At 39.4% G+C, this 71,421-nt stretch overlaps 5 protein-coding genes across 7 annotated transcripts; 3 read left to right on the plus strand and 2 right to left on the minus strand.

The window, feature by feature from the left end:
* Positions 1-17,042: 17,042 nt before the first annotated feature.
* Positions 17,043-29,109, plus strand: LOC106639430 (discoidin domain-containing receptor 2-like). Its single transcript, XM_014353043.2, has 14 exons — positions 17,043-17,143; positions 19,329-19,434; positions 20,063-20,288; positions 22,200-22,347; positions 23,823-24,127; positions 24,199-24,403; positions 24,478-24,665; positions 25,483-25,897; positions 26,948-27,108; positions 27,500-27,771; positions 27,963-28,142; positions 28,248-28,340; positions 28,431-28,572; positions 28,647-29,109. The coding sequence occupies exons 1-14, from the start codon at positions 17,056-17,058 to the stop codon at positions 28,956-28,958; spliced, it is 2,841 nt and encodes a 946-aa protein (XP_014208529.2). The 5' UTR covers positions 17,043-17,055; the 3' UTR covers positions 28,959-29,109.
* Positions 29,110-35,860: 6,751 nt separating this feature from the next.
* LOC106639439 (motile sperm domain-containing protein 2) lies at positions 35,861-40,478 on the plus strand. 2 transcript variants are annotated; one of them, XM_014353054.2, is made up of 9 exons: positions 35,861-35,987; positions 37,599-37,745; positions 37,833-38,010; positions 38,093-38,456; positions 38,562-38,637; positions 38,716-38,825; positions 38,912-39,112; positions 39,184-39,315; positions 39,394-40,478. In XM_014353054.2, exons 1-9 carry the CDS (start codon positions 35,903-35,905, stop codon positions 39,595-39,597), a joined length of 1,497 nt encoding a protein of 498 aa, XP_014208540.2. In that variant the 5' UTR covers positions 35,861-35,902; the 3' UTR covers positions 39,598-40,478. The 2 variants fall into 2 exon arrangements, with proteins under 2 accessions (XP_014208540.2, XP_089455013.1); XM_089598887.1 differs by having other exon boundaries at positions 38,562-38,620; positions 38,708-38,825.
* A 39-nt stretch (positions 40,479-40,517) lies between these two features.
* AspRS (aspartyl-tRNA synthetase) lies at positions 40,518-42,708 on the minus strand. Of its 2 annotated transcripts, none has more exons than XM_023392825.2 (2): positions 42,371-42,708; positions 40,518-42,276 (listed from the first exon to the last, which is right to left on the minus strand). In XM_023392825.2, exon 2 carries the CDS (start codon positions 42,269-42,271, stop codon positions 40,676-40,678), a length of 1,596 nt encoding a protein of 531 aa, XP_023248593.2. In that variant the 5' UTR covers positions 42,272-42,276; positions 42,371-42,708; the 3' UTR covers positions 40,518-40,675. The 2 variants fall into 2 exon arrangements, with proteins under 2 accessions (XP_023248593.2, XP_014208545.2); XM_014353059.2 differs by having other exon boundaries at positions 42,367-42,708.
* Positions 42,709-45,096: 2,388 nt separating this feature from the next.
* Positions 45,097-47,691, plus strand: Arl1 (ADP ribosylation factor-like 1). The gene is made up of 5 exons (XM_014353047.2): positions 45,097-45,259; positions 45,639-45,738; positions 45,812-45,928; positions 46,003-46,114; positions 46,458-47,691. Exons 1-5 carry the CDS (start codon positions 45,256-45,258, stop codon positions 46,665-46,667), a joined length of 543 nt encoding a protein of 180 aa, XP_014208533.1. The 5' UTR covers positions 45,097-45,255; the 3' UTR covers positions 46,668-47,691.
* Positions 47,692-56,715: 9,024 nt separating this feature from the next.
* Y-y (yellow-y) lies at positions 56,716-68,082 on the minus strand. The gene is made up of 6 exons (XM_014353020.2): positions 67,791-68,082; positions 59,944-60,073; positions 59,478-59,640; positions 58,637-58,996; positions 57,659-57,847; positions 56,716-56,898 (listed from the first exon to the last, which is right to left on the minus strand). The coding sequence occupies exons 1-6, from the start codon at positions 68,080-68,082 to the stop codon at positions 56,716-56,718; spliced, it is 1,317 nt and encodes a 438-aa protein (XP_014208506.2).
* Between the last annotated feature and the right edge of the window lie 3,339 nt (positions 68,083-71,421).

The raw sequence follows: 71,421 nt of genomic DNA on the forward strand, positions 1-71,421 counted from the left end.
GCTTTTAATAATGAAATCGTGATGGTGAAACGGACAGGGAGAAAGAGGAGGGAATGTAAAAGGGGCTTCAGAAAATCATATCGGTTTTCAGTGAATTTTACACCTAAAAGTGGCTTTGTTGAAATATATCATGATTGCATTCATTGTCTACTGTGATTTCACGCATATCCTTGTGTAACCTAGAACAAATCATCTATACGAATTTATTTAGTTTTTAAGGGACGAACGGTTACTTTCGATACTGCTACAGCAGTTTGTAAGCGTTTGTAAATTAAAACTTATAAAGTTTTCTCTTAAAAAAACTGATTTTTTTTTTTTATTGAGCTCTGCAGTAAACTGTGCTCAAAAATTTTTCATCGCTCATGAATAATCGTGCGTTTTAAATACCAGTTGTACCAGGTATAAGGTAGAACTATCATTTTAAATTTGGGTTGGGTAAAGGACATTTTTATCAGCTAATCGAAGTGGACATGTCTACGTACATAATTTAACACAGGAAAATATAAACTGTTTTATTTACCAAAGTAAATAAACAAAAGGGAAAAAAATGTTATTCGGGCCCTCGTGAATAAAAAATCCATGAAAATTGTAACACTGCCATTTTGTAACACTGCTTCTTGACCTGAAACGAAAAGAGGCGCCGACGCAGCATTAGCAAATCTCAATCACGTTCGTCACCGTTGTCCCTCTCACCTCTTGGGTTTCTGCTCCTGAAAAAGGGGGATTGGCGCGGGAGAATTAATAATTTACACACTACAAATACCTTTCACTATTTCTTTATTTAACACACTTAACACTAATACACAGTATCACTCTTCACAATACACGACACAACGCTTCACCGAATCAACGCCATCGCTCATCTAATGGTAATTTCTCTCCTGAAATTATATCCATGTCACAGTGGGCTGCATTACCTCTTTTGACACTGATAACTCACCAATTTAGTGTACATAATATTGTTACGGAACCTCGTTACACCCATCGAACGCACTATACCACATATCCACAAAATGAAACCCGAGACTTTCCTCTGCCCCCAACAACCCACCCCCACCCGCAAGGGCATACGGTTAATTGGACATTGTCCCGTCATCGCAGCTCATCCCGATACAGACAAGTGAAGCCGAGTGGTGCAGTAGCTGCAGTATTGGGAAATCACACAAACATCATTACGCGATATGCCAACTCAACTGAGAGCTATACTGCCACGGTATTTTATACGTGCATGTGCTCACGTATAGTCAGAGAAGCGAGTACGCTAGCGTGTGGATATGTGTGAGCAATCGAGCTAATTATCGAGAGGTCAAGAGCCTGTGTACATTGGGAGAGCAAATAATAAAGACACGGGACAAGCGTGCGCGCGCGTTTGCACACAGGAAGGAAGCCAAAATACGCACGCGGTGTACTATTTTCGTAGACACGTTTGCTCTTTCGGGAGCAAACGGAATATCAAATGCGCCTGGATTATCGTGGCCTCGTTCAATTAGGCCGTATAATATAGATACGTGTACTTGTGATTCTTGGTTCTGCGTGTGTACAAAACGAGGATGATGAATAAACCGTGCCTTTGTACCCTACGGTATTATACCCATGAGCACTAAATCGTGCGCGAGCACGTGTACTCGTGTGTGGGTTAAATTGATCCTGAAAGGGAGGTCGAGTAAGGACTGGATATGACGATGTCGAACACCAAACTCTCGTTTGCACCCCCGGGCGTGTGTGTCTGTATTAGTGCAAGCGCCGCACGCATATAGACGATATACATATGTAAAGACGGTGTATTTGCTCGACTTTTTTTTTTTTTTTTTTATCTTTTGTGTCATTGAGAACTCTTTTGTTAGACATAATTTCCAACCTACGCCAATAAATCTCTATGTGAGGTAATTCTTTCGAAATCACGTCAGAGCTGAACCTACTTCGATGCTCCACTTGAAAATCATAGCCATGTTCGATTGACGTTATCCAGGCACAACGTGAACGATAAATCAAAGCTATGGCAAGTTTGCCATTTTCAACACCTCTGTCAAGGTGAATCTTCGTAAACTTTGTTTCGGGGCATCGCTGTCCTTGAATACAACATGATTCCCAAAGATTAACGGAATCGCTGAAAGCACCGAGAGAGAACGTTTCCGACGGTTGGTGGACTACAGAGTCCAAACAGCAAAGGGACTGCATCGAGTGGAAACTGCTGGGGTATACGGGGGCGCAGGTGTATATACCCGTGCACGCGCCCAGGACAGACGTCACTTACTCACGAGGATGCGTTGGCAGTCCTAAAGTGCCCATACACGGTCCGGTTCTATATATCGGGGGCGTCGTGTCAGAGATAATTAGACAGTGGAAATGAGTCGGGCCTCCGCCGTCCATCCCAACCCTTATTCCCCATCGAGTGAGAAGGCTGGTGCACGCGAGTCTCATCCATGTGGCCGTGTGTGCCATATTGGGCTTTCGATTGGGAGGGGTGGAAACTTGCTGGTGGCTGGAGCAGCCACTTCATGTCGGATCATCGGCTACTGCTCGCACGAGCCACCCCGACCACTGTATAAGTAGTCGGTTGGTTTCGTCGGTTGGTTGTAGCTGTAGTCGTAGAAGAGGCGGAGCTGCCAAAGCGATCGAATTTCGGGGTCGTCTCGAGCCATTATCCATGCACCCGTGCATATGTCAATCTCTGGACGCTTTGCTTTGCTGTGGCTCTCTCTGGGCACGTGCGTCCGTGTTTGCGTGTGGGTACATGCTTGCGTCGTTTAAATTACCGTGTCTTTAATGGCATGTTTTATTCAATGTTTTTTTAAGTTTACTTACTGACTTCCAAGGTCAGGGAGTAATAGGCGAATGTATTAAAAAACACCTTTTTGCACAATAATTATCAAATCGTTGTACTCCAATAAAAAGCTTTGACACATTCAACGAATAACCGTAGGAACTGCTCACCCCCTTTTTACACACCTCATGCACCTAGCATCGATTTCGCCATCACTGCACCATACCGACTGTTCTTCGTGCCTCTCACTCTAGTTTATTCCTCTCTCTTCTCATTCTTCTTTCCCCCTCAGCCGAGCTCCTGCAAACTGCTATTTTTTATTACACAGCTCGTTGCTCCGTCTCTCGTCTATCTGCTCCCTCCCCCCCCCCTTCTCCGGGAATCGTTCCTTTTTTTTCACTCCTTATCTGGTACAGAGCATTACTTACTCCAGTGAGTTCTCTCCCTCGCTCTCTTGCGTGCGCATCGTGCTCTATTACTTCAACTCTTTATCACTTGCGAATGAACCTTTTGTTTCACCTCCTTTTTTTCCTATTTCCTGTTGATGATAACTATAAAGATATTATTTTATTCTCAAATAGCCTCTTGTGCTCCCAATTCTCATTGAAATGAATTGCACACAAAAATGTTTTAAGTGAAAATAAATACATTCATCGTTATGGATAATACCTCCGAAGTAGAACAATCAGTATATGGTCAGACACTGCTATTACAACCATTTTAGCACAATTAACAAACTACATGATCGTAAGCAGCACATTGTCTTAAATGTCTCATTCATTCAAAGGGTTTTCAAGTTATATTATACATGCACACAGTTAGCATAAGGAATGCACTTAAATTATCCTTTTAGCTGGTTTTTTGTAGTTAAAGTTCTTATCACAAATCAATCAAAGTCAAGAACAATTTCAAATAAGAATAAATGCATTTGTCAAAACTGCTAATTACCTTTTTATAACCCTCGGCACATTTGAAAAAGTACAAATCAAGAAAAATTTGAAATAAGAGTATGTGCATTTTTCAAAATTACTTATACAATTAAGTAGAAAAATCAACGAATAGTCAGACTTGGCCTTTTAATGATCCTCATCGCGTCTCCTGTAGCCACAGTTCTCACTAAAAATCAATCAGAATCAAGAAAAAAGGATACATGCATTTGACAAAACTGCAAATACTTATGAGTAGAAAAATCAACGTACAGTCAGACATGGCTTTTTTTATTACTCTCAGCGCATTTTAAAAACTACACGTTTGCGTGGACACCGTTGTTATAAAGACTTAAATTATATTTTTGACTAGTCTTCTGCAGTGAAAATACTTATTGAAAATCAATAACAAACAGGAAATATTTTAATTAAGAATAAATACAGTCATCAACTGTGTGAAGTAGAAAAATCAACGTATAGTCAGACACAGCGTTTATAGTTTGAACTCACACTGTTCCCCTTAGTAAAGTGAAAAAAACGACATGTCCGCATCATCTTACATGGCAAATTAATTCTGGGTATCCTGTATACCATACATGTACACAGTTGGTGTACAGAATGCACTTAAATTAGATTTTCGAGGAGGAGCGTTCAACTCCTCAACTTCGGTGCGGCTGAGAAAACAAAGGAGCCGTGGACTGCAGTGGGGCAAGTACAGATTCGCAGTCTCGTGTACAAGGTAAGGGCAAGAATCCTCCAAGTGCGAAGTTGTGTAGGTATAGAAAGGCTGGAATGCAAATAAGGCGACGTGGAATTTCCAAATCCGAATACTTTGGCGCCCCATGCCCTACGAATCCCATCTGCACTGTGTACACGTATTCTTTGTATGCGTCTGTACGTGTGTTTGTATACAAAGATAGAGAGAGAGAGAGAGAGAGAGAGCTGGTTGGTGAATTCTGATGCTTGGCATTGCTCGGCTGGTTAATTGCCACGACCAGGCATCTCGAACTAACGCTAACGAGCGGAGGAGTGGGCAAACTAATAGCCAGAAGTGGTGTGAAACAGATACTAGTGCAGTCGAGGGGAACGTAGAAACGTACATGTGTATACAGGTACACGGCAAAGGGAGGAAGAGAGAGATTAACAGACGGTGGTTGGGATTCCAGGGGGAAGTTCGAATGAAAGTGCGAGGTGGGTGTGCGTTCATCGGAAACTACCGTATGGGATGCTGTAACGCTGTGCTGAGGGACAAAACATTTCGAGAACCGTACGAAAAGTAAGCTTTTTACACGAGCATCGACAGATTCTACAGGCACACATCCTACTCACTCTCTCTCTCTCTCTCTCTCTCTCTTTTGTACTTCAGTTGCCATTCGGGTGTAATACCCTTGCCGTTATAAAATAGCTTACAAATAAAAATAAAATCTCTCAAGATCTACATGGAACCATATCAACGTCCAGATTATCTGAGCGTGAGGACGCATGGCACAGATGATACAGGCAGTTGTAATGTTTTGAAGCATGAACGTAAAACTTTATGAGTGAAAATAAATCTAGTAGCGTGCATGATCGATATTGCCCAGGTATATATATAATATCTCTTTGACTCCAGTGGTTTGAAACGGAATACAACATTATTGCCGTCAATTTAATTTACTGACATTAAAAATGTAGAGAACAAGTTTGTAAGCGCCACTGGAACTCTGAAACACTTTAAACAGCGTCGTAGCGCAACGGTGCGTTAAAACTCTAATACACATTTAATTAACAGCATTTAAACGAGCAACTATACCCTTTAAAACTTTCAGATCGTGTTCTGCTCTCTCGTCGTGTTCACCCTGGGTACAAACCAGTTAGTTGCACTGCTTCGATCGAAAGAAAAAAAAAATGCATACCCGTATCCACAATACAACGGCAAAAGTCTGGAAATACTTCAGAATTCAATTCCACTTGTCAGAGCCATGCAGGGCAATGGAAAGCAGCACGAGTCGAGAGAGCGGACGCAAAAAAAATCATCAGGGAATATGGAGGACACGAATCTCGTTTCTCTTACAAAGAGAGAGAGAGAGAGAGAGATATCCTTTTCCTTTCATCTCATCTCGGGAGCAGAAAAATCGCGCCATCACATCGTTCCGCTCCCTCTCCGCTCAATTTCGACTGCAGCGTAAAACTCCCCTAAAAGTACTCATAAAAGCCCTCTCGTAGCGCCGAAGTCATAAATATCAGATTTGAAAGAGAGAGAAAGGTGCTGTGCGTGTCTACGTAAAAAAAAAGCAGAGTAAAAACTCGTGTAACTATAACCAAGCGCTGAAAGGGAATTTCCATCGCGGCAACTTTTGCTCGCCCTGGATATATATTTTTTTTTTTCATGCGACGGGGATTTAAAATTGAAAGGATTTTTTTTTTTCAAAGTTTTAATGAGGGATGATAATTTTCCCGACCATTCATCCATCAACACTGCTTGCGATGGCTTCGTTTGCTTCTTCTTCTTCTTAATTGTCGACTTTACTTGATACATATATTTTGTAGAGGTTTAACTTCATGATTTGAGAAATTTGCTGAAAAACATCAATCAGCGAAAAAGTTGTAAAAATTATCGACGCAGCCCAATCACTGTAAAATTTTTCATTTAGAGCTACCCGTCACACCAACATCATTTGTTTTCCACCAAAGAAAAAAAAGAAAGATTCCCAATATTTTCTTCGCCGTCCCGTAATTGAACAATCAATAATAGTGAAAAAAAAAAAAAACAAAAGAAATTCATATATCCCACGTCACGAAACCTGCGCGACCACAGGCGACCACCATTCCCTCCATCAATTTTCCCGCAAACCCTCTCGAGCAGCCGCGCGAAGCAGCACGAGACGGCCATTTCTCCGAATCTGCAATAACCATCAAAATTCCTCCTCCGTTCGACAAAGAATTAATAAACGTCGTCTATACGAGCCGCGCACCCCCACCGACGCAAACAACAACAGCCAACCCGAGCGCAGAGGGAAATCCATCACCTTATTGCATACCCGAGGCCAGGGAGTACCTATCGCTCGCGCAACACCTTGTCTGACCGCGATATTTCCTCGTGATCCTCTGGCACCAAAACTCCGTTTGACCCGTGTATATACAACAGCCAGTACTTTGCCGGCCGCAGGCGCCAGCTGCGGCTATCCGCAGAAAAGTCCAATAAAGCCAGCTTGGGGGAGTACACAACAATTGAATTCTCTCCCCCTTTCTGGCCGCCCTTCGACACTCCCCCCGCGTCTGGGCTCCCGACATCGACGGCGTACATTAATAACGCCGATTTGTTAAGCAATATTATGAGTCGTCCCAGCAGTGCAGGATAGTAAAAGTCGTGTATACACGAATCAAGAGCTCTTTTTCAACGGTAACGCTGAAAAACCGGTGATTAGACCGTACTCGTCGTCGAGGGAGGCGCAAGGATTTTAGAGTTTATGTAGCGCAAGGAAAGGGGGGTAGGGAGGGAAATTAATTTGCCGGGGTAATTAGTCACGTAGGTGTGCGCGAGCCAGCTTGTTGGAGGATAAAGCCTTACGTTTGCGCGGGGCTCTGTGCTGTAGGTAACGCTGGATTTCTCGTTTTCTTCGGGCTTGAGTTTCAGTTGCGCCACACGTGAACGTGTCTTTGAAATTGATGCGCCAGGGGCGAGGAGGGAGGGTGAAACTAATTTCACTGCTGTTGTTATTAATGGGCGCGTGATGGATCGTCCTTCGAGGGGTCGTCCGACGGATATGGCAGATTTATGGTTCAGGGAATATGAAAGTATTAAAGAAACCCGTGTGTGTAACCCCCCCTCCCCTAACGCACGACACGGTGTGTTGCGTACACGTGTGGTTATTGACGAGAAGGAAACTTTCCATTCGTGACGAGGAGAAGCAGAAAAAAAAAACTGAAGAGAAAACGTGATAAACGAGCTACAACGATGTACAAATTATGTTTGCACGGATTAAAATGAAGGATTCTTTAGGAGTTGTTGTCCTTAATTAGCCGTTTTCCCGGGGTAAATGTGCAAACTGGCCGGGCACGGTTTTCTTTTGCCTTCGGTTGTTTTTGTTTATTGAAATCATTGCAATGATCCAAATAAACGAGTTTATTGAAATACATCAGCCAAATAGAAAAGAAACGGCATAACGTTACCTCCCTGCTTGGCTAATTTCTCATGGGCCCATTAGTTCCTCTAATCAATCACAATCCACCTCCGACGATTCTCCTATAACGCGAAAAAAAAGCAATCACCGCACACATCCATCTACACCCGAGTTATCTCACTTTCGATCAAAGACATCGAAAAGCCATAGAATTGTATTTGTGTGCGAGTCCAGGGGTTGGGCGCGCCCGTGTCCACCACACGCGTCGAGATGACTCCCCTCGGCCATATAGCGCCATAATCACAGTTTACATACTTTTCCCGACATTTGACGTCGGGCCAATTGTTCCCCTGGCCTTTTCTATTTCCTCCTTGGCCCCCCATTGTTTCTCCTTAACGTCTTTCCACCCCCGGTCCCCAGCATCCATCTTTTCTTTGTCGCGCTTCCTGGGAATACCGACCTCTGCCCTCCCACGTTTTGTTATTTGCCTTACCTCCACGCGCTGTTTGCTCGTCCTCCTCGATCCATCCACTCCTTACACACACCGAAAATCCCTTGCGCTTTACTCGAGATACTCCCCCCTCCTCGGCTCTCTATTCGTCTTGTCGTGTCTCCTTTATTTCTCCACCTTCCTCCTTCTCGTTTTCCGGGACTGTCTGTCTCGCGTTCTTATTCTTTCCTGCTGGCTCGTGTCACTCCGAAAAGGGAAAATACGATGGCTACAACGTTTTCCTCTTTGCCTTTTCTTTCTCCCATGAGATTGGCGAATTATTAATGAATCCACCTTGGCCTTTGCGAGCTCTCGGATGATCGTCAACGAGGCAACCACGAGCTGCGTGACTCACGCGACCGCGTACGAGTTTTCGAATCGAAAGGCCGTTTTATTGGTCTTTATCGGTGACAAAAATGTCATAGCAGCTGGTTATTTTACCCCTTTTTTTTATTCAGTTTGTCCCTCGGATCGCTTGCTGATAGAAATATCAGTTCAGTGCACGTGTGCGTACACAGATACTGGTGGGGCTATAAATTTCGTCTCGCACTTCCCGGCGACGATACAACAACGGCACGTTTGTTCGGAGGAAATATAGGTAAAGAAAAAAAAAAAAAAAAAGAAAAAGATATGCTGCCGGGGAAGGTGGCAACGTGCGTATAAAAAATACGGCTTGCGTTGCATGAGTGATTTTTCGTACATGAATGTAAAAAATTGTTTTCAAAGGCAGGATGGATTGGCAACGCAGCCTTGTAGATTGCCTACCGATCGAGTAAGAAAAACCAACGATGTTACACCTTTGATCTTTATGATAAAATTTAAATGGTATACCCATACTCGCTTTTACAAAGAAATAACTTTGGCACTCCCCTATACATTGAACAAAATAGGTTGGAAGGATTACCTTAAATATTTATCGGGTAATCAATCAATAGAATAAACTTTGTAATGAAATATAATAATTTGATTTTATTTTTACGAATGTAAGAAGATACATATTTTATTGTACTTCTCGATTGTATTCACTTTATCGTGATAAATATAGATGAAAAAATGACAACCATATCTTGCGATCTCTACTATTTAAAATTTGTTTAGAACATTGTAATTATTGTTGGCAACTAGAAAAGTACTCTATTTTATTGACGTGAAAACTGACCAAGCCCCCCCTTGGCTGTAAGAAACCTAAAAATACTCTTCCCTGCGCTGACCCCATCGAAAAACACTCCCTGGTATATGTACTAACAAAAGCCTCGCACCCGCACTCCCCGATCGATAATTCAAAAATCACTTTTGGAAGTAAGTGGCGCGTGAGCTACACCTTCATCGCATCGAGCTATCCGGAACTCGGGGAAATAAAGCGGAGCACGAGAAAGTGAGGTGCGAAAGAAAACGAGGGTCGAGAGAGGCATAAATTACCCAGCTCGCCCTCCGTGCGTACACAGAGAGAGGAGCATACATACATATAAATATACACATTGGAAGAAACTTGTTTGCCCCTCCGGATTCCCGCGCGTCTCGGCGATTCTGATCGAATCAACGCCCCGGCCTCCGCAGCCCTGCTTCGTCTTTCCACGCGTATACGTACGCGCGAAGGAAAAGATTTATTTACACGGTAGGGGACGAGAGGGAAGTTCTCGATAAATTCTTTATCGCCCGCACGGGGAAGAGAGAGGGCCGAGGAAAGGCCGAATTTTATGAATTTCCATACAGCTCTCCAAAGGGGGTCCTCGCTTCTCATTGTTCTTTGCCTCCTCGTTTTTTGGCGCGTGTGTTTGTTGAATTTACCGTGGGTACTTTCAGCTCTAAAAAGGACGAAGCTGCTGCACAGGGGGATGCGAGGGTGTAATGAGCGCGACGGCCGCAATTGGAATAACTAATTATACGGAAAATACGCCCGCGGGGAGGAGTTCTCTCTGTTTTCGGGAAACCGGAGGGGCTAGCTGGACGCGTCGCTTTTTTTTACGTGTGCTCTGCAAAGTACTTTTTTTTTCTTTTTCTTTTTCATAGCGTGACTCTTTCTTTGTACCTCTGAAAACGGATTGGCAATTGCGAGCGTTCATTGGTGCCGCTGTGTTTGTCGCTTGCGTAGGGTTTTCCAGACGATATGGTCGAAAGAGCTGCGAATTCTTCCTTTTTAGCTTTTACAGCAAGTGTTAACAAAATGTGATTAACAAACATGATTTGAGTTTCCAACGAATACACCTATAAAAAAAAAAACGATAACGTGTCTGTTGCACTACATTTTTGGCTTACTTTATTAATACAAGAAGTGTTTCTAGGGTGCAAGGGTGTCTCGAATAAAGTAGCAACACTCTAACATCGTCTATTGTAGCCCACAATAAGCTTGTACACGACAATTGTTTAAAATGCGTATAGGATTATATTGATTTTTTTCATACAGAAAATACTTTGCAAAGCGTCGTACGGATAATAATGATAATGGCTGCGTGGCACGTATAAAAGTGGAAGTTTTTTTTCAAAGGCAAGGTAGCCAACAACATAAATAAGATACGCGCGCTCGGGAGACGGGAGGATTCCTTCCGCGTGGCCTCCTTACGTAAAAGCCGGTTATTTTTATAAGCCTCGAGAAAACTCGATGTGCCCCCCCCCCACTTGCCATTGTTGCCGACACAAATAGAAAAGAATTATAATGACTATTAAAGAGGGTCGCTGGGCTCGGGGTTGAGAAAGTGGGTCAATGCATCGCCGCTTGCGCTACTGTTGGGGCCGAGCAAGAGACAGATAAAGCCTGCGGAAAAAGTATTCCAGTGCCCTCTTGTCTCTTTTGGCTCGAGTATAAGTACGCGTCAACTATTGAGTAAAAAATAAGTTGATTAAATTTTTTTTTTTTTTTTTTTTGTTCAATCATGCCTTATTTTAGAGATTTTTCAAATTTTCGACCCTTTCTCCGTGGGACACGCTGTACAAATTTATATCGCAGGTACTACAGGTATTGGAGACCGAGGAGTACAGAGGAAGCGCTATACCGAGGGGAAAGGAATGCCCGAAGGCTGTGACAGGTCGGCTGGTTTGTGTGCCTCGGTTTTCATATAAAATATCATTAGAGCCCCAATCCTCTATATTCTCTCTCTTTCCGTACAATGGAGCCCCTTCTCGCACCCTCGTCGCCAAGAATAACGTGTGGGTGTGCGTGTGTGAAGACATACTCCGCTAAAGCGATTTCTGACCTCCATATTTCCAACCAACCTATATACACAATGATGTACATGAAAGCGCTACTCGTATACGAGTGCTTTCTTTTGTACTTGTTTTTTTTTCTTTTGATTACTTTCGTTGCATGAAAGTGTCTTTTGATGTCATTGATCATTGATTTTATTTTTTTTCTCAATTTTTACGAGGCTTCGTTTTCCATGTGTAGTCCTCATCACATAGGTATACATGTTCCACAAATGAAACTATCCTCCATTTGAAATGCCAATGGGCTTTCTTTGCAGCGCGAAAACGCTGTTCATTATACCACTCCTTCTCAGAGCAAATTTCTTCTCACGCGATACACCTCTGCGCTTTTTTTTTTTTTTTTTTTTTTTTTTTTTTTTTTTTTTTTTTTCCAACATCAAGAGAAAAGAAAGCGACGCGCAAACACGCACGGGTCAAACTATACATGGAGAAACGTGTAAAAATAGATAATATCTATATACGTTATACATACGCGCACAACGATTCGATATAAGGACGCAACATTGGTGCACATACACACACACACACATATATATACTTGTAGAGCTGGTGCTACGCGTACGGGGTGTTTCTCCTTTTCGTCCCCCTTCCAATCTAAACTCCTTAAATTACTTGGCTGAGGGAGTTTCCTTTCAAAGGTACATTGAATACACGCGTACGCTCGAAGAAGGAGAAAAAAAAAGGTGTCTCTTGGCGAGGGAGTTTTTCTCTGGTGGAGAAGAGAAAATTCCCTCTCCAAGTAAATGGAGTATACGAATACCCTTTTTTTTTTTTTTTAGCCACGTCCATGCATCTGCGTAATGGGGCTCGGTTTTTCACGAACTCGTGATAATAACACAAACACACGCAAACTTCCCTCGTGGGGGCACGAATGTCTGAGTCCGTCCAGAAATTCGCCTCGTTATCGACAATCAGCGCGGCCTGGCCCCCCCGGCATAATGTGTACCCGTGGCAGCGTCAACGGCCGCCAAAACGTGCACGGCCGAGCTCTACGTCCCTTATAATCGGGAAGGTAAAAGGGGCGAAATGGAAGGGGTGGCCCGTCCGGTGTCGCATTATTTAACGACGCGGTGTCGTCTTTGTACTTTGCAGCCTCCACGTCATACGATGCCTCTCTGCCCGTGTATACCTGTACGCCAACCGTGTCTAGGAGTAGCGTTGATGCGTTCAGATGCGCGTACGTGTATACGTGGGGGTAAGGGAGGGGACACTTTGGAATCGGAGACACCACTGTGGAAAGGAGCAGTCTTGTGGCAGGGTAGATGCTTACACTTGTTTGATGCTACTCTTTTTTTTTTTTTTTTTTTTAGAGATCTTGTTCGTCTCGAGCCTCCTAAAGTGCGCGCAGTTTTTTCGCTGTTGATGAACAAACAGTTTATTATGTCGTTTTTGCGAGTCAAAATGTATTCACCTGATGTTTTCTGTTATACGTTAAATAAAGTGAATAAGTTGTTATAAAATTAATTATATTTTTTTTTGTTTTCTATAAGCTCAAGGCGATTCTGCTTATATTTTTACGGCGTTGGAAAATATGAATGTATTTATACACATGATAGTCTGGTGATGCGCAACTCTGAATCCTTAAGATAATACTTATAGAAGGATTGCTCTCCGATTAACATGTCTATATTAAATTTATGTATGTCTCTCTTGATGCTTGCCACGTACGGCACTCGATATACGGGTCCAAACATCTCATGTTGGCAGTACGACATAGCGTCAACTTTGGAGAAACTGGCCCCTGATAAACATTAGAAAAATTATTTGATTGCCAGAGCAAGTATACAAAATTAAATCACACGCCCGATTTTCCATACGCACATGTTACCCGAGTATCGGAGCTAAAAAGTATCTCAAGGGAAAAAAAAAAAAAAAAAAAAAAAAGAAAAACCCATTGATCAACCGATTGAAGCAACAATGCTTTTCCAATAACTGCGCGAAATTCGAGGTGTAAAAAAAATTCCGCACTCGAAGCAGCTTAATGACGTCTCCATTTGTTTGTAGATAAAAGCACTTGGTAGATAGTATCAATTAGAGTTTTGCACTGCGTTAGCTGTTTGTTGTGCTTCAATCTAGAAGATGGAGGGAGCAAGAGATGGAGAGATTGATGAAAACAAATGGCTCGGGAGAGTAAGAGAGAAAGAGGGTATATATACATATATATATATATACACACACACCCAACATCAGCTTTATTTCTTTTTTTTGCGTGTTTAGCACGGGTACAGGTATACGGTGTACGTGTTGTGTATATAGGGAGCAACCTCGAGCGAGTGGATCTACCGTGCAAGAAACAAATTGAACCCAGCCGGTAGTCGGGGGAGGGGAGAAGATGCAGCAACGGCGCAAGAAAAGAGTCGTGTATATAGTCGAACGAACAGCGTGGGCGGATAAGGGAAGCGCACGAAGAAGAAACCACAAGCTGGCGCAGCTGCAGTTGGCTCGATATGGAGTCAAAGTGCTCTGGCTGCAACTCGACCTTGTGTACGTATATACGTGTATACGTGTACACAGAGAGGAGGGAGCGCAATTTGCATGGATAGTAGCTCAAAACGAGGCGTTTTTGCTCCTATACCGCCGTTGTTTGCTCCCATACGTACGCGTACGCCCCTCGCATTAATTTTAATGCACGCGCTTGGTATTTTAATTCGCATGGAAATCAAGTGTGTGGGAGGTGCATCTACGCGTTATGGGCAATGTGTATAACCAAATGCCTCGCGATTGGGATTCAATTGGCTACGAGGGTACTTTTTGGGAGAGTTGAACAATATATATACATATACATACGAGTATAACGTCGTAACGCCATTACATTTATCGCGGATGAAATTAGTCCGGTGTTTGCGGTTTGTTTGCGCTTCGTTCAATGTTTGTTTTAATGCCCAGCTTTAGTTGTGTGAAATTATTGAGTTTCGGTCCAACACGATGATGCGTGATCATTTTATTTTGAGATATCACGATTGCTCTTTTCAAATTGACGTGTCGATCGTTTGCTCGTTGTATTTATTAATTGATATGGATCTGTACAAGCAAAACATAAACTATACTCGTTGATTTATGGATCACTTGAGGATTCGCGTAGCGTAAGGTATGTGTATAATTTTTTTTAATATCACGTCTTCTACACTGTTTGGACGAGCAAACCAATCTCCGTAGCCTTAAAGTACCCACGTCATTCCTCCCCCCCCCCCAGTGCCACGGCACGTGATAAATTTCCACCGATTCATATAAATTCCCCAGCGCGCATTACCATATTCATTGAATTATTAGCGTCGCAGGGAAACTCGGGATACAAAAAAGTCAGGGGCCGGTGGTAAGTGTAGCGATAGGAGCATCGGTACAGTCCGATGTTATCTCCAGAAGGACCGGCGTCTGAATTTGCATGGATAATGGCTCAAAACAGCAGCAGCTGGAGGCGGATAAATAGGGGCGCGGGGAAGTACAGTGGCCCTCGTTTTTTACCAGCTTTCGGGAGAGGGAAACAGAGTTTAGCGTCAAGGGACTTTCCAAGGGTGTGGCCTAAACAGCTGGCGCTTTGTTTTTGGGGATTTGGATTTTCAATGCCCCCCCCCCCCCCTGGTATATGTACACATACGCGTGATATTAAGTTCGGAGCAGCCACGCGGAGAAATGGGAAATTTATGGCGGATAACGCTGATGAAGAGCACACCCTATTGCTGCTACTTGCATATACTACTGTTACATGTTTTTTTGCCTTTTGCCCACCAGCACCTGTTTTTTTTTTTTTTTTTTTTTTTTTTTTTTTTTTTTTTTTTTCTCAAACGGAGAAGTAGGGTCTCGTATCTCCATTTTATTTATTTTTTTTGTTGTTGTTGGAATTTATATACCAACTCGTAGGTATTTGAAATACCAAGCAAAAACTCGGTCCAACCTCGAAGAAATGAAGTAAAAACTCAATTAAAAATGTTTGATACAATATGTCTGGACTTGCGAAAATTAAATAGAATGGCACCTACTTAGTACAATTTCAAAGTGACAACAAAAGCACAAGAAAGATAAATTTCCTTCCTTTGGAAGTAACATCGCTAACCCATTCCTCAAGTAGTAGCAACAGCACCAGTGGAGCCTCGATCGAAGAATCGCAATGATTTTTGCATATTAGTTAAAATCCCCCTGCACACGCAGATACGCCACTCGCACGGGTAGGTGGGGTATATTTCTGTCGCTCCGGAGGGCCGTTTGTCTTTCTCTTTGGCGCGCACTAGTCCGAGTTGAGCCTCGAAAGCCCCGAGCGGCTCATGAGCTTAAACGAAGTTTGCACTTCGAACTGCCGGTTAGCCCCCGCTGAGCCCACGCGCCCCGCCGGAGAAAGGACGGAATCTCGGCTAAATGCCCGCGTGGAAATTCTAAACAGGAAATTAATGAAGCCCTCCGTTTGTACAAACTTTATGTTTTGAACGTGCCCGTATACATGCACGCGTCGCCCTGCACTCTGGGAGAAAATAAAAAATAATTAAAAAATTACTGTGCTTAAATGGTAATCTCGGGCTGCTCGGTCATCTAACAGACTTTTTGCTGTTTGAACAAAAATTTTTTATCTTTAGAACAGTAATTTTCATCGTGGGTACAGTTTATACCGTATGAATTATTGTCCAGCCATTGAATGGTGAAAATTAGGTTTCCAAAAGTAAAAAGTCCCGAAACGGTGAAATGGCACCAGATGACTATCACAGCACAGTATTTTTTATTATTTATTTATCTCACTATATGGGAATCAACTTTTTAATGTTACATGTCATTTGGTCCCTCAAGTTTTTATTCATTAAGGAAAAGCTTAAGCCTCCCAAAAGGAGAAAGGGTTGATCAGAGGCATCCATAATTGATGCAAAAATACGTGCAATACGTGTACCGGCAAAGGTTTTCTCTCGTTGATCCCCGGGATCCACGAAAACTCTTCATCCCGACGTCTCCTGTTCTATTATGGATGGAAGGGTGGCGATTAAACATTCCGGCTGATGAGCACGAAATTAACTGGATTGGCCCCTCTTTATAGGCGACGAAAGCAGCTTGACGTGCTGTCAAGAGTCGTTAGTGCCACACATTTTTTTCCTGCCTGACGTGATTACACGTCACCTCCGTTTGAGTGATTTCTCTTTTCATGGGTTATTACTACGGGCTGGGGTTCTTACAACACGAGCTTAGTGCTGTAATCCTCCTAAAAAAACTGAAAAAAATTGTTCGTATTTGCATCCCACGAATTTAATGGTTGTTTTAAAAACTTGCAAAAACTTCAAGTGACAACAAACAAACAAATCGCGTTATTTATTACCCAATAAAAATAAAAAAAAAATACGATGTTTGGTTCGTAAGGTGGTTGAAACCCAAAGTTTCGTACAACAAACGGGAAACGAGTCGCGTTTTCATTAATTACTAGCTTCTTTATACACATTCTATTCACTCGTCTAATTTGAATGATGAAAAATAACGATTTGCCTCGAATGTATTTTTCATTACAGAATAAAATGAAGCAAAATTCATCGGGCTTATGATGAACCATAAGACACAAGACGCCGGGTGGCAGCGTTCAGCTAGGATAATCCGCGACACATCATGGCGCAGGTAGTTTTGCCGCTGCTGATCGGAGCCGTCCTTGCCGCGGTGGCCATCAGCGCCGACGAGCTGACCAGAAATGTTTTCAGTGAGTATACGAGCGAAATGGGGAAGCCCTGCACGAGCTAACCATTGCCTTTTGATTTCTTCACTTTTTGGTACTAAGAATAAAAATGTTGGCACAACACCTTGCGAGAGAGTTTTTTTTTTTTTTTTTTTTTTTTTTTTATAGTGTTCTTATGTGGCTGTCTTTGGCAAATATACTATGTCATTCGTTATTAATGCAGTTACTTATGTATCCATCTATTTGTTATATTCATTATGGCTCCTATAACGAGGCCCTTTCACTTAATCCAGTACATACATTACCTTGAACTATTTGATACTTGAAACTTGGGTTGGATTGCACGGACATATTTCAACCATCTGTCTCATAGAAATATAAATGAAAGAAAAAATAATAATAATAATAATTGTACAGAATAAATACTTCAAGATAACCAAAAACAGTGGGACTCTTTGTTCTTTTGTAATGAGGTATAATAAAATACATTGATCGAAAAAGTCGATTACCAAATTTCGTTGCAAGCTACAGACTGTTGAAAAAAAAAAAAAAAAAAAAAATACTAATAATAATAAATCAAGCACGATTAAAATGAAACAACATTCCAGACAAATGAACCAGCTCTGCTGCAATTATTATTTTTATTAGTCCACTTGAGCGTTCGGGGACACCAACAATTCACTCAGTGCTACGAAATTACACAAAATTTTTCGCACTGGCATGCATTACACAAGGGAGAAAAGAGGAACGCGCCACCCTGAAAACTGAGATAAAAAGTATGGGGGAGGCTTTTGAAGAGGGGTCAAAATAAAGTGCAACGGTGCGCGCCAAACGTAGTTCTCACGACTGCAAAGTGCTCGTGCCCTGGGGTGCAATTTTTTTCCAACACATGCACTCTCTCAGCCTCCCTATTTTTCCCCTTGGATTCGAACACGTTGAAGTTTACTGTTATGTATGTACATGCAATGACGGCAAGTGGCATTTATTTACGTTTTGTGCCATGCTGATTGGCTGATCGTGCGAATCAATATGCCATCATTTGATTTGAGGATCAAATTTAAGAATGTAAAAGTATATTTATATTTATTTTTCATTATTTTACTCTCAGCAAAGATCCATCATTTCGTTATTTCAATCATAAACGTGTCTGTTATGAGTACTCAGTTATTGAACTTTATTTAATTTTCATTTAAGTAACTATAACTCAACATCAGTAAGACTCAATTTAAAAAATGGGGTGCTCGTAGACATTTTTCTTTTATTATTATTATTATTTTTTTTTTTTATTAACGTATCAAAAATAACAAATATAGAAGTAAAATGCAAAAAACACTCACCATGCCATATCAAAAATAGAAAAAAGAGAATTTTTTCTAACACAGTAGACCTTTTTTAATTTTTTAAATATAATTTATGGCTAAAAGCGTACTATACTAATTGTACTGCAAAAACTTTTTTTTTAATTCAATTCCACTTGTATCACAGTACTTGGAAAAATTTTTGTTTGTTTTTGTTTTAGTACTTAAATATTTGATTCAGAAAAAGACAAAAAAATGTCTTTTGAAGTAAAAAAAAAAAAAAAAATCAAACTAAACAATTGTACCCAAGTCCGTGCATTGACAAATAATTTATATTTTATGAACCATTCAAAGAATAAGGCTTCAGTATAAGCTCGCGATAAAAGCCCCCGCTTTGCATTACAATCCAAGAATTAATGCAAACGACGAGTGCCCCAACAATAACAACCAACCGACTGTGCGTATATGTGTTTGAGGGAGAGAGAAAGAGCAGGAGAAAGCCAGCGATGAAGTTGAAGAAAAGAAAACCAATTACTCGTCTAATTAAAATTTCTCCACCTTCGCTTATTCCCCCCTGGGAAAGTGCGCAAACTGAAAGTAAACACCGAGAGATCTCGGAGCGGCCAACTGCTGGCGTTACCATTATGTTTCCTTCGCCCCCCTCCCCCCTATTTCTTCTTTGCACGGGCTTATATCCATCGGATATTAAAAGAGAGCCATTTGCATAATCCAACAAAGGGTCAACGCCAAAGAGCCATAATATTATTGTTACTTCGCTTGGGCGCACGCACCAAAGACAGGAGCGTGTATATATATATACATAGGAGTAAAGACATGTATAGCCGGGAAGGCCGATGATCCGCTCCTGCCCATCATCGCCCGGTAATTGGATAACGTTAATGTCGTTCCAGGCCATTGTACGCTTCCGCTCGGCATGGAGGAGGGAAAAATACCGGACGACGCCATAAGCGCCTCCTCGAGCTACGAGATGAAGTCCGTCGGGCCGCAAAATGCTCGGTGAGTATTATATACATATATACACGTACCCATGTACCCATCCGAGCTGGTGGATATCGATGTAACGGCCCTGCCTTGGTGGGGTTGCGCGCTGCATTTATTGCGCATCGCCCACTCTTTTCCATCCCCTTCCTAGCCCACACCTCTTTTTTCCTTAATGAAAGCCGCTAAAGAGGCGGAACGCGTCGTGATTCGATCCTGTTGCTGCTCCTTTTTTTTTTTTTTTTTTTTCTTCTTTCCCCGCGTTGCGAGGATTAAAAGCGCCCGGGTAATGAAGGCTGTCCCGATGCGCGACCTCGTTTCACGGTTGAACGGGGCTCTTTTTGTTTTGCGCTAATTGATCTGTTCCCACGGACTATTTACTTGGCTGTATATACATGTATATACTTGTACAAAGAGAGAGATGTTTAATGGCATCACTAAATCTCTTGCTTTGTCACGAAGAAGAAAACAAAAACAACACTTTTATCCGTTTATTTATCGGTTTCAATGACATTATACCCAATACTCGACGAAATCTCGAGCGCCGTACAGCAACGCGAATCTTTTAAATGCTTTTTCAGCACTCGAGCTTTCGTATACTATGAAACATTCTTCTCTAAACCTCTCGATGCTTCCCCCCCAACAGCATCCGCCAGGAGAAGAACGGCGGCGCGTGGTGCCCCAAGGCCCAGATAAGCAACGACATCCGCGAGTACCTCGAGGTCGACCTCACCCAGGAGCACCTGATCACATGGACGGAGACGCAGGGCCGTTTCGGCAACGGCGAGGGCCAGGAGTACGCCGAGGCCTTTTACCTCGAGTACTGGCGCGACGCCAAGTGGCACGCCTACAAGAACCTCAGAGGCAGCCAGGTATAAACTTGGTCGCCCGCGTCCGACCGTACGCTGACTCGTACCACTGCATCTCGGGTTTCTTCCCCTCGCCTCCCTTGTCGCGTGCACATCACGCGTGCGAATTGGATTAGCTGCAGTTGACGAAAATTACCGACTTGTCCACGTGGGTGGGTGGGGGGCAAAAAGGCCGTCGAAATGAACTTTGCACGCAGGGAATTCGATTAACAGCGAGCGCGAATTTGATATTAGCCGGACGCGCGAACTTGCTTTAATTGATTTGGCTTTTTTGGGGGTGGGAGGGGATGGGACGATCAGCCGGGGGATGAATATATCTTATCAGGCGGACTTTCGCGGTGGCGGGGAGGTAATATTACTTTCGGGGTAATTTATGAAGTTGCGAAAGTTCCGCGAAAGGGGAGCCCGGGACGGATTTATGATGTTTGGAAATTAAAAAATTCCCTCCGCGCGAAAATCTTCCGTAAATCACTTTCGCGCGATTCTTCATCACGCAATCGATGTGTTTCATTGGGACGCTGCTTACGCCAAAACGATACCGGGTGCAATCGTGTTTTACCTTTTTTTTTTCGCTCGGCCTTACAGCTATTCTTGTACATGTATATGACGTATATAAACGCGTATACCGTCGCATGGGGATTCTCGAGAGTCTGACAAACTTTAGCCGCTCGCGATACTCTCGGGTACGCGAACTTTCACTATTCGGGGGCATACAATATTCATACCCTAATAGCACGCGTTGGCACTGATTATCATTTTTATTTTTTTGCTTTGCTCTCACGAACTAATAGCTTGGCTTACAGTTTCTGAGTTGGGGATGCGTCGCGAGGGAATAATTCATTTGCATGATTTTTATTCCTGGGTAGGTGTGCGTGTACGCGAGCTTATGCGGAAAGTTAGAGCGAAGGATATCTCTTTGCCCAAACTTTATTCGTACGTTTTTTTTTATACATACATTATTTTACTTGGCAAAATTGCCTCAAGCTGTACAAAGAAAGTACTGCGTTGGGAGGCGTAAGATGATGGTTGATTTGCTCGAAACAAAGAATCGTTGATGTAGATTGTTTGTTGTTGAAAATTTATGTTTCAATCGCAACGGTAACTCTTGGTTTACCCAAGTTTTAATGAAAAAATACAATGGAAGTATTAAAATTCATCGAGTAAAGCGCTTCCGTTTCAACGCGTGCACTTCGAACAAAGTAAAAAAGATATAAAATCAAAAGTTATTGTTAAGTCGAAACTTAAAAGTTCCAATTAACTGTGCAAGTAAAAAACGATACCAAGAAAGTGATTTTCAAAAGATAAATCTTATCTTTACGCTTCTAAAACTGTTTTTATGACAAAGGAGCTGCGCAGAGGGTGAAAAAAAGAAATTTTTGAGAAAAAAAAGCTCGACGAGCGAACGTGAGATTCTTTTGATTCTTTTGACTTGAATTACAAAGTTTCAATTGAAAATTGAGAAATTTCTATTTGTGATAAGATTCTCTTCGAAGGGATGGAAAATTTTCCGATTCAATCATCCGAATAATAACACGTTTCGGTATAACTCAGAGATCCCCTGGAAAAATCCCTATTCATCCTCGCACGATGTATTAAGTAAAAAAAAAAAAAAAAAAAAAAAACAACAACAACAACATCCAAAGCGCGAACAACCACCCGCAGCTTGCACGCGAACGTGAAAAAGCAATAACCGGACCCCCTTGGAGCGGGAAGAAAAAAAGAAATCCAATAAATTAACCCCTCGTCCTTCGGGGTGAAAAAAGAAAACCATCCCCACCTTGTTGGAGCATTAGCGCGGAAAACTTACGATACGCGTGAAATAAAATGAAATGAAAAAAAAAAAAAAAAAAAGAAAACAAGCAAACAAAAATAAAGGAGGAAAAGAAAGTGTAACAAGCCTTTGGAACTTGGCAGGTCCTGCGAGGCAACAGCAACACCTACCTGGTGGAGAGACAAAAGCTCGACCTGCCGTTCGTCGCGAGCAGGGTGCGCTTCGTCCCCTACAGCAAGCACCCACGTACCGTCTGCATGAGGGTCGAGATTTACGGCTGCGTCTGGGAGCGTAAGTGATATCACCTTCGTTCTTCTTTCTCTCTCTATTTTCTTTATGTGCACACACACACACACACAGCTATATGGGGATGTATGTGCGCGCCGCCAGCCTTAATTATTCGGCTGACGCTCCGTGTGCCTGACCCCTTCTTCTTTCGCCTCCTCTGCTTCGTACCCTTGACCCGTCCACCTCTCTCTCTTCCGCTTCGTTTTTTCGACTATTAGATGCAATTTATCGCCGCAGCCTCCCGCTGGCTACTGGCGTGCACGAGAACGTTCCTGAGCTCGAGTGATATGTGTGCACGTAGGTGGGCTACGCTGGAAATTTACCCGCAATGCGTGAGATATTTGGCTACCGTTTACGTGGTTATTACATTTTTTTTTTTTTTTTTTTTTTTTTTGGCACTATTCATTCATTGGTAAGTGTACGTGTTGTTATACTATAGTGAAACGCACGTGATAGAATTTTAATTGGATTTTCTGGCCTACGGGCACGATTAAGTATTTGGATACTTGTGTTATAAAAGATTTTACGACGTGCATAAAAAACTTTTCTGTAGCTACGATCAAAGATAAATTACCGTGTAACGAAATGAAATTCTACACCCTTGCTTTTCTTGAGAAAACATTAATATAGCCATTACAACACAGTTTTTTCTCGGTGCGCACAGCCAGATGACTCGCCAATATCAGCTCCGTAGCTCGGTCAATTCTCCAAAACATTGGATTTTTTCTCGAAATTTCTCGACTACATTGGACATGAAAAATTCAGCTCGGTGATTGTACAGTACCCCATCCCCTCCTTCTCCTCTCTCTCTCTCTCTCTCTTTCCTTGCACGCCGATCCGCAAATAATCGATATTAACTCTTCCGTACAGCTTTTCAATCCCCCCCCACCCCACCATCCCTCTTTGCTTCTCGGCAACTTCGACACTCCTTTAATCCCGATCAGCCCAACCGGAGCAAAGTCAAGCTCGGCTGGCTCTGCATGTGATTTTTCCGTCTCAGTTTCTCGGATCAATCAAGCCCGAAACGCAAACTTTCGTCACAGTCGTGTACACGGGGCGCACAACTTTTCTATACACACTTCGAAGCGAGAAAGGTGGAGGGGAAAAAAAAACTTTCCCGCTGTTGGACGTCGCGTGATAAAAGACGAGGTTTCCATGGATTGGGAGGGGCTTTTAGCCCCCAAGTTTTTACCTTCCCCCTGCGGGCGCTTGCCGAGCTAAATAAATTAATCACTTAATTTTCACCGACTAAAACCAACCGAGCTGCGGCGAAGTTTTCTTTTTCTTTCTTTCTTTCTTTTTTTTTTTTTTTTTTTTTTTGGTCTCGGCTCGGGCTCCCGTGGATAAACTTTGCCGAGGCTTTCGATATAATATCGTCCCGAGCGATTGAGGTTTTTCCGGGGGCTTATTTTTAACACCATAACCAATACGTGTACTTGGAAAAAAAAAAACCTGAGTGTAAAAACCCACCCCCACAGAGAGGATAGCCAGGTATACGATACCAAAGGGCGAGCGCTACGGCCCGAACGGCTGCAACCTCGAGGACTCGTCCTACGACGGTGGCAACGAGGTCAATGGCACCCTGGCCCATGGCATGGGCCAGCTGACCGACAACGTAATAGGCGACTCCTTCGAGATCCTCGCACCCTTGCCGTCGAGCGGCAGCAGCTGGATTGGCTGGATGGCCAGGGACACCCTCGACATCGTCTTCGAGTTCAAGGAGGTGCGCGAGTTCAACAACTGTAGAATACACGTGGCTCATCTGCCTAGGCTCGGCATCGAGGTGAGCCTTTTTTTTCCTAAGTGAATACAAGTGTGGGTGCAGGGTTCACAAGCAAGTTGGTGGTTTTTCAGGTGTTCGCGTCGGTACAGGCGTGGTTCTCGAACGACGGCGTGCGGTACGAGACGTCCGCGGATAAGGTCGAGACCCCGAAGGAGTTTAAAACGAACGTGGGGATGGTCACGGTGCCCCTGCAGTTGAGGACCGGCCGGTTCGTCAAGCTAGACATAAGGACGAGGTCCAAGTGGCTGCTGATCAGTGAGGTCCTCTTCGACTCGGGTACGTGGGATTAGGGTGTATAGTGAAGGAGAAATGTCTATCGGAGGGAGGAAAACAAAGGAAACATTGCATAGTTCCAGGCCTGAGGAATCAGACGGGCGAGCAGGCGTCCGAGCAGAGCGTGGCGAGCGAGCGCAACGAGACGGACGTGACGGCGCAAGCTCGGCCGAAGAGCGAGAGGAACGACACTGTTTACGAGCGAGCGCCCAAATTGACGCCCGACGCGTTTCCCATCGGCAACTCTCAGACCTACATCGGCCTGGTGAGTTGGGACTTTTCTTACTATTTTTTATACCGCAGTAAAACGGGTTTCCTGCGAATTCAGTAGTATAGGGGCGTTATAGTCAGACGTGAGTACCAAGTAGAGCCATTGGTGCTTTTTTTGTTTTTTAAATGCAATTTACTATGTTAAATTACTGAGAATGAATTAGACTTTTCTTACTATTTTTCACACTGCACTGAAACTGGTTTGCTCCGAATTCAGTAGTATAGGGGCGTTATAGTCAGACGTGAGTACCAAGTAGAGCCATTGGTGCTATTTTGTTTTTTTAATGCGATTTACATGCGTTAAATTACTGAGAATGAATTAGACTTTTCTTACTATTTTTCACACTGAACTGAAACTGGTTTGCTCCGAATTCAGTAGTATAGGGGCGTTATAGTCAGACGTCGGTACCAAGTGCAATTTACATGTGTTGAATAACTGAGAATGAATTAGACTTTTCTTACTATTTTTCACACTGAACTGAAACTGGTTTGCTCCGAATTCAGTAGTATAGGGACGTTATAGTCAGACGTCGGTACCAAGTAAGGCCATTGGAGCTTTTTTGTTTTTTTAAGCATTTACATGTGTTGATTGTAGTGAATTATCTCAAGTAAGGTGACACAAAAAATTGCAGATCATTAGCAAAAAAAAAAAAAAATGTACAAAACAAGTTTAACACTTAAAATTGAGACAGTAGCTTTATCCAAGAAAGTTTGAATGTACGTAGTGTAGGACCCGCATAAAATCGGACTAGCTCAATTTTTAAGAAACACAAAGTGAGCCCGAACAAATGACAAGGCATACCATCCCTCAGGTAAGTGCGGCTCTGATGGTACTAGTTCTGCTGTCGAGCTGTACGATTTTCCTGATGAAGCAGCGGGGCCGCAACAAGGTGGCTCTCCTGCAGAAGCACACGGCCCTCCTGTGCGGGCCCACGGCTCCGGGCATCAACATGAAGGACATACATAGATTGGCGACGCCGATCGTCGTCAACAACGGGCTCTCCCAGTCGCGGCTGTCCATCAAGAGCAAGAGCCTCGCCTCGGCCTTGGCGGTCGCCAACGACGACAACATGAGCACCTTGCGCAGCAACACCAACAGGAGCGACAATGGCAGCGAGTACGAGCAGTGCAGTGCCTACGAGCGCACCTACAAGCTCTTCTCCGAGGAGAACCTAGCTTACGAGCCTGCTTCCACCCACAAAAGCGAGAGGTTCTCCACTTGCAGTGGTAAGAAGTACTGCTTTTTTTTTTTAGGGGCTATACGTTACATGAGAAAAATGGTTTTCTTTTTCATTACATTTTTCTCCTCGCTGCGTAGACCAATAAAAACACACCGTATACGCACCATGGCATGTAATATAAAAAGTGTCCAAGGCCACGTGGGCTCCGAGGCATTTTTATTTTTCCTTCCCAGATGTGTACTGTACTGTTGAATGTACGTGTTTATGGGCACTTTTATTATTTTTTTTTTTTTTTCCTTTTTTTACCGAAACAGTAATCAACGAGTGGTATTATACTTTTAAAAAAAAATAATAATAATAATATATGCAATCGAGTGACAATTATCTTGCGTATTCTGACGATGAGAAGCAGCACAAAGGAAGCTTGTGTAGGTCGTTTGTTTTAACGCCCGGGCGCATTTGCATGTGGACAGTTAAAAGAGAGAATTTTCATCTTGCGTACAGATAATTTGTGATTTTTTTACAAAGGCAGAGGTCATAAAAACTTCTGACGAGATACGCCAAACAATGAATATTATTTATTTATATGGCACAAAGTATGAATGATTACAAAGTTTGCGTTAAATTTTTACAAAAATATTCATATTTCCACTATGAATAAGTTGACGTGGTGTTTTGCAATTCCTCTGTAGTTACATTTAAACGAAAATTTCGTTCTTTAGCCCAAAAAGCCTTTCCATATTCATGGTTATCAAATGTTGGAAAATGCATTACACGAAATTTAAGCGCTCCTGCATGTAACCGAGTAAATAATAATAATAATAACAATCCACAAATCCATTAAATGTACCAAACGTACACTGTTGTAAATGTTTTAAAAATCGGATGGAAAAAAACTCTCGAAATTTCCATTGTTTGCCAAAAAAGTAAAAATGCACAAATAATACTCGATCGAATTCACGCTTCAAATATTTCATGTGTAAAACAATGCTCCGTTAAAAAAAAAAAAAAAAATGTTATAAACACAAAAAAAATTTGCACCGACCGAGGCTTGTTGACTGGAAGCTCGAAAAATTAATCCAACACCCATCAACAGGCGTCACGGACTACGCAAGCGAGAACAGCTATCAGGAGGAGAAGTCGAGCGAGAGAATAGTACCAACGCCCTTCCCCGTTAAACGGCACTCGCACAACAACTCCAAGGCAAATCCCACAAAAGTTCACGAGGGTTACTACGCGGCCACGGACATATTGACGGTAAGCCGAGAAAATAATATTACCCGCTCGATCTGCATTTTTTGTTTTTTGCGAATAAATAAAATGTAAAATTGAATAAGCAAACGTATTTTTTATTGTACCGTTTTTTTTCTTTTTCTTTTTAATAAAAAGTACACGGTGCACGTGTTGAATATTAACGTGAATGTTAAAAACGAAAGCCGAGCCGTGAGGGAATCGATAAAATTTTATTACGCTCGGCCACTCGGTGTACGTGCAATTTACGACGGGTCGGCCTCACCGCGCGGTGTCGTTAAAAACACATTTCTGGTTTTTCCGGGCTATGCTTTCGCGATACGTATTTTTCCTTTCACAGTTGTTTCCGAGTAAAATAAAAAAAAAAAAAAAAAAAAAAAAAAAAATCGATCCACAGATAAAGCGTCGCGAGCAGCAAAGCGCGTCGAGCTTGTTCACGCCACTGCAGATCCAAGAGAGCGCCACGCTGTCCAACACGTCGAGCATATACAACATCCAGCACATATCGAGACACCGGCTGAGGATCCTCGACAAGTTCGGCGAGGGTAGTTTCGGGCTCGTCTATCTGTGCGAGGCCAAAGGCATATCTGGCCCCGACATCGGCACCATACGCATCCGACAGATAGTCATCGTGCGCTCACTGTGGCGCGGCGTCACCGATTCGCTCAAGTATGACGAAATTCACTTTTATTTAGAAAAACATTCACCCTAGGCTCGATAAAAATTTCTATCATCTTGAAACACGGATAATCAAAATTATTATCAGTGGTATAAAAAGACTTGTAAAAATTTTGAAAAAGTCTCATTGACAAAGCACATTTCTAAAGCTCTATAGTATATTGAAAAATAAAAAATTGCAGAAAGGATTTCATGAAGGACATGCACCTGCTGGCCGCGATTCGAGACGTGAACGTAGCGAGGATAATCGCCTTGGTCGACGAGGAGCCCATGGGCGCGGTCTTTGAGTACGGCGAGCTCGGCGATCTGCCGACCTTCATGAAAAGCGGAAGCGAGAACGGGAACGACGACATAACTCTGAGGTACCCTATACACACGCATTATCGAGTGAAAATTGTATCAGGGTGGAAAAAAGAGACATGTTTTTTTTTTTTTTTTTTTATTCACAATATTTTTCGGGTCAACAGTTACGGCTGCCTTCTCAACTTTGTCACGCAGATATCGTCGGGCATGAAGTATCTGGAAAACCTCAAGATTCCCCACTGCGATCTAGCTGCGAGGTAATGCATGACAAAATAAAAATAATTTCACCATGGTTTGTTTAACCCATTTTCTTTTTATTTTTATTTTTTTTTTTTTTTTTTTTTTAGAAATTGCATCGTCAACAAAAATTTGATAATCAAAGTGTCGGATCACGCGTTGTACTGCAGCAAATACGACCACGAGTACTACGTGAACGGCTACTACGCGAAAGTACCGCTCAGATGGATGGCCTGGGAGGCTGTCTTGATGGTAAACACAGCAAAAAAATGTAATATAAAAAAAAAAAAAATAACAATTAATAACAACGCTCCTCTCCCAAACAGGGCAAGTGCAGCAGTGCCTCGGACGTCTGGTCGTACGCGGTGACCGCGTGGGAGATATTCAGCAGTTGCAGCGAGCTGCCCTTCGCGGAACTGACCTCCGAACAGGTGCTCGAGAACTGCAGCCGCTGGTACCAAAACTACAGTATCCCGTCGAACAACAACCAACAGCAGGCCCCTCGCGTCCTACCCCAGCCGAGCTTGTGTCCCCGCGAGCTCTACCGCATGATGTCCAAGTGCTGGAGCAGAAGGTCCGAGGACAGGCCCACCTTCGAGGACATATATTTGTTCTTGAAGCGGCTGACGTACGACTGAGGGTCCCACGAGTCGGTTGTTACCAGTGACGATGACCGTTTCGTGTGCTCGAGTGGTGACAGCAGTGAGACTTGCTGCTCCAGCCGGTGTGACGGTGACACGGATATCCACGCCCCTCGTCGGGCTCTGACACTCTAGTGCATTTCCGTTTTTTTTTCACAAACGAGACATGTGTATCCACAGTTGAGTACAAATCATTCGCCGTTACGAAGCTCTCGATGGTTTTATTTCCAAAAGTGTGATTTCCCCGTGGTCCGTCACTCGACTCGACTCGGTGCTGCATCATATACAGTTACAAGACATTTTACCGACGATGAACAATCAGCCGAGGGCTCGCTTGACTTTGCGAGGAGTAACCAGTCGCCGACGCTTTCGACCGTGCACGCGTGCGGTCAAAGCCACACATATGTTACGGACACTGTTGCAGCGACTGCGCGTTGGTGCATGATGTAGTTAGAGAAAAGCGTGTCGTATACCTGGACGGCGCGTTGTGAGAAGAAAAAATATTTTTTGCAATGTAGAAAAGTATGAAGAAAAACAAAAAAACAAAAACAAAAAAAGGATCGTGAAATATTGACATGACTCCGAAAGTTTGGAGTAGTACGACGAGACACGAGCGTGGAATATTTTTTAACTGTTTAACGCTGCTGCGCGCACCGGTGTTTTGTATACCCATCCGTTGTTCATACCGAGCAGTTTGGGTTTGTGAAAAATTTAGAATCGGTAGAATAAATACGTCGCGGTTGTACATAATTGACCTTTCGAGTTCATTGTAGATCCTATGGAAAAAAAAGAAAAAGAAAAAAAAAAAAAAAAGATTGTACGTGCTGAAAATTCTCATTACTTTCTGTTATCGAATCGCAAGATTTGTTTCTCGAATCAGTGGAACACGTCCTGTGTATTATTAATTCCGATGAATCCTCCAAACGGATTTTCTCGCTTAGGTATATTGCGCAACGTATACTGTTATACTCCGTGACTGCACGAATAAAAAAAAGAGAAAAAAAAAACACACTCATACTTGTAAAGAACAGTCGTAAGCTCACGTATGTAATTTCTCAACGGTACTGTATAATCACGAGCGCTGTTTTGTGATATTTTTTTTTTTTTTTTCATTTTTTGATCCAGTGGAAATTTCGATTAATCAACAAGTAATCGTGAAATGGCAAATGATTACACAAGTGCAGCTCCTTTGGTGGTAAATAGCTGTGCTAAATTTTTTACGATAGTTTCACGATTACTTGATGACCAATTGACTGGTTTATCGTCAAATTTACGTATGAGTTGAGTATTTGTTCTTTTACTTATATAAGATTTAGTCATACTAGGCAGTAGGAAAATATCACGTAAGGCATATCCATTACTAAAATAAGATGGTTATATCCATATAATTCAGTAACGAATGTTCAAAAAAGTTGTATAAAATTTTAATCACGTACGCGATTTTAATGGATAAGACTACGAACAAGTATTGGTATTACCATACATTGATAATTGAATTGAAGCATAATCGAGTGTATACCTGAATTTTCTATTTCATTTTCAATCGAGATGAGTATTTTCTACAATACCTTTGATCGAAACCCGCGGTCCCTGGGTGGGGTTAGTTGAATCAAAAACAAAGAATCTTCCACTAGTTGTCGTGATTTTTAATTAGTGACGAGATAAGCCCGTGTAAAATAAAAAAAATAATTAATACGTGCCAAATCAGCGCGTTAAATGATCAATTAGGTTTAACAACCTCTCTAACGTAGCTTTAAGCTATTATTACATTAATATATAAAAGTATGTATATACATAAAAACTCTTGTAAAATATACGTATATATGGAGCATCGAATTTTTGATGCCTTTTAACACGTATCAAATACATTTTATTTACTCGATATTATTTCTTTCCAAAATTAATGTTTTTCGTGAGGTATATACATATCTTTGTATTCGCTTGAAGTGTTTTATTTGAATGAAAAATGATATTTCGAACTGGTGTCCTTTGAGAATTTTATATATTAATAAAAATATACCTGGTAATAAAGCCATATCTGAAGCATCCACATATCTCGAAATTTATTGTTATACAATTAATTCTACTTATTTACGGTAACGCGTCTTGTACATTAATCCGAATCTATAAATAAATCAAGTAGTCGTCAATAACAATTGAAATAGTTAATATGTGTTTTAATTTGAAGAAAAACTGCCATCGAACTCGTGCTGTGCTAATTAAAGAAATCAAGACAAAAAGCTGAATTACCTTGCACTGGAATTCGTATTCTGAAAATAGCAAATGATCCATCGCGACGTTTCAAAACAAAACAACAAAAAACTTACATATCCTTCAATTTCTTCGTATCCTCGTACGAATATACACACACACACACATATATGTATATATATATATATATATATATATATATATATATATATACTCACGAACATGGTCGTATAATCGCTATTTGAGAACACGAACGAATCGTGCGTCAAATTATCGTGTAATATTGTATAACGATGAGTATAACATTTTTACGATATCCTCTGATTTTTATCATTCCTTGTAGTCGGTAAGTTATTACAACAGCCAAATGTAGTCATTTAACAATTAAAGGAGTAAAATACGAGACAAAGTAATGAGAGGCATTGGAATTGCTGTAAGTTGTATTATTTAATATGTTTTTAAGTAACAAAGATAAATAAATGTGTTTTTTTTTTGGATAGTCATTTTATTTGCGAGTTTGAGAGGTCTAAAATGTTTGACTCCTCAATCAAATAATAAGAATTAAAATTTAATTCTGAAATTAAATTTATTTCCTTAACTGACTTTTAGCTAAAAATTAAATTTAATTGTCGATTAAAAGTTCTTCCAATTAGGAATTAGATATGATTATTAATTGTGTCGTAAAATACGTCATGAATTATACTTTTCTTTACTCGTTCGCCTTTTTCTTGAAACTTGAAGAACAATACGTCTTCTGAAAATTTCAATAAAATTTATTATCATAATTAAATCATCAAAAATGTTAACAGAATCGCAAAAAATATTTAAAATTAAATTTATTTAAAACTTTTGTTAGACTTTTCTTAAATTGTTTACTAAAGACTTTTGCCATGGATTCTAATTATCTGTAAATTTCCTTTTTCCTTACAAAAATGTACACGTTATTGTACCCTACTTTACATTTCGATATAGAAAACCTCAAAGTGCAGGTCAACAAGATCAAAAACTATCAGTATTTTATCCAAAGATGTGTATCTTTGCAATAAAAAAGAAAAGAAAAATGCTATCCCAAAAAGTAGATGTCGCATATAAAAAAAAAAAAGTACCGGAACTTGTTTGTGCGTGCGTGAGAGACTGAAAAAAGTTGAGATTAAAAAAATAAGAGAGTTAATATTTATGCTAAAAATGGGAGAGGTGAGAAAAGAATTTTACTACATGGTACAATTGAATACATGTGAGGAAATTTTACGAAGAGGGTAATTAAAACAACGATGATATTTACTTTTGTTTTAACAGAATATAAAATTGAAAATTTCATAGTTTACTAGTCACCAGAAATTAGCTTTTACAAATTATAATTGTCAAGTGAAAAAAAAAAAAAAAAAGGGAAAAAAAAAGAAAAAAAAATTAAAAGGGAACAGATAAGATAGAAGCGCTTGTGTATGCTTTGGGTTGCGTTAGATTTTACGAAAATGTTTTTAAAGACAAGAAAAAAGGATGGCTGGTGTTTCGTTTAAGAGCTGAGAGACAATCAATTTCGTAAATAAAAGGAAAAAAAAATACAAAGAGAAGAATCGTCGAATTATTGATCTAATTGTAAAATACGAGCGATGTACTATTTTAGAAAGGTGCTTCATTAGTTGACTGGAACATTTTTCCATTCGTACTATTATTGTGAACGTCAGAAATAAAAATAAAAAAAAAAACGTTGATAATAGTACTTAATAACAAAACTGATGGGGTTAGTCAAGAGAAAGAATTTACGATTTTTGCTGTATGTACAGACTGAGATGCGTTCGTATGATACAGTGAAGATGTAATACACAGAGAGTGAATGTTAAAAATTAAGTGAACACATCAATTACACTAACCAAAAAAATACCAGTACGTTTCCGTAACGTAATTATACATATTATACATATAAATTTAGAACTGTATTTTCGACCTGCACATTAAAACAAAGAAAAATACACACACACGTACGAATGTACGTTTTTCAGAGACATAATTATTTAAGCTAAGATCGAACAGGAAAAAAAAACCTTATTCATATCCGTCAGAGACAAAAAAACGAGAATCTACAAAAAAAAGGCCCAGTTAACGATAAAAATTAAAATAACCTGGGTAAATAATAAGCGTAAAAATGAAAAAGTACCCTAACAATTTTTATCAACCGATTCGTAGATCTGTATAACTTAAGTATAATCTAAAAAAATTTGTAACACGAATCGCCGTAAACTTCATCGAAAATTATATTCTTAATATTTCCAGTGTTATAACCAATAAAACAATTGTTATACTGTGTGACACCCTTTATTTCGATTCAACCTCATACGTTATCCGATTAACAGCCCAGTTTTCCTTTCTTATGTTGTATTATATTTATGCATTCCTCAAAAATTTCATACAAAAAGTATATATATATATTTTTTTTATCTATTCATTTTATGTATAATTATTGCAAGAAAAATCCTTTCTCGTCTTGGCTTAAAACACTGCTGCGCCGGCATTAGTGCTGCTTCTACGATCTTCCCTTCAGAGTTAACATAATGATGTTTATAATTTTTTGTTGCCTAATATTTTCAGTATGCATGCCAAAAAATTATTACTCAAAGAACTCTTGAAGGCCCTATATATTTTATAAGATATAAATTGTAGAATTTAAAAATCATGTATGAACTTGTCATCAATAATTATTGTTTCAAAGTTATGGGTAAAATAGTCGTTTTATTAATAATGAAATTATTTTTAAACACATCGATGCAGTAAGTATGAGCTCCTGTAAAATTTCACCTAATTTTTCTTACTAATATAATGCTATCAAGTAAAAAAAAAAAAAGGTTTCAATTTTTTTAAATGAGCATATCAAGCGATGTTGAACATTATTGCGATACTACTTGATTGTATAATATGTTTTAAAAGCAATGTATTTTTTTTGTGAATTAAATCAGTGTATATCTTCTGTTTACCAATAAAATTTTTTTATGTTTAATCTGAAACACTGCAACTATGAAGGCTTTAGTTAAATACACACACAAATGGATAAAGATTCGAAAATATGTTTTAAGGCTTCTGATTGATTCGCGTCAATTTGTATGAGTATATCGAACCATTTTCTAATAGAAACATGATATAGCATAGTTATGCAATAAATCTCTTGTTCAATTTTAAGTGATTAAGTTGCATAACTCTACACGCGCAACATCAAGAAAACTGATTATATTTTTAAGACTCAGTGATTTGGTAATATAATTGGCCACACAAACTCTGATGCCCGATTTTTGGTGTGGAAAAAACAGTAGGCTCACAATGAGGAAAATCGAAAAAAATTCATGAAGCTTTACAATGCCATTACTTGTAACACAAAAGAAGATACAATACCTACGTATAAATAAAATATACGTACTAGTAAAGAAGCATTAAATAGAAAGGAAATTTTGTAACTTTTTTGCTTGTTTCGCAAAAAAAAATTGTTTTCTACTCTAGTGGATACTAAAATTGTTGCTTGAAGTTTAAATATCTAACAATGAGGTGACTTTTCGTTGTACGTATGTCATTGATAATTTTTCTGAATTTGTATATCACCTGTTTCTTGACGAAACATTGTGAGGCTTCAGTTTACTTCTCGATTGCAGTCCATGGATCTTTGGAAATGAATTTGAAAAAAATATAATCACATGAATGAAATATAGGCAGCCAAAGCTAAATTAATATAACAGGATCAAACCAAACGATACAAGCTTGACTCGATCACAAAGTTGCTGTTCGTCAATTTGTTTCTTTGTTTAATTGTTTAACTCGTTTAAACGCATTTAGTTCATCAAGTGAGCTCATCGATTTAATATTAAAATTAGAAAATGTGCAAACTGTATTTTTTTTGTATCAACTAAACCCCCAAAGATAAAAAAAATACGCTTAGAGTAGCAAGACAAATGTTACTTGGATTCTAGAGTCAAGAGAAAGACGATGAAGCTGTGCACAAAAAAGGGATTAGCCCTTTTTTACTTACACCCTGACAAGATGGACAAATGTTTCACTGATGATTTGATGTCTATTTTGTCCAATAATTTCAGAATAACGAAAAATATCGTATTGTATATAAGTAGAAAATTATTTAGCAAATTATTCATCTTGACTCTGCTGCACAACAAATAATCGTTTCATTTGCATCCAAAAACAATCTTTCATGCGTTTATAATCCAAATAGTTTTGATTTTATAATGTGTGCGCTCAAAACCGTGCAATGTGGATCGTATATACTTGAAAAAATACGATAGTTTAATTATCGGGTACTCCTAATCTCCTAATATTTGTTATACCATCAGCCTCTTAATATGTTTTTAACGAAAAAATTACTTCAATGATATACTTAAAAAAAATTATCGTCTATATTTTTTTAAGGTAACCTATTTGACAACTCCCAGTATTACTACTCAATACCTCTGAATCAGGTGATAAAAAATTTGCAAATCCAATTATTTTATTACTTGACTGTGGCAGTGGGTTAGGAGAGGGGGAAGTCGGATTTTCGTCCGCTACTGTCCAATGTCCACTTTGGCATCTCTGTCAGTTTATCGGCGTGCGGCGTCGCTGAATCAACTCGTGAGGTGACAACACATACGCCATCGCAGATTTTTTACTAAATTGGCGTCTAAATTTTCACTGTTTTTTTTTTTTTTTTTTTCGTGGACAAAGTGCATCGTGTTAACAACAAATAAAAAAACAAAGTCATGGTTGTGGACGAGAAGGCGCAGATAAGGGAACTGCGCGACAAATTCCTCAGTAAACTCAAGGACGGGGAACCATCGGGTTCAAGTAAATGTTTATACAACTAACTTTAGTTCTTATGTTTTTGTATCGCTTTGACACGATGTTTAAATAATTGGGTGTAGAAGGCATGATTTTTCGTTTTATTTATTTTTCATTGCCCGTGTATTAGGTGATAGCTTTTGGTTTGTGTATATATGAGGTTATAATCGATCGCCTTTGTTGCGTTTAGCTTTTACTTTCGTTTGGCTTTACTTCTCTGTATATAATATAAAGTACACATATGTGTTTCATAATAAGTGCACAAAGCTCATTGAAGTGCCATTAGTATATATATATTTACGCAAAACTCGTTCCATACGTTTGTGAACGCAATAAAGTATTATTCATCCCGGTGCATGATCACACGTCAAGATTTTTTTGTTTGTCTTTGATGGTTTCGTCATGAAATGAATTATGAATGACGTTGGTGTTTTTCTTTCTGAAGTGGCTTGCCCATTTTTTTTTTTTTTTTTTTTTCTTGTGCTAGTATAATTAGCGCTTTCGTACCTTTAATGCTATTTTACGTAAGTCAGGCTGAAAAAATTTGCCTTTTCCTGGTGTCTTTTTGTTTGTTGGGAGCGGCTTGTTTTCATTTTTTTTGTCCAAATCAAAGGATTTGTCAATTATGACGTTTAGTGGGGCCAGTGAAATAGTTGTATAAATTAAAATAAATCAGACTTCATGAATAATTTTAAAAAATGTATTTCGAAAGAAAGCCACGGAAAGTAGACATTCCAGCTTGTGTTAGATAAGATATTTTTATCAGTTAAAAAAATTATTTGCTCAAAGCTATTATCTAAATATGCCTTGAAATCTTGATGATAAAAGTTTTTAACGTGTTAGATATTAATACAAGGAAAATCGTTGATTTTTTACTTGTATATGATGTTTTATAATACTGCATGGATAAAATAAAGTAAAAATTTTTATAGATGCAATATCATGTGTGTGAAAACTTATATAAAAAAAACCATGAGCAGTAACGTTTTGAGTAAAAATTATGAGCGTTAATTGGGAGTCGTTAAATAATAAAAATAAAGTCTAAAATTTCTTAGCCAAATTTATACTACACAGCTGTCATGCCAATGTTTACACATGGGCAGACATCTTTTAAGAGGTGAGAAAAAAAGTTTTGCCATACTGAATTCAAAGATAACAGGCAGTTTTTTCAGCACATGCTGTCATAAGGTTAATGCATGTATACAATACAGATATTACTATTAATTGTATGCTATTCCATTTCTGATTCAATCATTTATTGACACGATTCTGGGTTTGGCGAATAAACAATGGATATATTTTTTTTTATTTGACTGTCGGTCCTGTATTTTTGGCCAAAATAAATTTAAAGTTGCTAATGGGTGTGTAAAAAATAGATACTGCTATATTTTGATGATGACACAGTTATGTGGCCAACACACCAATTACCTATCAGTCAATTTGTGATTTTGACTTGTTCAAATATTAATTATTTCTCTGACAAGCTTTGCTTTCTATGGCTACTTTTAAATACTTAATGCGATGTACATTGATATGTTTTCTAATAATTATCCTCCATGTGTTTTTAGCAAATTTTTTTTTTTCATGTCACTTACTTATGTTATTTTATGTTTTTAGGCGATTTTCATCCAGCAGACATTGAAAGAGTGTCATCTAATGACGACTGGCTAAGAAGATTCTTGGAACACAACGAATATAATATTCAAGATGCCTTAAAAATGTTATGGGAGAGTTGTGAATGGAGAAGAAATTTTGGTACAAACGGTACATTTGTCACACGGAATTTTTTCAATGTTGCCTACCTTCCATACTAATAATTTGAAAACCCTAACGCTGTTTTTTTTTTTTTAGACATTACCGAAAACAACGTTAGAATGGACTATTTAGAACATGGGGTCTGCTACAGTTATGGAAAGGATAAAGATGGAAAAAAACTGTTTGTCATAAAATCCAAATTACACACAAAGGGATCAAAAAATTTTGCAGAGCTACAAAGGTGTATTGTTTACTGGTTTGAAAGATTAGAAAGGTGAAATATTGTTGGATTTCGTAAATGATTAGCACCAATACAAATAAAAAATACTTACAACCAATAAAATATTTTTCTTCAGAGAAGGGAATGGAGACCAAATATCGTTATTCTTTGATATGATCGACGTGGGCCTATCAAACATGGACATGGAACTGACAAAATATTTGATTGGATTGTTCAAGAATTACTACCCTAACTTTTTAAATTACATTATTATACTAGAGATGCCATGGATACTAAATGCCACATTCAACATAATCAAATCTTGGTTACCAGCTAAAGCTCTTCCAAAAATAAAGTTTGTCAAAAGAGCAACTTTAAAAGAGTATGTTGATCCAAGTGTGGCATTAAAATCCTGGGGAGGCAATAATGAATATGTTTTCAAATTTGTTCCTGAGGCACAATCTAATGGTCTTGTTAATGGAAAAACAGATAACAAAAAGGTATTTATTTTATGCAATTAATTTTATAGATTGGTGTTTTAATGCATGAACAAAGTTTTTAGTAATTTTTGTAGTCACTATCAGTTATAATTCATAACTTTGCAGGTGCACTTTGCCGAAAATTCGCCGTTAACTGAGCAAGCTGACAGCACTTTTGGTGATAAATTACCAGACCAAGCATGTAAGGCATTACTAAATCTCGTAGAATCATAGGTACAAAATTACTGATTCTGTACCTTTTTTTAAAATACATTTTCAGTGTTGTCTGTCGAACCAGAAGTATTAACTTTCACAAAATCTGGAAATGATGTGATATCCAAGACAATAACGTTAAAAAATAACTCATCAGAGAGTAATGTAACTTATAAGGTCAGTATTTACGTAAATATGAAAACCAACCCTGCCATATAATGCAACTTACAGTAAACTAATTTTTTATTATCATTAAATTTTAGATAAAAACAACTTCACCAGAGAAATTCAAAGTTCGGCCAAATACGGGAATTCTGTTACCCAGTCAGTCAGTTTCAGTGACAATTACATTGCAATTGGGATACGATTATCGAAGTCTTGTTCCGAATGACAGGTTCCTCATCATGTGTCTTCCCATCGAAAATAAAGAAATGACCAATACTGATCTAATTGACTTCTGGAAGGTATTTCAAATATACTCAGTTTACGATATTCGTTGGAATAGAGTATTAACAAAAAGTTTACCATATTTCAGAGTAATGGAACAGCTTCAGAACAGCATAAATTAATTTGTAGGCTTGGCAATGACACTTTAGATGGCCTCAAATCTAGTTTAGTTAACAATGGGGCTGGAGATGAAAATTTATTGAGCAAGTTGTTTACCAAGGTTTGAAAAAAATTTTCGTTTTATCACCACGTGAAAGAATTAATCCTGAACCAACTAATATAGCTTACAATTTAACAGATTTCTCAGCTGCAAGATGAGCAAACCAAACTAGAAAGCAGTATCACCTCGTTAAAACGTTTATTTGTATTTTTCGGGACTCTAGTAATCGTGGTGTTAGCTTGGTTCGTGCACTCGCTAAACAGTAATGTTCAAAGTTTTATGAAGGAACAAAGTCATACTAGTGTTGTGGAGACGATTCTACCAAGGCACGATGAAATCTAGTCATAAAGTGTAGCTGAAATTTTCCTACTACAGTACAATTGACTGAAATTTTTTTCTACCATAGGGGCTATTTCAAGGGCTATTTGTAATTCAACCATTTGATAAACTGTTTAATCGTTGGTTTGTTTTTTCATGTAAGTCTATTATTCAATACTGAAGGAAAGGCAGTGGATTAGTTATTTTTTCTCAAAATATTTGTTACTTTTTGCTAAACATCAAGGTAAACTGTTACAACTTTGAAAACGAAAATGCTGTACATTAATAAGTTGTGAAAGTTTTCCAATTTTTTATAAATTGTTTGCGTCTAACACTTGTTATTTTTACACAAATTTTTTCTGAAATCTAAATTTATCACGTATATTAAGAGACAGCACATAAGCATGTTCAAAACTAGAAAGAACAATAGTTTATTGTGCGCTTGAAATAAAAACGCTTATGTGTACTTTTTTACCAAAAAAGAAGTGTAAGGTTAAGCTAAGAAGATTTATGAGACTATTTTTATAAACTTTTATCTAAATCACATATGTTGAATTTTGGTGGAAAAGATTATTTGTATTATTTGCATTCCATTACTTTGATTGTCAATGAAAATTATTTTCTGACAATAGTGGTCCAAGTCACAAAGGTATGACAAGAAAGTTTATCACGCTTTAGTGCATTTACTACTTGTATTAGTTATTGTAGATAGTTGCTGATAACCTGTAGACTTTCAATGCAAAATCATTACAAAATAAAAAAAAACTGTACATACATATTATGTACTTCGTTTGTTTAGAATACCTTTTTCAAATTTTTAAATTTAAATTATTGTGTTTAACTGAAACATACTGTGAAAATTATAAATTGATTTCGCCTAAAAATAAATATGATTTTAAAAAGTTCGAATCATATTTTAACATGTTTTATTAACATTAGCTCTTAGTTACAAAATTTGTAGATTCATACAAATATTTCTATAGTCTTTAGAACAATTACCATACAAGTTTTGTCCATTTAACAAAATAAAGAGTCACCTTTATTATTTATGGTAACGAGCAAAAAGTTTTACTTAGTTTGCACCAAAGCATCATGCATCTTTTTATGGCGTAATGCGTTTAGGATCACGTGGGAACATGGACGTTTTACGAATATTATCCAAGCCCAAGTAAAGCATAACAACTCGTTCCATGCCAATACCTCCACCTGCATGAGGTGGACATCCATATCTGAATGCATCGATATAGGCTTTAATTTTTTCAACATCAACCCCATGATGTTTTGCTCGTTCAGTTAAAAACTCTGGGTCATGGATCCTTTGAGCACCAGAAATAATTTCCTCTCCACGCATGAACATATCGTAGGAATTTGAGGCTTTAGGATTGTTAGGATCAGGCATGGTGTAAAACGGTCTGACAGCCAATGGGTACTTGTCAAGGATATAAAAATCAGTGTCGTATTTAGCTTTAATGATCTTTCCTAAGAGCTTCTCACTTGGTGTCGACAGGTCATCTTCGTCGCCCATTTCGACCCCTGCTTCTCTCAACAGGTTGACTGCCTGTGAGAACTCCAGTACCAAGGGAGGATCGAGGAATTTGAAAGGCTCAATCTTGTACTGCTGGTTAATGATTTTGATCTCAGTCTCGTATTTTTCTTGAAGTCCCCTAAAGAGATCGGTAAACATCTTTCCGATTAGTAACATCACTTCGTGGTAATGATACTCGAAAGCCATTTCCAAATCTAGGCCTACAAACTCGGTTAAATGCCTGTGAGTATTTGAATCCTCCGCTCTAAAGACAGCTCCAACTGTAAAGACTTTTTCAAAGTCAGCAGCGATGGCCATTTGTTTGTAAAGCTGGGGCGACTGTGCCAAATAAGCGGAGCCCTTGAAATATGACACTGTGAAGACATTAGCTCCACCTTCACTGGCAGCAGATATGATCTTTGGCGTGTGGATTTCAACAAATCCCATGTCTGTTAAAATATCTCTGAATAGTTTGCAAACGGCAGCTTCAAGCCGGAAAATAGCCTGATTTGCAGGTGTTCTCAAATCCAGAATCCTGTTGTCTAATCTAGTGTCCTGATTAACCTTAATATTCAAATTGTTTGAGTCATTGTCGTCACTGACAGGCCTGGCAGCATCTTCAATCTGCAAAGGCAGCTGTGACTCTGATGCACTCACAACAAAAATCTGTTCAATGTGAATCTCCACATCCTTCTGAGTACATGACTCAATAGGATTAGGAACCTTCTGCACTTTGGCCTCAACATCAATGATCGATTCTTTGGTAATGGTGGATATAAACTTTACCATCTGCTTGCTTATCTTGTCGCTGACGGCAGACAAGCCCTGAATTGAGTGAGACTGCTGTCTCAGGACAATGAAGCACTGTTTGCCTTTTGCTCTGCTGGTGTGCAGTCTACCCCTGATCCACACCACCTTCTCGGCAAACTCGGGCGTCAAATCCTTGATGTGGACGAATTTGCGTTCGTTATAAAGTTCACCACTCTGTATCATCTTCATCTCTCCGTATCTGCCTTTGGACACGTCCCTACCTTCATCAGCTGTTTCATTTCGTTGTTGAGGTTTTTTTTTCGACAGTTTTTCTTCTTTCTTTTGTAGCTTTTTCAGTGCCGATTTTGTCATGGTTACACCAGTTTCACCCTCGGCAGGTGCGACTTCATTCTCTAACGTCATTCTTTCTGAAAATGATGCAAATAGTACACGTGGTTGAATAAAACGTAGGTACCTACTGTAAATATGCTGGGTGAATTTTATCAGTAATGGCTAACCTACAAACTTCTCTTCTGCTCTTCTAGTGTCGATGATAAGAGGCGATATATAGCACAATTAAATAAATAAATGCAAACGCACTATAATTTGTGTCAGTTTCCTAAATTCGTATAAAATTAGTTGATTATTTATCCTTAGGTATATGTCGTCTGTACACTGGTGCACTGGTAGAGAATATAGAATATTTACTCTTCTTGCATAGAAGGCCAGATCGGCCGTTTTCGCGTCCGCAGTATTTTCGGGTAGAAGATAAATTGAACGCTTGCCGCAAATACCACAGAAAATGTCGACTTTTTATTATCTATTTATCACGATAGTTGCGGCTGGTTTATAATTAGTTACATGGCTCTGCTGTAAGTTGTAATAATTATTTGGGTCAGCGCCATCTAGCGGTCTTTATTTTTTGGCCAAAAGTGGCCTCTAAAATTCTGAAACCGAGCATAAGGGCTTAGAGCCACTTAGTCAATTATAAACCAGCCGCAACTCATGATGAAGCTATAAAATAAAAAAATAACGATATATGTGTTTTTGGCGGCAAGTTAACAATCTATTTTCTGCCAAAAAATTGACCTTCTATGCATTTATACTTTTAAAGATAAATTTTCGAGCATAAAATAGCTTTATAACTTGCCGCCAAAAACATATGTACAATTATTTTTTTATTTAATAGCTTCATAATTAGTTGCGGCTGGTTTATAATTGACTAAATGGCTCTACGCCCTAAAGCTTGGTTTCAAAAGTTTAGGGCCACTTTTTAGTTCAAAAATCCGCAACGCTAGATGGCGCTGATCCAAATAATTATTGCTATTTACAGTAAAGTCACTTTATTAATATTAAACCAGCCGCAAATAATCTTGTGAATAAACAATAAATAGTTGACATTTTTTATGCTACTTGCGGCAAGTTTACAATCTATTTTTTATCCAAAAACCGACCCCTACAAGTATAAATATTCTACTTATCTTACATGGCTTATAAAATCTACCATATTTACAAAATTACAATACTTTGGACCTTTTACAATTAACTCATGGAAGCACAGCCCTTTAACTTTAAAGTTTAAATAAACCATTAATTTATATAATACGTACATACTAAAGATTTGTGTTACAGAAATCTTGAAAAACGATTAAGAAGTTCAGTCACACAAAGAGTCTCCTAAGAATGGAGCATTGGATCTCACTAAAAAAAAAATACATTTACTACAAAGAAGTAAATTTTAAGTATTATAAATAAACAAAGAACCTAACCTTCTCTGATTAAGTGAGATCCAATGCTCTATTTTTAGGAGACTCTTCCTGTGTGACTGAACTTCTTTTTTAAGTCTTTTTTCTTCAGTTGTCTCTTGTGGACTGAGTACTTTACGTATATTTTTAATCGTTGTTCAAGATTTCTGTAACACAAATCTTTAGTATGTACGTATTATATAAATTAATGATTTATTTAAACTATAAAGTTAAAGGGCTGTGCTTCCATGAGTTAATGGTAAAAGGTCCAAAGTATTGTAATTTTGTAAAATGGTAGATTTTATAAGCCATATAAGACAAGTAGAATGTTTGTACTTGTAGAGGTCAGTTTTTGGATAAAAAATAGATTGTAAACTTGCCGCAAGTAGCATAAAAAATGTTAACTATTTATTGTTTATTTACAAGATTATTTGCGGCTGGTTTATTATTAATAAAGTGACTTTACTGTAAATAGCAATAATTATTTGGATCAGCGCCATCTAGCGTTGCGGATTTTTGAACTAAAAAGTGGCCCTAAACTTTTGAAACCAAGCTTTAGCACGTAGAGCCATTTAGTCAATTATAAACCAGCCGCAACTTATTACAAAACTATTAAATAAAAAAATAACTATACATGTGTTTTTGGCGGCAAGTTATCAATTTATCTTATGCTCGAAAATTTATCTTCAAAAGTACAAATACATAGAAGGTCAATTTTTGGCAGAAAATAGATTGTTAACTTGCCGCCAAAAACACATGTATCGTTATTTTTTTATTTTATAGCTTCATCATAAGTTGCGGCTGGTTTATAATTGACTAAGTGGCTCTAAGCTCTTATGCTCGGTTTCAGAATTTTAGAGGCCACTTTTGGCCAAAAAATAAAGACCGCTAGATGGCGCTAATCCAAATAATTATTACAACTTACAGCAGAGCCATGTAATTAATTATAAACCAGCCGCAACTAATGTGGTAAATAAATAATAAAAAGTTGACATTTCCTGTGGTATTTGCGGCAAACGTTCAATTTAATTTCTACCCGAAAATCGACCTCCTATAAGTATATTCACTGTATAAAATTGTGATTATTATTTTTAGTTCATGTTAGTTGAAAACGCGGACAAGCGTACGAAGATATGTAATGGTAGTACTAATGAATATAATATTGGATAGGTAATGAATATAATATTACATACATACATATAAACAAATTTGTAGATTATTTAATAAATATTTTAATGAAATTCTAACTAATAATTTTTATGACAAATGACGTCACAGGCTATGCTTTTACACTTAATTGTTTTGAGTTTCGTTATTTCTATATGGTAGTTTCTTGCTTATCTACCTATTCCAGTTTTTTATTCTTTTGTCTTACGTAGCTTTTCAAATAATTTGAAGGAATTTTTACCATCACAAATATTACTACTGCAGTGTCTGACATATTTATATACCGTGTCGTACTGTCGTGTGTAAAAGCTGTAAAGCACTGTATATATAAGGCACTATAAGGTGCAAAATCAAAGAAAAAAGTATTGAAAAAGCAGCCGACAGGTGTGTGGCGTGTGGTGTGCATTGCTGTTGCTGATGTAAGTGCTGTAGCTGAAGGTGGTGCAGTTGCTCTGTGTGCTGTGCTCTTATTGTGTTGAAGATAAAGTCGGTGCAATGGGTAAGTAACATCTTTTTGATTTAAATAAACTTTCCACTTGTATGTACCTTTAAATTATTAGAGTCATAGTTAAGTAAAGTGTGTACTTTTGCAACAAAGAATTTGTATATTTTCACCTTCTTAATAGACTTTCAAATAAGAGGTTAAAGTTGCTGCTATGATTGCAGGTAGTTGTTTAAAGAGATGCTTGAATAATTTGGCAAGTGCAATAAATCACAAGTCTAATGGTATTTCAAAGCCATGCTTATCCTTTAATTTCACGTTGACGCTGTTGATTTCATTGATTTCTCGAAGCAAAGCATTTGTTGTACCTTGTCGTACAACTCCAAAAATATAACTATGAATTTCTTAGCTACAGTTTTTATTTAATTTATTATAGGTGGTCTACTTAGTTACTTTCAAAACCTTCTGGGTAACAGGGAAATGAGGATTTTAATCCTTGGCCTAGATGGTGCTGGAAAAACAACAATCTTGTACAGGTATTTTTGTCAATGTTTTTCACCATAACTCCATATTCATCACTGTTTTTCACTAATTATAAATGTATTGCAGACTCCAAGTTGGAGAGGTTGTGACTACTATTCCAACCATAGGCTTCAATGTCGAACAAGTTACATATAAAAACCTAAAGTTTCAAGTTTGGGATTTGGGTGGTCAGACAAGCATAAGGTAAGAGTATACTAAGTAATGATGCAACTTAATTATAATCAAACATATGTGATTGCACCATTATTTTTCGTTAGGCCTTACTGGAGGTGTTATTACACCAATACAGATGCTATAATTTATGTCGTTGATTCTGCAGACAAAGATAGAATAGGTCTATCCAAAGAAGAGTTGATGAACATGTTAGAGGTAAGTGATGAGCATTGATACAACTTTTTGAAATTGGTATTTCGATTGTTCAACATTTGCTGTTATTATTGACATGTCGTTTTGAGTACAAGATTTCGTTTGCTACGGTAATCCGTATTTTAAATGACTTCGATTTCAAACGGACTTAAATCTTATACTTCTTATTACTCATACATGTTGCAATTCATCTATGTTATTTCAGAGTAAATAACTAAGATGTCAGAAGTTTTTTTTTTTATGCTTCTGCTGCTTCATTAAAAGTTTAATTTAATTTTTTTAACAACATTTACATAGTTATCAAGTTATCAAAAAAGTGCAGATTTTAGCATCAAAATGATTTCAGGAGGATGAACTCCAAAACGCTGTCCTAGTAGTCTTGGCTAACAAACAGGACATGCCGGGCTGTTTAACTGTAGCTGAAGTGCATCAAGCGTTGGGTCTGGATGCACTTAAAAATCGTACCTTCCAAATATTCAAAACTTCAGCGAAAAAGGGCGAGGGTCTAGACCAAGCCATGGACTGGCTGTCGAACGCGCTGCAGGTTAAAAAATGATCGAGCGCCTGTCACTCGTATGTAACAACAACGGGACACTTTGCACATCAGACAGTCACATTATTATCAAAATCATCCTTGCCGTCTGCAGGACTAGTCCATGTGGCTCTCGTTACGTGAATTTCCAGCTTTGCTGTCAGGAATTCCACATAATAGATGGGGACCTATATTCCTGTGCTGATTTGCATGATTAAAAAAAAAAAAGGAAATATTAAAATAATGATAATAATGATAACGTCATGTGAAAAATCTATTTACGAGAAAAAGTCTGACAGAAGCACACAATTGAACTAGATGTAACGTATGTTTTAAAATGCCGTTATTCTCGCATTCTCGGTGGTATGGCCACATATTTAAATACTTACACAAATAAATATACCTACTGTGTTTACTTTTTGCAAGACTTTTTCTTACAACGGGTAGGTTTAGTATTTTAATATACATTTATATATATATATATACATACATATATATAATATAAACAAGTGTAGGTATAGGTACGTGGATTCTGAAAGTTTTGTCTCGTCTGGTTTGACAGAGTACTTTGTTAACTTTTGTAATATGGGTCGCATTATATACACCTTATTCTGTACAAGTACTTTCAAAGCTCAACTGCTTAGTTTTTTTATTGTTTTAAATGAAAATACGGTATTTTTTTCGATTACCATGTATTTAAAAAAATATTTGATTAATTTCATGTATAATATTCGTGAAATTGTAAGTTTACGAGATTATTGTTCATTGCATAGTGTGTACGCGTGTTTGTATGTGTGTTACAATGTACGAATGTCGGTAAGGTAGGATTTTCGAGTTATCAAGAATAAAGCCATTGGCGTTATACGAGATCACTTCGATGGCTAAATAGTAGTAAAAAAAAACTACATAATTTTATTGAAGCAATTTGTTAAGTTGGTTCATGGAAGCCGAGCATGGCTCTTTTTATTGTAAAAATAATTTGTGACTTTGATGGACACCAAGCAACTATCTTATTATTTATCACATAAACTTTATCTTTTTCCATCTGCACGTCCACCCCTTGATTTCTATTCAATTACATATACACTTGACTATTACAATGAATACCTAAAAACAAACTATGTAAATCAAAAGCAGCCAAGTAAAAACAACTGGCCCCAAAGTGCGTCTCTCACGTCGATGGTGACAAAAAATTATGAAACGAGCGTAAATAAATTATACGATTACATTACGAAAAGTCGTTGCGTTATTGAAGGTACTCTTCGTCCCACTGTCCATCTCCCTTTGTTTATCACTCCGAAAGGGAAAATTGAGTCTGCATAGAAGATGTATTAAACTGAAACGTTTTTCGATCCGACAGCTCGCGCGCCTCCCTTCTAATTCGATAATACACAATACACGTGAAGTCCCAGGGCACAATTTAAAATTTACGGGGTCCAATATGTAGTGGGAGAAGGGAGGAGGGGTACACACCTTTTCTTTCCAAAGAAGAGGCGCGCGCGTATGGCGCATTACGTGGGCGTGAAACGAATAATTTCGAAGCGGGGATGATCCCTTCTCGGACGATCGTATATCAAAGTGACGAGGAGGATGTGTACATGTAGCGCCTAACAATACGAATTATCGTCGAAGCGAGTAGGGCTGTTGCGTTTTGTGCGCCCTCGCTTTGCTCCTGCAGCCTCTGGCTTTGGGTCCCTTTCCTGTGTTATACGTATCTATGGTCCAATGCTGATGCTCGACAGTGTAACGGGTTTTGGATGGTTTAGAGATATTTTTGTTACACTTTTTATTTTACAGCTGTTTAACTTGCCTCTGAGGAATCGGCCTGGTGGTATTTGTTTCTGCGATTTTTGCCCTTCGAAAAGTGTTATAGCTCAGAGTTTCGTGTGTATAAATTTAAAGAATAAAATTTAATAAGAATTTGATAAATGGCAATTTAAACTGTTACTGAGCAATACTTGTCACGACATCACCACCATTTTGCTCGAAAAAACTTGAGCCATTATTTTTTGTGTCGGAATCTCAACGCAATTTTCATTCGTTTTTCACGCAGAGATGTTTACGAAACATTTCAAAAAATGTAGTCATAAGGAGACTTAAACGCAATTACTTTATGGATTTTTAAACACTTTCAAGGAAACTATTTTTCCTGATTAAAAATTTTTCATTTACTATTTACAGTACAATACTGAGAAAATTTTTATTTCTCTCAAAGATGAAAGTTTAATGTAAAACATCTGAAATAAAATACAAAAAGTTTAAATAATTTTTCAAAGACATTTATCCTTTTTTTTATTATGTAGTAATTAAAAAAAAATATTTATCTAGCATAATCAATGCTTCACGCTTTGAGTACAAAAAATTATGTACTAAAAAAAAAAAAAAAAAAACATTGAAAAATCCTGTTTACGAGTCACAAAACTTAAACGTAAGCCAACTAATCCCTTTTTGTTTGAACTGTTTTTTTTTTATTCCACTACTATTGAAGTTATTGTTAAAACTCCTTGATGCAGATTAACTTCTCAAGGCAATAGAAAATACAGTACGAAAACACTCTTTCTTCAATAAAGTTTGTAGCCAAGCTACATAATGTTTATATTTAATTTCCGTCCTAAAATGTAATCGTCCATACTCCCGAAATATAAATCGAGAGTAAAATCATTTTAAAATCAATTAAAATTATTGTAAAAGCGATATATTGGTAACTTTAGCCGCTGTGTGTATGCATGGTTATTTTACCGTAGAAGGATGGGCTACCCACCAGACAAAGTACTACAAATACGTACCTATACGTATCCACGTGTAACCACCACATACGCGTCGTCTAATACGCATTTAATGAGGCAGCCGACGCGTGCGAGGGGCAGAGCAGACCGCAGTCCAGCGCGCGACCATCTGCGCGTTTAAAAAAACAAAAAAAAAAAAACAAAAAAAAGTAATAATCATCAGGCCCTCGGGCTCCCAAAACTCTCCGGAGATGGCAGAGCCGAGATTGGCCCGATCTCTAATATTACAAGCTAACGAGCCCTTCCGCGCCTGAGCGCGCGCTTGATTCCCCTCCACCAGTACCTTTTCTCCTCCTCCTTCCTGGACACAACTGATTTACGATTTTTAATACCTCGCGTGTGTACAACAATCGTGCGATCGCCCGATATTAGACAAAGTCATTTCGAAAAATTGTGGAGCCGGAGGAAAATGACTGGACGCGTGCAGCAACACGCAGAGAGGAATTTGATTTTTCCGAACAAACTCGGAGGTGTGGGAGATATCTCCTGTATCTTGTACAAAGAAAAACATGTACATGAGCTTACCTATACATATATGTATGTACATCTCGGAATTTTTATTCACGACGAAAAATAACAATTTTCTAGCAACACCGTCAAGCAATTATTGTGGCAGCCAGTTGCACAACATGCACACTTTTTAACCACTAAAATTTTATGCGACCCGCGTGTACCAGCTGTAAACCGTAGCGATATGTAAATTCTCGCTTCCGATATACATTATATATACATGTACTCGTTTATTATGTAATTGCCCAAGCGTAAACATGATTTTTTTTCTAAACCATTAAATCCAAGCGTGACCGAATATTTACCCGTAATAAGTACGCAAGAATTTATAAACACGTACGTAGAAATAAATTACGTAAATAACCAGTAAGCCGCTTCGTAACGATGTATGTGGCGTGTGATGAAAAATTTCTACGATTTATCCGAAAATTCTGAGGAAGTGCGTAATGATACAACCGTACGGTAGAACCCTGAGCTAATTTAATACGGCCATCGGGTGAAAATGGCACTCTGAGAGAAAAAATTTCTTGGATTCAAGAAAGTATTTGCTAGAATAGTACGAAAAGAACAATTTTTTTAAACAAGACATTTTTATTTGAAATTAATATTTTTTTAAAGTAAGAAAAGTAATCTTACGTCAAGAGGTGATTTACTTGTTACTATTCCGGGAAACTTTTTTTTCAGTGTAATTAAGTTATACGAAATCTTTAAAACAGTTGACGTTCAATTGATAGGTATACATTTATTTGAAATTCAAAAGAATAGCACGTATATCCACTTGCCACCCGTAAAAGCTAGATTATTTCGTGTTAGAAATTCACCGAAAATCGGCCAAATTATAATCCAAAAACAAGGCACCGCTCCATCACCTACAAAAAAAAAAATCCTCCTCTTGACGCTTCGGCTATCGAATATTAATCACCCCTTAAATGGTCCGTCCGACATTTATATGCTATGATCGATGGACCTCGGGCGCGATACCACGCGTATATCGATCATAATTTTCACGTTCCCGAAAAAAAAGGGACGCTTTTCCACGCTCGTTAGGAGAGTGTTAACCCGAGGCGTAGGTATATATAATACACGAACAAAAGGTGTACCACCACGCGGTGTAATATGTAGACCAAAAGATGGTATCTGCGGGATGCAGTCGAAAACAAAAGGAGAGAGCGGCCCCTGTGTGTATTACGATCGGAGGAGAGATCGGTATCTCTTCCTCGCTGCGGGGGACTCGGGTTATTGCGGCCTCGAGGCTCTCGCGCACTTATTTATATTGACCGGATTAGGAGCATAAGAGCACGAAATCGACGGGTTACGAGGGTTGATGCTTTTTGGTTTTTGGCGGTGCGTCTGCAGGGCTCTCGGAACGAGGAGGGAGATCGCATCGCGGCATCCGATTTTTGAATAAAAGCCGGCTGCCTCTCGTTTTCTGGCTTGAAATATTTCAATTTTTGCCGGGTGGGAGGGTTTAATATGATGCACAGTATTTGGTACGCGGCTTAAGTATATATTATGTGGGTCGGGTAAAGTGGGTGTAAGTATCGGTTATTTTATGCGATGGTCACATTTATTGTAATTATATGAATCGTCAATGACTTAATCACTAAAACGGTCAACCTGATATTTTTATCGGTGAAGGATACGTGATGTATGCAAAAGTATATGATCTCATTTGTACATTAAAGAATAAAAGTGGTACAAAAAAACGGTATCAATAATCTCACATCCGTGTGAGTCTATGGTATAATATTCAAAGTGAATGATTTTTCGTTAGAGCAGATTTTTGTTTAAAATATCTTGATGAAATTTTTTTTTTACTTATTATCAATCGAATAAATTAAAGTGTTCACATAACATTTTAGATCACGTAAATTTCTTAGAAAAATTTACTTTGATTGATCTATAAAGTCTAAACGTCCCTCAAGTCTATGAACTTATATATTTTTCAGGATTGCAATTTGTTTAAGACATTTTTAATTTCTTTCTAGGTCACTTTGTCTCCTATCTTTCACGATAAAAGTCAGTACCAAATAATATACAACGATAAGCAAAGTTTGTGGCTACATCACAAATAAAAAAAAAAAAAAATCTTTGTCTTTCACCAAAATACATCAGTCAGCCTCTCTTTCCGTAACTCGAGGTACAAACAATTTTTTGTCCAGCCCCGCAATAACGATTAGGCCCAATCAGTATAATCTTCCACCCGAAACCAGTTCACTCACTTGCAAGTATACCTCCTTTTCAACTTATATGTACCCACACTCGCGTTTCGAGATAATTACAACCGATCCAGCTCGCGATCATGCTTTGACAAATCCGAGCGCGCCGCTCGTGTAAAAAAAGTCATTTTTGTCCTGCTCGAGTATCACCAAAGCGCAACAACATTCATTATTTATCACAACTCCGTCGATTATTCACTGCCTATACCCCACGTACGCGCACCGCGTAAAGGCTGTCTCTCGATCTCTGAAATATATCTCTCGCGACTGACGCTCCTTCCGGGGTGTGGTACCGATCTCGTGTACATGTAATGTCATACACTTATTACACGGTGGTTTGCTTTTTTTTTCACGAAAATGACAAAACCGAGGATTATACTCCCTATTGGCTCCAGCGCTGCTGCTTATTAATTTACGCCCCGAACGCGCTCCTACCCGTCATGCCCCTCTATGTACCCCGCAGTATATATACACGGGTACATATATATGCAGTATCACGGGTGCGGGATCGCGTGCGCCAAGTATATCGTTCAGTCATCGGCGCAGCTGCGCGTTTCTTCTTTTTCTTTTCGGGTGTATATAGTACCTCCGAAACGCAGAGAGGGAGAGAGCCGTGGCTCTAATTAAGGGTGTATCGGGGAGGGAGATCGATACGAGCTCTCGCGCCGACGTTTTAATGGGTACTCTTTGGTGTACGCGCGACTCGAGATGCAGAGGTGACGGATCGCTGTCTCCTCGCCTTCGTGCAATTTGAATATACCTGGACTTTTGGTTGCGTGCAGTCGCAACTTTGTAATTTATTTTTTTAAACTATCGTTTATTACGCAACAACGTACAGCCACTACCGATGTTTCAATGAAAAGTTTAAGCCCCTCGCTTTTTTTGAACCAAACTCGAGGCTCACCCTAAAAAAATTGCAATTTAATGATACCGTCAGGCAAAAACCGAGTACAGTATCACAAACTCGACGGGGGAAGTGAACGAGAGATTCAAGTCCCGCAACGGGACACGTGTCGCTTAGCAGGTAAAAATCCGCCAAAATTCCAAGGCATCCCCCGAAATTTTTATTCCACTCGTCTAGGTAACTTCCGCCTCGCGACGACCTTGCGTCATACCCATGTGTACACACGTGTGCATAGGTATATACACAGCCATCTCGCACCTCGTCCTCGCGTAAATGTGCTTGCCATGCATCCCCAAAGGGAGCGCGTTGAATATATACCGTCCTCGGCCCGGAATCTCGATTATCCAGCGGTTTTTACGAGTGAATGGACTCATTCAGTTGCTCACGCGCCCGTGCGTTATATGGGCGCAGCTCACCTTTCTCGGGTACATTATTACATAGGTATAGGGCCCCCGTATTTCCCCCCTCCCCCCCTCGTTTTCTTCTCCTTCGTTTCGGTCTTTCTTTATTATTTTTTATGGTTTTGGCGAGGAGGAGCATACAAAGGGAGCCACGGGCTCGGAGGTAATGAACGCTGCACGCACGAATTAATTTTTCGTTAAGCCGCGTAGCTCGCACGCGCGCTCGCACTTTTCACCCTCTTTGCGTGCTTCTTTTTTTTTTTTTTTTTTTTTTTTTAAGAGTGTGGTTCCACATCACTTTTGTTGGCACTTTTTCTTTTTTCAATGCCGTGGAATTCGATGATTTTTCACGAGTTAACGATGTTTCGTTCTTGTAACACACTCGAATAAACGAAGAATCAGGGGGTGGGGGGAAAGGAAGCGGAAGGAAGTCCCGAGAAAACGGTTTTCCATCTGTGGCGACGATAATTGCGGATTCTCGGGAAAAATCGTTGCTCGGAGAGAAGAAGGAAGCGCACCCCGTGGCCACTCGAGACAATGGTTGGAGGCGCCAAGCAGCATCTTCGTGTAGCCTTTTTTCTTCTTCTTCTCCTTAATCGTTCGACGCCCTGGCAACCGATCAAATTAGTCCCTCGTGTCGTGACATCGAGTGGTGTCGACGTGGGAAGGAAAAGCTTCGAATCATTTCCGCGCCAATGCCTTGGACCTCTGCAACGCGGAACTCGAGAGGAGAGAGAGAGAGAGAAGTCGAGGAGGCGCGTTCAGAAAAGAAAAGAAAAAAAACAATAAACTGCAGTAATAACGAGTATCGAGCAAGGAAATCTCGAGTGAAGCTGTGTGTATGCGTGCGGCAAAAAAAAAGGGCGGAAGTCATTAGGAGCTACGAATAATCGATTCCGAAGGGAAGGGACTAGGAGATCCTTTTAACCGATACTGTCACAAGTTTAATTGAATTCGCGCTGTGTGTGTCTGTATACGTGCACGCGCGTGCGGTCCTCCAAATCGACTTCACGAGCTCTACTTACGTGTTGGGGCTTGGGTGGGGAATATGGTATATGGTCCTCGATTTTGTGGTACAAAAAGCTCAGATACATTTTGCTACATTTTTTTTACTTGCAAAATCATGTAGTTTTTCTCCATCTATAAAAATGAAGCCTGTGCTTTTTTTTTAATATATATATTGTACACCGTTCTCAAACTCAACATCGAGGTGATGAGGTCAGAGTCAAAAATCGATCGTGCACCAATGGTTACTCAGTCCAGCTAATTTTAAACCATGAATCATGTCAAATGCCAGTAAAATTTGTTTAGTTTTTGAAATACATATACATTCAATCGAAAGTATAACAAAAGCCCTAACTTTTTGCCTCGGTTTTTGCAAGGATAAGAACGTCCTTATAGAATTGCCGATTCCAAGCTTATTTAGCTTCCTTGTAACCCTGTTTTTCCCTGACCTGTTTGGATGAGATTGTTGTTTATTTTTTCTGATGTCACAGCAACACGGTACAGATAAATTCATTTTTTTTTTTTTTTTTTTTTTTTTTTTTTTTTTTCAAATGATCGCCGCCCGAGACGTTGACTCTATTCTTCTGATGTGTACGTAATAAACATAGAGACAAAATTTCCAAGCACAGCGATAGGCAATAAAACTTCAACGATTTCAATTGTTTGCCGTATCAATGCGATATACATCGGTCAAGACACATCGACAAAAGACAGTGAAAGTACTCGGCTCTCCTCAGTTCTCCTGGTACATGTAACCGATCGGCTCAATTTATATGCTCGCATCGAAGAAGTAAAAGCGTAATCTGCTTCCTCTTTTTTTTTTTTTTTTTTTTTTTTTGTTGCAATGCACAATTCGCAAAAGTGTACACATACACATTGCGATTGGAGTTTGCAGAGTGAAAGTAATTCATGCACCGTACCAGCATACGTACACATATGTGCGCTATCGGTACTTACACGATAATCGATCAAACGAACGAGTTTTTGCCGCTTAATTTGTGCGATCGTACAACAAGTCCCCTTTGGATTGACAAAACGAGACGTTTCCGTGAGCCCGTGATGTATGTACCTTTACTCCTTTCATTTCTCAATTTCGACTCACGACGCGGTCGACTAGGATTTTATGGTTGTCGACTCGTACAAGGGCTTGATGTAACAGTTTAATTTTTCATCCTAAGGGAAAAATTGACTCGTCATTTTGTTGTATAATTTTTATTTATTATTATTTTTTTTTACATATCTTACAGAACAGTAAAGTCCTTTACATGAGTATTAACATTGTTACGTTGAGTATTTCTTCGTGGATGCATTCACGAGGGATGTGCTAACATGAATCGCTATTTAAAAAAAAAAAAAAAAAAAAAAACAGTTTGGCAAGTTTTCTTTACTACCATGATTTTTGCAGTGAACATTCTTCGTGCAGATAACACATTTATGTAACTCCTAAAAAAATGTTTTATAGCAGAGTTGTAATCGCGTCGTTATGATATTTATCCTGGAAATGAAAAAAAAAAAAAAAAAAGTTTCGGAACCATAATGAAAATCTCAAACTAATCACACACTGTGATCTCAAGCTCGCCCAATGCCTTCCACTCATTCGAATACACGTACAAGGGCGTGCAAACATTTTCACTTTCCCGCAATCAGCATTAATAATTGGCGTCGGGTGCTTATTTCACTCTTATTTTTTTTTTCTTCTTGTTTTTCCGCAGCAGCAAAAAGACTCCCTAATTACAATATACGCACACACCGTACACCCGACGAGTGGACTTATTTCTTTTCTCGATCACACACGAGGTATTTTCTTGAAATTCTGATACTTACCTTAGTTTTTTTTTTTTCATCTAAAATTTATTGTTACGTTTCAAAGCAACCCCTATACTGGTAGTATCGGTTTTTTAAAAATTGGCAAGGGAAAACGTTGTCCCCTTCGCCTTCTGCAGCGCTTTGATGGTAGGTACTAAAAATATATTTATTGTTTCTTTCTCCGATATACGTATAACATTTACATACAGGCACAAAGTCTTTTTACTCGGTTCGCGCATATACGACGGGGAAAGGATCAAGACAACACCCGCATATACCGGGCCAAACTGGACGGAACATATTATGATGCAAAATATCCTATATAAAAGTAAGAAAAAAAAAAGAAAAAAAAAAAACTTCAACTAAGCTTCCATCTACTAGTGATATTCTCTCTCGGTGATCCCAAAGAGGCTAGGGGGGCGTCAGAATTTGGTCCCACCATCATCGGTCCCACCACAGCTGGTTGCCCGAGTACGTCCAGGGTGAATTGTCGCAGACGGTCCCGGCTATGGCGTCCCGCACCGGCACCGTCAATATCCGGAAGTTCACGTCCGTGTAGTTGAGCGTCGACTCGAGAAACACCGGCATACGGTCCGTCATTATCCAGAGCAGGCCTCGATTCACCTGCAGTAATATGCACAAGTTTCAAGTGCTATCTATTGCTCACCCCGAGTATAGGTTTAACCAATAACCCTTTCACTATACATTTATATACCTATAATCGTACAGTTTTTAACAAAAAAGGCTAAGCAAATGCGATGTTTCACGTCTCTCTTGCATTTGGTTTGGTAGAGCTATAGATCGGTTGATTGTGCAAAAATTCCAACCACCAAACTTGGATTTCCACAATCGTTTCGGGCTGCTTGTTTTACCGCGCAGTGCGCCCGCGTGGGCGTTTTATAATCCACAGTCGCAAAAGTAGAAAGGCGGACCAACCATTACGCGCAGCCTTATGTGTTTCTATATTATACGCGGACGAGAGTCGATAAGTGCAACGTCGCGTCTATCTCTCTGTCCACGGGTTATTGAGCCATTACGCGCCGAGACTGTTATGTCACAGCCGATATCGTTCCTCCCCCTTTCGTCTCGGACTCGATATTTTTTCCCTCCCCCCATTTCCCGTACGAGGTATAGCATATGCTTTATAGGAGTCGACCCGCTAACGAGGTCGAAGTAGGTACACGTTGGTTGGACTGTTCATTTTCAGGACGATCGGAGGTGGAGGAAAAAAAATATATATGTTTGTACAATCGCGCTCTCCGTGTAGAGATATCTCTAAAACGACCCCCTCGCTTTTGTCGGCGCCAATTACGAGCGCCTATGCGCCCGTTCCCACGCAACACATGTCCGCGCCCCTTTGCGCGGGTGTTGAAGAAAAACGTACCTTGACGTCGGCCGGGAAAATCATGGCCTCGTCGTGGCGGGCGATGACGGCTTGGTTCGCCGGGGCGTAAGGTAGGAGCGAGTTCCAGCACCCGACCGCGTTCTGATCTATCAGGTTGAAGAACTGCAGCCCGTTCTCGTCCATCACTTCGGCCGTCGAGTGGCTCAGCGGGCCACGCTCCGGTAGTACCTGCGGGGTGGTCGTAATCATACCGATGCGCGTTATTGCGTATTGTATAAACGTGAGCCATTGATGCTGCTCCGTTGTTTGGCAACTATTTTTTTTTTTTTTTTTTTTTTTCATGGCTTACAGTGGGTACAAGGTCTTAATGGCTAAGGACTTGCGTGCACGTTGGTTCATCAAAAACAACAAAGGTTAATCTGTACAGGTTTTATACGGACGTGACTCGTGTATTATACTTTCGTTGAATTAATTGCCGATTTTACATCTAAATAACTCTCGTGATGAGAATGTACGTGAAACCTCTGAGTAGAGCTGTTCCGAGTAAGGTATGCAGTGTAACGAAAAAGCTGCAAAGTTTTACTTGAAATATTTGACCCGAGTGATCGACAAAAAGTGGCTAAGGAGCCCGGCTCTAGAAACGTGAATCTAAACCAAAATCAAAATTCACTTGCAAACATCGAAACGAATGACTCTTCCGCGGCATTGCTGTATACTTAACCGCGAGGCGTATCATGATCTCGTTACAATGGAGGAAAAAGTAAAATCTCACTCGATTCGAGAAACGCGCTCGTAAACGGTAGAGATTTATTGGATTGGCGATAAACATTGACACAGAAAGGGAGAAAGTTGCCTTGCATGTTATCATACACTTTTCGCTTTTATTGACGCACTTTCTACGCGTGTGCATACATGTACACAGGAGCAATTTTCTTCGACGTCAATTGTTGATGAATATACTTATTGGGAAAAAAAAAAAAAAAAAAAAAAGTATCGGTGAAAGGTAAACGGGCTCACCTGAAAGTCGTGCCAACTATCCTCGGCGAGTCTCTCGTCCCTGAGTATCCTCGTGGAGATGGCGAACTCCCGGTTGCTGCTCAGTGGATGGAAAAACAAGGTCCTAAAGCCATCGAGGGCTATGGGCGAGAGGCTCATGCCGAATATGCCCTCCTCGCCCCACTGGAAGTTCAACCCGGCGATGTTGTAGTCCCCAGCCAGGGGATCCGGCATGAAGTAGCTGTGATAGACGCGCCATGAGCGGTTCAGCTGCCACGAGTACACGATCAGCCCGTACCCGAGCTCGTCCGACATGTAAGCGAAGGCATCGTCGCAGCCCCCCTTACCGAGATCCACGGCTATGTTCGCGATAAACGTGTTCTAAAAAACAAACGAGATCTCATTTACACTCGACGCTCTATTGCCAAACAAATCATTTACCGTTACCCGGGTGTGTTACACTCGTGCGAAAATCACCTGGTTGTCGCGCACTTGTTGCGCAACACCTGTACAAATATTTTTCACTCTCTCTTTTTTTTTTTTTTTTTTTTTTTTTTTTTTCTTATGCATACAGTTTTGAGTTATCGCGTATACTTTGAAAGGGGATACGTATAGTGTACAAGCAACAATGGGTTTGTTGATCGTACACAGCCTCGAGCCAGCACGTATATATTACCAATAACTCTTGAAATATTGCAAATCTATTACACCGCGCCAACTACTAACGCCCCATTGTTCTCCTGATTAATTGATTTCGTTAACTTTCGTTCGAAACACTACTCGTGTGTAAAATATACCTACGGTTGAACCGATTTTTTTTTTTTTTTTATTCATTGGTAAACGGAATGAAAGTAGCTCCCACCTGGTTGACGTCCTCGGGCCTGAGCCTGTACTGCCTGATGAGCTTATCGGTGGTCAGGTCGAAGACGTTGATGGTGTACGGGCAAGCCTGGACGGTCGTGTTGCCGATCCCCACAGTCCCGACGTCCAACACCCATAGTCTGTCGCACGCGTCCGCGTGTATTCTGCGGCAGTGGAAAACCCGAGGGATCAAAGAGAGAAACAAACAAAAACAGTTGCGTGTACACGCGTCAACGGCCCTTTTTGGAGCATACAATGGATGTGTCGAGAAAAACAGGAGCTCGAAAACGCTCGGCTGGAATTTTCATTGTGCGCCTTTTTGGCTGAAAGTCCGTTTAGGTGCTCGAGAGTTTCCGGGAAAACGATGAGAGAGAGAGGGGGGGGGGGCATTTGTGAGCACGTGACTTTCGAGTAGTTGGATGACGACGCGTGGGATGATTTTTTTTTTTTCTCAATCAAATGCGTACCTGTACACAGTGGTGAGGCCGGTTCCACATGCCCCGGCTACGTTTTGCGCCCAGCTAGGGTAGGGCGTCAGCTTGGGGGAACCACCGCGCACCGCGTCCAGCGGTATGTAATTCAGCGTAGCTGGTATTCCTGTGAGAAAAACCCGATTTTTCACCTGGATTTTGTTTTTTTGCAAGCTATTTCAAAGTTTCTCCATCGCTATTGTTTTTCAATGGATACAGGGGGTTTTACAATGGAGGGGGTTGCAAAACTTATTTCATCCTTTTGTTTCACATAGTCGCGTTGCCGTAGCTCATTAGGCCACGGGGGGCACGGAAGAGCTGCTGCCCATATGCATTTATTTTTCTCTCAATATTTAACAAAAAAAAAAGTCAAAGTCAACCATTGGCCCATGGCATTTGGGTCTACCCTTCTTTTTTTCTTCTTCGCACACGTGCCCCATTGAAAGGGAAATTTGCATTGACATACGTACGTACACACGCGTCACCCGAGCTACCTGCGACAACTGCGTGCATAAAGTGCGTGGTTTCCTTTCATCCAGCACCTGAATGCCCAAAACAAAGGTAATATCAACTTCGCGGGCACACACCTAGCCCCCCCTAAAGAAACGACGAGCACAAAGGGAAGATCATCTCCCGGCAGCTTCGCGAAAGTCGCTCCGTATCACGTTTCGTCCTACATACCCCTATACGAGCTTCAATGGAGAGAACAAGATATCTCTTCAGAAAACTACTGCTCGGACCATAGAGAGAAGAAAAAAAAAAAAGATTCCAAAGGACCGATACTTGAAAACGTCTCGGTGCAAAAGGCTTCTTTCTTATACGAGGCCTCTGTATACTGCGGAGGAGGAGAAGCACGCGTGTGCTCCGAGAAATAAATGAAAAAAAAAAAAAAAAAATCATTTAACGGGGTCACCCCATGGAGGTGAAGTGAATTAAGATTGGCACGGGGTTTATAGACGGAGGTGAAATTAAAATTTGTATGCGCTCGAGGGGCGGAGTCACCCGGTACTCGGATGATGGAACAATGGGAGCCGTACGATGAAGTACACGTGGTGCGGGAGGGAGGAAGGGAGGGGGGGGTGAGCTTTGATACGGGTGTCCTTTTAATGGTGCCGCTCCGGCGGATGTATGTCGCGTACGGGGAGATGTTTGTTTGTACTGGTGGGCTCGAAAGGAAACGTCAAAACGAGAGGGGGTTGTTCGGTCCATTTCAGTTTTTCCATTCTCAAACTACCTCGACGGGGACGAAAACTACGAGATAACGAGCCTCGTATTACATAATGTATTCACTCTTGGCCGAGTCACCGAGAAAACACGAGTAGATTCCAAAGGAAGGCGATAGTACATGTACGTAAACGCGTGGGGGTTTGACAAAACGCCGCGTGAATGAGGTACCGGTGCAAGAGTGGGTGGAGTAGGGACGGAGCAAAAGAAATTTGTCGAAAAAAGGGGGGGGGGAGGAGGAGGGAAAAACGAAGGTGTATTATACCCTCTTTTGCGCTTTTACGTATATATCTGCGTATACCCGTGTACCATTCTGTCGCGAGGCGGAAACCGGCCAGACGAAAGGAGGTTTTTTTTTTTGTTTCGTCTTTCGGGGAGAAAAAATAATGGGGAGGGAGCGGAAGGAACGAGTGCTCCGCGCAACGGGGCCATAGATCAAAGCCGAGGAGGGTGCGAGACGAATATATATAATATATGTATGCGCGAAAGATTAGATAAGCCGGGGATTTGCTGGTAATTAGCGTCACTATACCGCACTCGCTCTCCCTGTGTATACAGTGTACATAATCATTTGTTTGATTCATTAGGCTCGCGTTGCGCGTTTGGCTGCCAAGTGCGTGTACGTTATTATGCATTTCGTGGAGGAAGAAAAGCGCGGGTAATATAATATGTATCGCGAAATATTTAATTAGCGACTGCGGGGTATTACCGATCTCGCGCGCTTGTATACACTTTCATCTGTACTTTCTTGAGCCGATCGGCGTCGCGATCGGCATGATCGGTGTACTATACAATTAGATCTCGGCGTACGTACATTGTGTGACCATTTATCATGCTTTCCGGCTCGCCCGTGCCGAACACGGCATTAGCCGAGACTCTCTTTCAAATCGCGATCTCGTAAGTTTATATACCGATCTCGCACTCGTGTTGCCCGCACAGCACATCTCGGCTCTGGAATTTCAAATTAAGTGCGTCTACATGTGTATGAAAGCACACCGCAACAATATAAATATGTGTTCGTAATAGTGTAAGGTAGGAGGGATGACGTAGGCGTGCTCGATTTCCGTAAAATTGGCGCTGTGAAACGCGTTTATCTGCCCGACGGTCGTACATGTACGAAATACCGGTCGACGAAGGTCCGAGCCAACCAGCGATGGAGGAAAAAGGAAAAAACGACTAAACGAGCAGGCCATTGTCCCGCAGGGCTCGTTCGGTCGCTCACGCCACACGACAAAAGACGCGCGCCTTTATAGCTCTGCGCGTCGCGTGTCGACGACTTTGCGGTAATACGCACACGCTGTATTTATATGTGTCTGTGATATAACACGTATACGCGGTAGCAGCGTAGGCGTGAGCGCTATGCGGTGTCTGTATATAGCCCTGGTTAGCTTCCGGTTGTCCTATTATACGCCCCACTGGACTCTCTCTGGCTGTCCGTGTGTGTAATATGCGCGCGAACAATGGGGCAACTTTGCCCTCCTACTCTTCCCTACCAAGGGGAGGCTGGGTTACTTCTCTCTCGGTATCTGGACCTTTTACCTTTCGCCTCTTTCTTTCTTTCTTTTTTTTTTTTTTGTTTTTTTTGTATGTTGCGTGCGCAAGAGATTGCTGTTTTTTTTGGAACCATAGGAAGATTCTTTCTGTCAATACGGTGAAGTAGGACTGTATGGGTACGGCCAGAGGTGGATCTCGTACATTTTCTTTTTGGGCTCGTTAGGCGGGACGGAAACACAAATCGGTTTCTCCAATCCCAAAGTTATTACGATTGTTTTTTAGATTTTTCAATAGCTTCGAAACAACATTGTTTACTAAACATGCGACGCGTTGGATTTTTAGTGGAAATTGTTTGTCAGAAAACTTTGTTTTCCTTCTTACAATGTAATGCATCTTTTTTGTCAGTAGAGAATTTTCCTAATGGTATTTGACAAAGTATCCATACGCCCCGTTCCAATATAGGATGTCAAAAATAAGAAGAAGAAAAACGTCCCTACATAACCTTCGTCGTCGTGTCACGCGCTTTTGACGCCCCAACGCGTCATTTACAAACGCCAACACGTTCCCAAAAATGTGACGTTTTCCATCCGTGGATCCGTAATCACAATCGTCGTACAAAATGAGCTTACGGGGCCCGACTGATCCCCGGATGAGTCGCGCGCGGCTTGAGCCGGATGCCGTCGATCGCGCGTGAAAGGGAAAATCCTTGGGATCAAGAATCCCTCCCTCGAAACACGAAAGACAACTTTTATCGGGTCGTCGGGAGAAAATTATCGAAGGACCCGTACATGGCTACCGGTTGGACCCGCTCCCTTATGCTAGTAATGACCCGCGGACCATTATTTTCTGGGAAATTATTCTAGCGACGCGCACGAGTTTGCGTATCCGCGTTATGTATAGATCGTCGGGGAATTTCAATTTAGCGAGTCCCACGTAGGTGATACACATATACACTTATTACAGGTTTTCCTTTCCTGTGGATACAGTATAGGCTCGCGGGTTGCTCGTCGTTTTACCGATTTCGTAACGAGGGGCCATGATTTTCTAATTAAACCGGCTCGTGTACGCGGACGCGAAAGAGCGCTCGCTCGTACTGGTTGTATTCAGATCGGGGAAAATTTTTAATTCGAAAGCTCGGGTCTTACGTGGTGTTGGGTTCTGGGCGTTTTTTTTTTTTTTTTTTTTTTTTTTTTTTTTTTTTTTTTTTTTTTTTTTTTTAACAGGATTGGGAGTTGCGGTGTTTACGAGGTGAGAGATATTTTTTTCCAATCGTCCTTTAAGTACTGACTGATTACATGATTTACTATTTGTCTGGCAACCGAATAAATGATCACTAACTTAACTCACACGTTATATTACATTTAATACATTTTAGTTAACGATAATTTTTTTTTTTTTTTTTTTTTTTTTTTCAACCAATTGTAAGCTTTAGTTGATTTACGAAAAAACTGAGCTCTATTAGCCCACGAAGCAAAAAAAAATTTCGTTAGATAATGCTGGAAAATTATTTGATGTGTGTATGCGTATATTTTCCGAGCAGACGTACAGCTTTCATAACTGCACGCAATAGAAAAATCCGCGTAGAAAATATATGTATACAACGTAAATGTGCATAGAGAGAAATAAAAGATGAGAGGGGGTAAGTACATGATAAGTGGGGTTCGGAAACAGCTACAGCTGCAGCATTGGTCACGGCTCGTTGCCGATCTCTGTATATAGCGGACTACCGATAGTGATATAAACGGCCTGATAAGGCAACTGGGTTTACGGCACGACAACATAATTAATTATAAAATTTCTATTCAAATCGTGGCGTTGATAAAACGAGTTTGATATATGTGTATATACAGTCGTAAGAACACGTTATAGAGGGCACTTTCTTCCCTCGTTGACGTTTGCTTCCGTAAATGTTTGTCTGCAAGGTGCGGCTGTTCATAGGAAGTATTGCAGCCGGTTGTCTATAAAATTTATACCAATGTTTGTTGCTGTGAAAAGATGGTCATTGGAATATCGATGGATCAGTAAATTACGTTTATTGTGTCTTTTTCATTTAATCATCATTATCATTAGATATGAATCAGTTGATTGTGTGCGTGTTCTTATTTAACGCAACAACCCGTAATTGAAAAAAAATTGCATTAATTAGCAATAAAATTTAACGCTCTGCTCCTTGCGTAACGAGTGCGCCGAAAAAAAGGTAATACGTATTAAATTTCTCCGATTACGTTAACAAGAGCCATTATAAGTTAATAATTATATTAATCAATATTGCCGATTCCAAACATCTGTACGAGGGCAAATGAAGAAAATTAAATAACCAGCACTGGATAATAGCCAATCAGGGAGTTTTTTTTTTTTGCAACTAAAGTAAGTCTTCTTCAATTGTGGTAATCGCATCACGTTACATGTAACGCAAGTGCATTATTACCCGCCCAACAACAGCAGCAGCAGTGCACGCATGGGTTACGTTGCGTAAATGCGAGCACTTGAGCGATGAAAGCTCGCAAGCTTGATGTTAATTGATACCCTGATAAAAATGTATACATTATTAATTGTGTTTGTTCACCGGTAAATGCCCCGATGTACTGTCAGATTAAAAGTCATAATTAGTTAGTTATGTATATACATAAATATATTTAATGCATTTATATATATATATATATATATATATATATATATATATATATATATATATATATATATATATATATATATATATATATATATACTCTTGATTCGTATAGAAATGGCAAAATATTCGGTAACAGGTTATGGCGTGTTATTACTGTTTGGATGTCCGTTGCGTCAGTACTTGATGCGGATGAATAAATACATTTTCACGAGTCTACTTTCGCAAGATTAATTAGTTCATGGTCTATTTTTATTATTTCTGCTGTTTCCTTTTTGGCTTTACCACAGCTACTAGTTTTTGCTATCATAACTATTAGCCGAAAGTGCCATTTGATCAGTGAAAGTATCACGCGTTTAAAAGAATTTTTTTAAATTGCAGTTAAGAGTGTCTCAAAATAGAAGAAATAGGTGGTTTAATTTTAAGTTGAAAAAAGTATTTATTAGATTTTTTAGCTAATACAAGTAAAAAATATTTAAAGTAATTTCTTGTGTATCACATAGATCAGTTTTATATACGATAAAGCTCATAAAACTCATTTTGAATTTTTATAAATTTTTTACTCGGAAGTAATGTGGTTAGCAAAAAAAAACTTACCGTGAAAATTTTTCCTTTTTATTTTTGTTAAAAAAAAAAAAAAAGTTATGTGCAAGAAAAATTATCTCAAAGGGGTGGCTTTGAAAAACTTCTTTTTTTTTTTTTAATTTAAGGAACTTTAAAGAGGATATTTTTTTATGGAATAGCCATCAGTAATATGGGTTATTTCCCCATGTCTAAGTAAATACGTCTACAGGAAATTGAAAATGTATTTTCCGCCCTCGGGTGGTTTTGGGAGTCTGGTACTTCCTCGGGCGAAAAAGCAGTTTTCCGGAACTCGTTCGAAAAGTCTCCTTTACGAACCTCGTTACGTCCCTCGCCTTCGGCTCGGGCCGCAAACCTCTCGGTTCGCAAACAGAGACTTTTCAAACTCGTAGGAAAACTACTATTTTCATTCGAACGACTGTTGAATAACGATTGAAAGTTAATTATTTAAAAAACAGGGGCCTTTCTGTTATAAGACATGATATGTGTATTTTTTCCAAGTTTTTGCCTACATGCACGCCAAGTCTGTACTTTTTTAAACAAAGTATACTCACAAGCAAATATAATTTTCGATAATTTAGCGTAATACTCACATACGGCTATAATTATTGCGCGAAAGCCTATAATATACTGCAAACAGATACACGAAGTAAGTAACGGTCTTTTGGTGAAAAGTAGTAATTTAAGTCGTGCAGAAACGTCATTGCATTACGAGTGCACGTAATGACGTCGTTAGATAAAAATTTTCAGAATTTTTGTGTATTTAATGTTAAACATGTACTTTCCGTATCATTCAACCAATAATGAACGATAATCAAGTATTGAAAAAAGTTGTGGTTTCCCGTAGCACCTTATAATTTTATGATTATAATGATAAGTAACAGCGATGGAATACTTTCGCAAAGTCACTATTTATTTTTCGTCATAATTTTACGTCAACCAATGATAGTTTTGAACGAGTTTATTAAACATTGCATGCTTTTCCTCTCTGATATTTTCATTATGTAATTTAAATTTTTTCAAATTTCTTCTTAGCTAATTAAATGAGTGTATTTGAGACGCATGAAAATCTTTCAATAGTCACATTAACACAATGTCCTTTTATTTTGGTTTGTTATTTATGTAAAAATATTTCGAAAACAGTTTTAGACGTGTAAGCAAATTTAATCAGTTAAATCTTTTATAAAATTTACAGAAATATTTGAAACAAACACTTTATTAGAAAAATTATTCGTACCCTTAAATAATGTATTAAGCTTTGTCTTTAAAACATATATTTTTTTTTTTTTTTTATTAACGACTGAAAAAACGCGGATTTTTTACACATAAAATTTTGCTGTTTCATATAGCTTGAACACCTCTCTTACGTTATGAGCTAATTACATTATGCTGAAAAAGAGAGATGAGACGAAAAATATAATTTGAAAAATCAATCATTGGTGTTTCTATGTTGAGTAATTAGTACATTTTTTATTCACCCCATATCTAAAAAAATGTTTAAATCAAACTGTCCATAGTAGAAGGAACTATACAATTTTGTGCAAGATTATCCAGCGGTTTTTGTTCATTTTTCTGTAATTTTTTCCACGAAACTTTGAGAAACAACTTTCGCAATACTAACGAAATACCAAGTTTAAAACGTAATCGTAAGATTTTGGTTTCCATTCACAGTGCAGATACAACGATAGATGAAAAAAAAAGAAAAAAAAATTTCTTCAAAACCATAACAAGCACGAAAATTTAAAAAAAATGCAACAAGACATCTCTGTAAACCTTTATTTTTATTTGTCTCGAAAACAACTAAAAAACCCTCACGAAAAAGTAATTTTCCACCATTAAAATATTTTGATTTCGTCCACGTAAAACCCATACGATGTGGAAAAAAAAACCCCGCAATTTCCTGCGTTAAACTGACCATTCTTCCACCTGGGCACGGTAACGAAGAGCTTATCCCTCCAGATCTCGACACCAACTGGCAAAGCGTTTTCCGGCTGAAAATCCCCACTGGCCAGCGCCTGTTGTCTACTGATCTCACTCGGGTAGTTCCAGTCGAGTATCCTCCAAGCGAACCTCTCGAGCAGAGGCGCCCTGCCAAATCTCGCCCCGTACCCCCTCGGACCGATGGCCCCTCCGGCCAACCCCGCGAGCAGCAACAGCGACAAAAACAACAGCCCACAGTAGCACTTGTGCACACTTACTCGTGTCATTTTGAAACAAATGACAATAACACAAACAGGAGGTGTATACAAGGACGCACCCGACGACGACTCCGGCGTCCAAGGAGGCTCAGACTGCACTCGGTCCCGTTAATCGCGCTTCCCTATATATATGCACTAACGCGCGTGTCCGCCTGTATATCGCGATATTGATCCCCCTTTCGCTGTGCGTACTTATATACTCGCTCCTTCCTACTTAGGCCCCCCCGTGGCGGTGGCACTCGCGGTCCTGGGCGTTCGCGCGTCGTCGCCCACGTGCACGTTCACTCCCTCTCCTTGTACTCTGCTTTCTGAACTTTTTTTTTTATTTCTCTATTTTTCGAAATCATTTTACGCTCCCGAGGGTTGTAAATTGCTACAGCTCAGGGCGTAAATGGTGGATTTTTCCTTTTTTTCTTTTCGCAAAATAATCCTCGAATTGTACATTATAAAATTGTATTGATCAACTAGAGCTATTGTGATTGTGGAAGTTCTCACGACAGTATACAATTCCGCGATGGATGATTGTGAGTTAATTGCCTTACGAGTATTGGCTAGGAATTTTACGAAAAAAATAAAAAATAAATGTACCTCGTTGATAATGGGAAACACGTCATAATTGATGTTGCTAGTCATAATTGATTTGATAATTTTCAACAGCATCAAATCGACATTTATTTCATTCTGGAATAATAATCCTCATTTTTAGATGCGATCTCACGCATTGATGAACTTGAAATCCTCTGTTTGTTTTTTTTCATCTGCTCCACCTCTGATAAACCAATCACCAATAATTCTTTTTTTTGCCATAAAATTTAGTTTATTGATTCTTAATCAATCATTTGTGCATAGTCACCAAATTGACTATCAGTGGGATGAGACAAGAATTTTTTTTTCAAATCATTTGCGCTCATATTCCTCCCCTCCCCTTCTATATTCCTATAAGATCTCACCTCACTCTTGTACAGTCAGACTGAGGACGAGTTTAGTGCAAATTGTAAAAAGTACAACCTCATGCTTCTCGTTACTACATTTTATTTCTACTGTTGTAAGCCCACAATGTACAAAATTATGAAACCGGAGTCGGAAGTTTCCATGCACTTCTGGTATTTGGAGGAATTTTACAAATTAGTAATCATCACCAGAAATGTATACCTACTACCAGAAAATTAGCTACAGGATGCTAAACTATATCTGATTCAGCTACGAAAAAAACAGAACTACTCCTCTGTGCCAGAGCTCAATTATGTCATCAGTTCTCAGGAAGGCTGTTTAATAGCTTAACAAGGGCATGACATAATTTTAAAAAAATCCTTGATGACTATTAACTATTTAGACTTTTCGTTTAAATAGTTATTTAAGTTTCATTAGTGTATGAAATTCAGTTGCGCAAATGGTCTTGCATGAAAAATCGTCAATCCCAGATGCACACGTACTGTGGCCTTCGTATCTGAGTAACAGCAACAGCATGTACTTGTTGAGGCATTCACTAGTAAATGGTTTATTCGAGAGTGTACCAGGTAACGGGGGAGTCTGTGAACAAAAATACCCGTAATTTTTTCATTACAGCAGTTATTTTTTATTTGTGACTTTCTTCTATCGAAGCAGCGACACCAAAAGTTTATCGATTAATGTCGGTGAAACATTCGAGTATATAAATCGTTTGCTCGACGTCGTTTCACGATTATAATGTTCTTTAATATAAAAGCTTTGTTCCTTCACAAAACAGAACTTTATGTTCAGAAATAAAACTTCGGGTTCGAGTTAAAATCAATTAAAAACCATTTATTCACATAATTCAGTTCTAGGTTAAGAACAAAATTGACGGTGATCACTGCTCGTTTGTCAGTAAGGTTCTGCTCGTTTTTCAAAAAACAATGTTACTTAATATCTTTTGGTTGTCATAGCAACCAAAAAAACGAAAAAGAAGACAACCAAAAAAGAATCGCCTATCGGCCCATCGTCTGCGATTGAATGCCTCTGTGTTCGCTCGCTCCGTAGATCTCTTCTTTTATCGGTATCTTTACCGGTGAAGGGAAAATAGCGTTCACGATCAACCCTTATTTGATTGATCGCAACGCGGCCTTGAAGAAACTACAATTGTTTACTTTATAAATAGACTAGCAGCCCCCCGTCTCGGCTTCGCCCGAGACTTACTAAATAAAACACCGTAGTGTGTTGACATGTAATGTGAAACATTTTTAGTTAGAAAATTTTACACATATTCCCGATACATCTCAGAACAAAAATCTTCTTATTAAAAAGATTTTTTTCGGAATCCATATAGTTTTATTTGGTCAAATAATAAGGTGTAAAAATTCAAAAAAATAATTATGCTGAAAAGTACCGTGCGTTCTTTAAGCCATAAAATAATCGGTGTCCATAAGAAGCCGTTGATCTACAGTTTCTCCCGTGTAATTCACGAAAACGGCTATTTTTTAAAGCTGTTAAGATTTTAAACCCCCAAAAAATGTATATAAAAAAAAAAATTTTTTTTCTCATTTCTCACAATTTTATTACCACAGCAACAAAGTCCTGGACCTTAAGCCCTACATTTTTATTGCCACAAAAACACAAAAACATTTTCTACTTATTTAAAAATCTGAAGTAGGATCTTTAAAGATTTCAGAGATTGCTGTGAGGGTACAATGAAAAGCTGATCTCTCACGTAATGGACTCTTAAGTTGTCGATTTTGACGCTGCTGTTTTAATCTCGATAAATTTTCTGCGTCAGTTTCTTGACGCCTCAAATTGTATTCATTAGATACATTTGAAGTTTTCTTTCCAATATACCCTTTTGCAACTATTGGCATGCTTACGACTTTTATGATCCCTAAAGGCAATTTTCAGTCAACTTTGTTAATTTTAATACATTTGTTGGCAAGGAAGTTCGACGTCCGATGGCCCTAAAAAAGACCGGTAAGCTTCTTAAGTTAATTCTTTCTTGACTGCAGTTAACAGCAATTGTGACTGCCTGGATACCTCAGGGTGATCTTCTCTGGCTTACTGTTTAAGACCCAGACTGATTAGGAGAAAAATTACAAAGTCCGAAGCTTTGGGGCTAGTTGTAGTGCTCTTTCCTAACGTCTCCTAATATAACGCCGAAAACGTTGGTATCTAAAGCACCTTTTTTACTTGCAGATTCAGTTGTTTTGGTGATCTTAGATGAAGAGATTGGTTAGTGATACTTGTCCAGTGGAGGCTGTCCCGTTGGCTCAAGTATTTTTTTCCTTCACAGCTGTTATAGGTTTGCCCAACGCAGACCTTGGAGAGGATCAGTGATTCCTGGTTGAATGCTTAGAGTCGAGAGGGTAGTATAGGGTCGTCGGTCGCCGGGTTTTCCAGCCTTGC

Source organism: Copidosoma floridanum, unplaced genomic scaffold (genome assembly GCF_036245765.1).
Source record: "Copidosoma floridanum isolate Cflo_tuat_1 unplaced genomic scaffold, Cflo_Japanese_pri ptg000006l, whole genome shotgun sequence".
In the NCBI taxonomy this organism is placed as follows: domain Eukaryota; kingdom Metazoa; phylum Arthropoda; class Insecta; order Hymenoptera; family Encyrtidae; genus Copidosoma; species Copidosoma floridanum.

Coding starts and splice junctions, on each gene's coding strand:
- LOC106639430 (XM_014353043.2), top strand. CDS start 17,056: ATGGCGCAGGTAGTTTTGCCGCTGCTGATCGGAGCCGTCCTTGCCGCG. Junction 25,898..26,947: donor GAGGTTCTCCACTTGCAGTG/GTAAGAAGTACT, acceptor ACCCATCAACAG/GCGTCACGGACTACGCAAGC. Junction 27,109..27,499: donor CGGCCACGGACATATTGACG/GTAAGCCGAGAA, acceptor ATCGATCCACAG/ATAAAGCGTCGCGAGCAGCA.
- LOC106639439 (XM_014353054.2), top strand. CDS start 35,903: ATGGTTGTGGACGAGAAGGCGCAGATAAGGGAACTGCGCGACAAATTC. Junction 38,457..38,561: donor GAAAAACAGATAACAAAAAG/GTATTTATTTTA, acceptor ATAACTTTGCAG/GTGCACTTTGCCGAAAATTC. Junction 39,316..39,393: donor TGAGCAAGTTGTTTACCAAG/GTTTGAAAAAAA, acceptor ACAATTTAACAG/ATTTCTCAGCTGCAAGATGA.
- AspRS (XM_023392825.2), bottom strand. CDS start 42,271: ATGACGTTAGAGAATGAAGTCGCACCTGCCGAGGGTGAAACTGGTGTA.
- Arl1 (XM_014353047.2), top strand. Junction 45,739..45,811: donor AAAACAACAATCTTGTACAG/GTATTTTTGTCA, acceptor AATGTATTGCAG/ACTCCAAGTTGGAGAGGTTG. Junction 45,929..46,002: donor GGTGGTCAGACAAGCATAAG/GTAAGAGTATAC, acceptor ATTTTTCGTTAG/GCCTTACTGGAGGTGTTATT.
- Y-y (XM_014353020.2), bottom strand. CDS start 68,082: ATGACACGAGTAAGTGTGCACAAGTGCTACTGTGGGCTGTTGTTTTTG. Junction 59,641..59,943: donor GGCCTCACCACTGTGTACAG/GTACGCATTTGA, acceptor CCACTGCCGCAG/AATACACGCGGACGCGTGCG. Junction 56,899..57,658: donor TTTTCCCGGCCGACGTCAAG/GTACGTTTTTCT, acceptor ATATTACTGCAG/GTGAATCGAGGCCTGCTCTG.